The sequence below is a fragment of the Miscanthus floridulus genome, chromosome 2 (assembly GCF_019320115.1).
Source record: "Miscanthus floridulus cultivar M001 chromosome 2, ASM1932011v1, whole genome shotgun sequence".
NCBI lineage: Eukaryota > Viridiplantae > Streptophyta > Magnoliopsida > Poales > Poaceae > Miscanthus > Miscanthus floridulus.
Genome location: NC_089581.1, coordinates 50,963,735 through 51,035,823, shown reverse-complemented (window position 1 = coordinate 51,035,823; position 72,089 = coordinate 50,963,735). Strand labels below are relative to the sequence as shown.

Below are 72,089 nucleotides of genomic sequence, written 5' to 3'. Positions count from 1 at the left end.
CCGATCGACAATCCTAAGAACGCATGAAGAGAAAGCTCGATCAAGACTACCCACCAGATCAACAACCCACCGGCAAGAGGATCAAAATCAAAGGAAGTCCGCTTTCGAAAGACTTGGGCCAGGTGGAAGCCACGACGAAGGAAGTAGGAAGGAACATAATCAAGGCCACCGATTTGAACAAAGGAAGACTAGGAGCAGGGTTCCTACCCAGACAACTTCGCAAGATTGTTCCCATCAGAACGACAGTTGGCCAGAGGAAGGCGCCGAATCTGAATTCAAAGAAACCAAGGCACACGACAGGTTCCCCTGCTTCGCGAACAGGCTCGCATTGGTGCGATTACCTCACAAATTCAAACCATCTAATCACTCCAAGTATGATGGCAAAACTGAACCAAAGCAATGGCTTAGAATATATTCACAATCGATTGAACTAGCCGGAGGAGACGACGATATCAAAGCCCTTTTCTTCCCCATGGCACTGGAGGCCATGCCCCTCTAATGGTTTGATAAACTAAATCCAGGATCTATCAGAAATTGGGAGGATTTGCAGAAAGCTTTTTGTGAGAATTTCGCAGGAATCATTACACACCCAATCACTCATGCAGAACTAAAAGGACTCAAGCAAAGGGGAGGTGAAAGTCTCAGGAACTACTATCGACGATTTGGCGAACTACGAGCTCAAGTGCATGACATAACCGAACGAGAAGTAATTGAAGCTTTCTCTCATGGAATCATGGCTAGATGGCAATTTCAAGACTTCTGCAAAGAAAATCCGAGAAACAATGAAGAATTCAGACGTACAGTAGAAAAGATGATTACTGCAGAAGAAAAAACACGAGAGAGGTTCCCGGACAGAAGCAACCAAGACAACCCGGACAAGCAAAGTCACCGAAATAGCAGACATCAAGAAAGAAAATGTAGACTAGACAATACTGTGGCAATGGCTGACAAATCAAAGAAGTTTCCCAAACCCAGAAGATATGATGACATTGAAAACATACGTTGCCCATTGCACCCTAGTGGGAGGCACACCATCGGAAATTGCTACACTTTCAATGATCGATACACAAGAAAAGATAGTAAGGAAAACACCAAAGAGGACAATCAGAAAAGAGAAGAAGACAACCACGAGGACAAAGGATTCCAAAAACCTAGGGGAACAGTAGCAGTGATTTTCTTAGGGGCTCCGGATTGCAGAAGCAAACATCAAGAAAAACTAGCACTGCGGACCATTATGACAGCAGAACCGGCTACACCAAGATACCTCAATTGGTCACAATATCCTATCCAATTTACCAGAGAAGACCAATGGACTAGCGTGGGAAACGCAGGCCATTATCCATTGGTTCTGGATCCGACTATTGCTGGTATGACAGTCACCAAAGTACTAATCGATGGAGGAGCTGGACTTAACATCATCTTTTCAGAAACTCTAAGGAAAATGGGACTACAACTTGCCGGAATGATTACGCCAACAAGCACACCTTTTTACGGAATAGTACCCGGCAAAGCAGCCATGCCACTTGGACAAATTACTTTACCTGTTACCTTTGGAACTCCTTCAAACTACCGAACAGAGTTTATCAAATTTGAAGTCGCCGACTTCGATTCATCATATCATGCAATCCTCAAACGTCCAGCACTGGCCAAATTCATGGCAATACCACATTACCCGTACTTACTACTTAAGATGCCAGGACCCAACGGTATCCTTTCCCTTCGAAGCAATTTAAAGCGCGCTTTTGGCTACGACGTTCAGGCGATCCAAATTGCAGCTAAAGCGCAAGCCGACAATGGAAGAAAAGAAATAGCCACAATCGCTGTAGAAACAAGCCAAGAAGAATTGGAAATACCGGCTAAAAAGCCCAGCATCATCGCACCACCAAAAGAAGCCGATGTCAAGCAAATCGACTTAGGCACAGGCGATACTTCCAAGACAGCAACTATCAGTGCTCACCTCTCGGCAAAATAGGAACTCGCGCTCACCAACTTTCTTCGGGACAACAAAGATATCTTCGCTTGGAAGCCAACCGACATGCCAGGAGTCCCAAGGGAGTTGGCTGAGCACAGAATTGATGTTAACAAAAGCTCCAAACCTGTAAAACAACGGCTACGATGATTCTCACCCGACAAGAAGGCAGCAATTAAAAAGGAAATAACAAAACTGATGGCAGCCAGATTCATCAAGGAGATCCTACATCTAGATTGGCTAGCAAACCCGGTCCTTGTACAGAAGAAAAACACGGACGAATGGCGTATGTGCGTCGATTACACAGATCTCAACAAACATTGCCCAAAAGATCCGTTCGGGCTACCACGCATTGACCAGATAGTTGACTCGACAGCAGGATCTGCGTTATTATCTTTTCTCGATTGCTATTCAGGATATCACCAGATCGCACTAAAAGAAGAAGACCAGAGCAAGACATCTTTCATCACCCCGTTTGGTGCCTACTGCTACAAGACCATGTCGTTTGGACTAAAGAACGCTGGCGCCACGTACCAAAGAGCTATCCAGACTTGCCTTAGGAATCAAATTGGTGAAAATGTGGAGGCATACGTGGACGATGTGGTGGTGAAAACAAAGAACCCAGACACTCTAATTGAAGATTTAAAGCAAACCTTCGAAAACTTGAAGAAATGGAGATGGAAATTGAACCCAAATAAATGTGTATTTGGAGTTCCCTCAGGACAACTACTTGGATTTTTGGTCAGTCAGCGCGGGATCGAAGCCAGCACCAAGCAAATTCAAGCTATAATAGAAATGGGCCCACCTAGAAGTGTCAAAGATGTGCAGAAACTAACAGGATGTATGGCGGCCCTCAACCATTTCATATCAAGACTCGGCGAAAAGGGGTTACCTTTCTTTAAACTACTAAAGAAGACAGACAAGTTTGAATGGACAATAGAGGCCGACGAAGCTTTCAAAAAACTTAAAGAATACCTCACTTCATCACCTATCCTGACACCTCCAAAGAAAGATGAAGATATGATGCTATATATCATGGCAACTCCTACCATAATCAGCACAACAATAGTCATAGAAAGAGAAGAACAAGGGCGCGGGTATAAAGTGCAACGTCCAGTATACTACATCAGCAAAGTACTGTCAGAATCCAAAATCCGGTACCTGCATGTACAAAAACTACTCTACGCTCTACTCATTACCTCACGGAAGCTTCGCCACTATTTCGAAAGCCACAAGATTACCGTAGTGACATATTTTCCACTCGGAGACATCCTACACAATAAAGATGCCACGGGGCGCATATCCAAACAGTGTTATCCTAAACGCTAAACGGTAAACAGTCGGTCACCTACCGTTTAGCCTATTATTCGGGCAAAACAGGTGTTTAAACGGGAAAAACGGCCGTTTAAACGGTCAAAACAACCGATTAAACGGAAACGGTGTACCACCGTGTAGCGTTTAAACGGTGTGTAAACGGGCTAAATGGCCGTTTAGGCGAACAGTGTATCCAAATGGGCAGTTGAAATTGGAGCTCTTGACATCAATTTCACCCCATGGAAAGCAATCAAATCTCAAGCCCTCGCCGATTTCGTGGCCGAATGGACAGAGATTCAACAGCCTTTATCAGATACAATCCTCGACCACTGGAAGATGTACTTTGATGGATCACTCAAACTAGGCGAGGCTGGTGCAGGCATTCTCCTCATTTCTCCAGAAGGAAAACAACTCAAGTACGTCCTTCAGATATTATGGCAAGCTACAAATAACGAAGCAGAATATGAAGCCCTCATCCACGGGCTACGAGTGGCGATTACCCTCGGAATAAAAAGATTACTCATATACGGCGATTCAGCAGTGGTCATCAACCAAGTCAACAAAGATTGGGACTGCACCAAAGAAAACATGGGTGCTTATTGTGCTGAAATACGGAAACTTGAAAAACATTTTCAAGGATTAGAAATTTTACACGTCCTATGCGATTCCAACATTGCAGCAGATGTCCTTGCCAAGCTCGGATCAGACAGAGCAAAGGTTCCACCCGGTGTATTCATAGAAGAGCTATCAGTTCCCTCTATCAAACAACCCGGTGAAACAGCACATGAAATGCAGGCTAAAGGCGTTCAGATCTTGATAATCAACACTTCATGGACCCAAGTTTTCATTGACTATATCAAAGAAAATAAACTGCCAGCAGATAAAGCAGAGGCCACACAAGTTGTTCGCAGAAGCAAAAACTACGTTCTAGTAGCGGATAAACTCTACAGAAGAGCAGCATCATTAGGAGTACTACTAAAATGTGTCTCATTTGAAAAAGGCAAAGAAATCCTAGATGAAATACACTCAGGTTGCTGTGGAAATCATGCCGCTTCAAGGACACTGGTTGGCAAAGCATTTCGCACCGGATTCTACTGGCCAACCGCTTTGAAAGACGCAGAAGAGCTTGTCAAAAAATGCAAAGGTTGCCAAATGTTTGCAAGACAAGCCCACGTACCAGCTCACAATCTTATCTGCATCTCACCCGCTTGGCCTTTTTCCTGCTGGGGGCTAGATCAAGTAGGACCCCTGAAAAAAGCGAAAGGCAGCTTCGAGTACATCTTCGTAGCAATCGACAAATTCACCAAGTGGATTGAGTACAAACCACTCGCGAAGTACAGCGCAACCAAAGTAGTCGAGTTCATCCAAGACATTATGCACCGCTTCGGCATGCCTAATTGAATCATCACAGATCTAGGCTCCCCTTTCACAGCTACAGAATTCAAGGGCTGGGCACAAGACTGTGGTTTCAGTATAGACTATGCGTCTGTTGCACATCCAGAAGCCAACGGACAAGTAGAAAGGGCTAATGGACTCATACTAGCCGGATTAAAGCCAAGATTATACGAAGAACTAGTGGACTATGGGTCCAAATGGATCGAAGAATTACCAAAAGTAGTGTGGGGACTACGAACTCAAATAAGCAGAGCAACAGGCTACTCACTTTTCTTCCTAGTTTATGGGTTAGAGGCCGTACTGCCCGCTGACTTGATCTGGACATCCCCAAAGATAGAGCAATACGATGAAGGAGAAGAGGAACACACAAGAAGATTAGAACTCGACAGCTCAGAAGAAATCAGAGTAAACGCTACCCTCCAATCAGCCAGATACCTACAAGGTTTAAGACGGCATTACAACAAGAGTACCCAACCTCGATCACTACAAGTCGGAGACTTAGTACTAAGAAGGATACAGAAGACTGACGGACGACATAAGCTACTCAGTCCATGGGAAGGTCCCTTTATTATCACAAAAGTCACCGGACTAGGCACATACAAGTTAATAACCGAAGATGGAAAAGAAGTCAGCAATACATGGCACATCAGCCAGCTAAGAAGATTCTACGCGTAGAAACAACTCAAGAAAAAACAGATATGCAAGCCACGAAGGACCAACGTTCACAATCGACGAAAAGCAATACTCTTCAACAACATATGTAGTAGTTTATACTCATGATCAATAAAGATGGCATTCATCCACAGCATGTCTTGTCATGACTTTCAACGAGTTGTTTTCACGAAACAAAATGGCTAAAAACATGCCTGAGCATCCCGGCCGAGAGCAAAATAGCTGAAAAAACGCTTGAGCCCGCCGATGAGGGTAGCTAAAAGCTAACACCCGAAACAAAAAAGCAAAATGGCTGAAAACATGCCTGAGCATCCTGGCCGAGAGCAAAATAGCTGAAAAAATGCTTGAGCCCGCCGATGAGGGTAACTAAAAGCTAACACCCAAAACAAAAAAGCAAAATGGCTAAAAACATGCCTGAGCATCCCGGCCGAGAGCAAAATAGCTAAAAAAACGCTTGAGCCCGCCGATGAGGGTAGCTAAAAGCTAACACCCAAAACAAAAAAGCAAAATGGCTGAAAACATGCCTGAGCATCCCGGCCGAGAGCAAAATAGCTGAAAAAACGCTTGAGCCCGCCGATGAGGGTAGCTAAAAGCTAACACCCGAAACAAAAAAGCAAAATGGCTGAAAACACGCCTGAGCATCCCGGCCGAGAGCAAAATAGCTGAAAAAACGCTTGAGCCCGCCGATGAGGGTAGCTAAAAGCTAACACCCGAAACAAAAAAGCAAAATGGCTGAAAACATGCCTGAGCATCCTGGCCGAGAGCAAAATAGCTGAAAAAACGCTTGAGCCCACCGATGAGGGTAGCTAAAAGCTAACACCCAAAACAAAAAAGCAAAATGGCTGAAAACATGCCTGAGCATCCCGGCCGAGAGCAAAATAGCTGAAAAAAACGCTTGAGCCCGCCGATGAGGGTAGCTAAAAGCTAACACCCGAAACAAAAAAGCAAAATGGCTGAAAACACGCCTGAGCATCCCGGCCGAGAGCAAAATAGATGAAAAAACGCTTGAGCCCGCCGATGAGGGTAGCTAAAAGCTAACACCCGAAACAAAAAAGCAAAATGGCTGAAAACATGCCTGAGCATCCCGGCCGAGAGCAAAATAGCTGAAAAAATGCTTGAGCCCGCTGATGAGGGTAGCTAAAAGCTAACACCCGAAACAAAAAAGCAAAATGGCTGAAAACATGCCTGAGCATCCCGGCCGAGAGCAAAATAGCTGAAAAAACGCTTGAGCTCGCCGATGAAGGTAGCTAAAAGCTAACAAAAAGCAAAATGGCTAAGTCGACCGAAATTTAACTTCAAAAGACCCTCCAGCACTTCGTTCCGAAAAGCAAGAGGCTCGGGGGCTACATCCAGATAGAAATACTTTTTCCTCAGAAAAGCACAAGCGCCACTCAAGAAAGCACCCGGATGCCGAAGTTTGTCGAGGCAACATTCTATACCGAGTCGTTTTACATAGCGCAGGCGAAAGGTTGTTAACGCAAAGATCTACATCTAACAAGTCATAGCACGGACAAAGCACTCGACGGATCACAAAGGAGGAAGAAAAGAAAAGTACTCGACAAATCGAGGGGCCTCGTCAGAATAACGCACAGAGTTGTTTTACGAAGCAGAGACGGGAACAAGACAAGGTACTCAGCAAGTCAAGTAACTTCAACCGCACCCAGGCAAAGAATACATCAACAAAAATAAAGAATCTTCATTTAAAAAGGAGTGTAATATTACAAGGGGATGCTCAATCGAGTCAGGCGTTGTCATCAGAAAGGGAAATGTCAATATTTAGACTATCTACAACCCTACTGGCTAGATCTTCGACCTCAGGCTCCATCCTTTCAACGGCGTCAAGATATTCTTGGCTTTCAGCTTCTTCTGCTATCTTAGAGAGAGACGCCTCTGGAGCAAGGACCCGGACCTAGGCCAGCACATTCTTGGTACATACTTGGGCACACCTCTTCGCGAACTCTTGGAAACGAGTCGGAATTCGGGGAATGAACTGCGCCCAAGATTGCCCGTCATCTGCCGGAGTCCGGAGGACATCGGCTATGGAACGAAAAGATTTCCACAAAGCATTCCAATTCTTAGTAGCCATCGCCAGCTTCCCGAACAAGCCTTTAATAGTTTTTTGGGCCTGCACAAGATCTCTGTCAGCTCCGCGCCTAATCAGCTTAGCAAGGGCGAGTTCTTCCTCAGCATGAGTAATTACCTCCTCAGCTCTATTATGCCTAGAACGGACAAGGGCTACCTCACGAGGAACAAAAGAACCTGGTTATGTAAGAAAGAACTCGGTAGTCTCATGAACGACAGGGATCACAATAGAAAAGTCAAAGACAACTCAGAAGACAAGATTCGTTACATTACAAGCGACTTCAAAAATAGAAGATTACAAATCTTACAAGACCCAACGAACTCGGCACCACGAAAAGCAAAGTAGCAAAGAGGAACACGGATATGACTAGGCTCTGGAACAACTACGTGTCCCAAGTTGCTACTCGGAAGGACAAACCGCCATCAGTTACACTGTTTTCTTCAAAGGACGGACGCAGTGCATCCAAGGCGGAAATCGATAGCACAGCAGGGCAACATGGAGCATAGAAGGCTGGCAGGCATCTGTCTACCCAAGACCGATGTGATGCTGGATATGGTGTTGATCTGCACCGGATGGTCTCAAGACAGGCAACGAGGATCAACCCAGAACTGCCAGATGAAGGAACGAAGCCCACATCACAAGACTTCCTCCAACTACCACCACGTACATCCTGGCACAATGCTATCGCGGGATTAGCCTACCTCTAATCCCTATCACAAGACTTCCTCCAGCTATGACAAGACACACAGAAACTACAAAACATGCCAGGGGGCTGCTCTACTTCACAAACTACCATATTCATGACCACCAAGGTTTCAACAGAATATCCAATGAATGAAAACAAGCACTCCGGGACAGTATTTATAGACCAAAGGATCGGTGCACATGGACTAGGAGTACCAACGAAATAAGCCTAACAAAGGATACAGTGAAAAGACAGGACACAATAATGGACGACTCAGGCGAGAGGAAGCAGTACTCGAAGACGGGCATATTCGGAAGAATATACCAGCACAGTACAACCCATGAACAAAAGGCATTTACACTCAACCACCACCATACAACTACATCTGACAACAGCAGACTATCAAAGAATACGCCAAAACCACGCATTCGAGTTCTTCCTGAACAAAACAACACGGATATACGCTCGGGGGCTCGGCCAACATCATAGCTTAATCAACACTGAGCTAGGGAGCTCGGCCTTCATTTTCAACTACTCCTGGAGGCTCAGAACCAAAGACAAAGGACCAAGAATACAAGAAACTCAAGACTACAATGACGACACATCAAGACTCTTCATCCGACTTCTTTTCTAAAGAGAAGAACTCGGAGAAAGCACGGGGCTACGGGATACATAGCCCCAGAATTTTTGCACCCACCCAAAAAGAACCCGGACATAAGCTTGGAGGCTGCTTGCTGCAAAACTACTCGGATGATGGTTTAATCCAAGACTAAAGGGCCGCTTCGGAAAGGTGCCGCAAAACTACTCGGATGATGACATAATCCAAGTCTCGGGGACTACTTCAGAACACAAATTTTCAAACAACATAAAGGATCAAGACCCTCCAACTTTTTGTTCCAAATAGCAAGAGGCTCGGGGGCTACACTCAGTGAGTGCACTTTTTCTTCGAAAAAGCGCACGTCACCAAAAGGCTTCCTCAACGCGGACCACTTCAAGACATTACGGCAAAAAGAACCCAGAACAAGCCATGTTCGAGTTCTTTTTGATAAAATTTCAACGAACAATCAGAGCAACTTCAAGACAAGATCCTCCAGCTCCTTGTTCCAAATAGCAAGAGGCTCGGGGGCTACAACCAGATGGATGCACTTTTTCTTCAAAAAGCACTCACCACCCAAACATCCCAAGAAGCGCTACAAGGTTTCACTCCAGAAAACACTCGGATGACATTTTGTTCCTACTCAACAAAACTTGAAGGAGCAAAGCGAGATTTTCAGAGCTCAACCATGAAGTGCTCGGGGGCTTGTCGATGCGGGACCCACAGGATACCCCGCAAGGGAGAGAGAAGATCTAGTCCAACCAGGATTCTTCCCATATAATCGTAGTAGTAGAACTATTAGGTAATCCTATTAGGAAATCTCATTGTAAACCGACTAGAACTCTAGCCTCCTGACTATATAAAGGAGGGCAGGGCTCCTGAAAGAAGGACGATGGTACAATACAACATATCACAATCAATCCAACGCAAAGGCTAACGCCGACTGGACGTAAGGTTATTACTCGATCTACGATCGAGGGCCTGAACCAGGATAAATCGACTGTCTCTTGCGTTAACCATCGAGTTCAGCATACGCCGAAGCCCGAACATACTGCCCCGAGTACCCCCGTGGCAGGCTATCGGTGGTGAAACATCGACAGGTGGCCACTGCCCCTCATCTAGGTAAGGCTCAAAATAGGGAGGCCAAGTAAGTACAAGGCTGTCAACACTAAACTCCCATGGTATCTTGATCTCGTAGGCAAAGTTGCGATGCTGAGATGTTGCAACATAATGAGAACAATGAAAGTGGTACTGTCTGGTTCTCCCACATCTGCATGAAAAATTACTAAGTGCCACAATATAACTCCTTGATGGCTAGATCTCACCATCGGACATTGTACCACCCCTTTCCTTAACTTGGTACTTGCCGGTGTTATGGTCAAAACATTCGACATCATGTGTGAGAGCCCTTTCCTTTGCCTTCTCTAGATGCTTCGTAGGTTTAGGTGCCCATGCTTGATTATTCCTCTGTAGTGCCATTGCTTGAGTGTGTCTCTCATTAAACCATGCAACCAACCTATAGAAGGTGAATGATACAATGGCATTGACGGGCATGGCACGTACACCCTTAAGCACACTATTAAATGACTCGACCATGTTGCTAGTCTGAAACTTGTATCTCCATCCACCATCGTCGTAGGCTCTTGTCCATTTTTTAGGTTCTCTCATCAAGCCTCTCAGCCAGTGCCTACCATCTCCATTTGTTGTCATTTTTAGCTGCTCCAACTTCTCCTCAAAGAACGACACCTCAAGCATGCGAGCAACTTCCTCGAATAGAGGAAAGTTGTCCTTCGTACCATCCTTTTGAAGTAAATTCTCAGCAAGGTGTTGAGTGCACCAACGGTGGTGCAAAGGTGCATACCTCAGAATCTGCTCCTATACAACACTGAGTATGCCTTGGTGTCCATTAGATATGACACCAACTTCCCTACCAGGGCCAATGACATGTATCCAAACAAGACACAAGAACCATCCCTAACTGTCTTTGTTCTCCCTCTCCACCAAAGCAAAAGCCAAAGAAACCAATGCGTTGTCTGCGTCACAGGAAATGGCTACCAATAGTGTGCCCATGTACTTGACAAGCAGAAAAGTACCATCAATGGATAACACTGGATGATAGTGCCTGAAGGTCTCAACGCACTGGGGAAAGCACCAGAATGCACGAAAGAATATCTGCCTCCCATCCTTTCATTCATTTAGCTTCGGGATGTACTCATAATGCATGCCTAAATTCGCTGCTTTCATTGCATTGAATATTGTAGGCAACTGCTCGTACCCCTCCTCCCAGTCCCCATATATCATCTTCTAAGGTCGTTGCTTTGCCCTCCATGCTTTCCCATACTTTATGTCATACTTAAATATCTCCTTAGTCATCTCCATAATTGTCCTAACCTTCAAGTTGGGCTGACCCTTCAATGTTGTGTACAACCTTCTGGCAATGAGGGTAGAGGTCAACTGTCGATGCTTCTGTTTTAGATCTTTCTGGGCACAAGTGTGTGGACCTACAATTTTGGTGATCTTGAACTTACCTATGGTCTTCTATTTCCGAGCACAGACCCTCCAATTGCAATCTGTATTCTTGCACACCACTATGTAATGGCGCTCCACATAGGAGTGCCTCACCTTGAATGATCTTTTACGTCTCACAGAATATTCCTGTAGCCACCTTATCAAGGTGGGCAAGTCCTTGAAGACCATGCCCTTCTGAATTTCCATGCTGTCACCAACCTCAGGAGCCTCTAGCAACTCGCCATCTCTTCCTTCTCCATAAGCATGTTGAGAATGACTAAGGTTGCTAAATTCATGAACTAGTGGATCACGATCAGGACACAAATGCCTGATGAGCTCCATTTCTTGTTTGCTCAAAGGTGCAACTGGGCGGTCATCATTAGAATCAACAGCTCTTGCTGTGCCATAAGTTTCCTCATCATCCGCAACATTAACATCCACACTGTTAGAGGCTATAAACCCTAGGTCCACATTGGTTGATGGAGGCACAGGAGCACAACCATCATTATTAGGATTGTCTCCTGCATATAAAGCATGAATATGGATAGAATTGAGACAAAGGAATGGAATGAAGGAAGAATAGCGAAAGCGAAAGTGTTACTACGTCACTTACTTGGATGATTCTGGGTCAAAGGGATCTCTTGAGGGGTAGCAACTCCATCATCAGACCAACATTCTGCGTGAACATCAGGGCATACTCCAACCTCATTCAGGGCGGATTGAGCATCGGGCACCAGAACCACATCTTCTACATCCACCACGTGGTTAGGTAACGAAGGGTCAGAAGGTGCTGGATTCTCTGATTCTAGAGAGAACCCATGAGGGGATGAATGCCCATTAAGGGGTTGAAAGGTCCTAAATAGCTAGAGGGGGGTGAATAGCCTATAAAAATTTTCTACAAACACATTAGAGCAAGTGGCTAGTAACCTAAATGGTGAAATACAATTTTGCTCTAGCTCTACAAGGGTTGCAAGCCACCTATCCAATAATTCTAATTGCTATGATCACTAGGCACAAACAATGGCTATGTCACTACTCACTAAGAGCTCTCAACAAGTCTACACTAAAGAGTTCCACTAGGTGATACTAAACTAGCAAGCAAGACAAGCTCTCAAAACTAGTTACACTAAAGAGCTTGACAACTAGTTTGCAAGAAATATAAAAGAGTGAGTATGGTGATTATACCACCACATCGAGGAATGAAGCAATCATGAGATGAAGGCAATCCAATCACAAGGAGAAATCCAATCACACAAAAGACACAAGATTTTTCTTTTGAGATTCACGTGCTTGCCGACACACTAGCCCCCGTTGTGTCGACCAACACTTGGTGGTTCAGCAACTAAGAGGTGTTGCACGAACCTCATCCATATAATTGGACATCACAAGAACCTACCCACAAGTGAGGTAGCTCAATGACACGAGCAATTTACTAGAGTTGCCTTTGTCACTTCAACGGGGAAGGCACAAGACCCCTCATAAGCAACCGATCAAGGCCGAAGACAATCACCAACTCTGCTCAAGGATCCTCCAATCACTAGGCCCTCTAGGTGTCGGCAAACACCAAGAGTAACAAGCTCACAACCAACCTAAATCACCCAACTAGTGCCACAAGATGATGCAACTTAATGCAATGCACAAGAGGCTCTCCAATCTCACTCAAGATGGTGAAATCAAGTGAACAAGTGAGTGGAGTGTGTTGCTCAGCTTCCAAAGGGTGTGCACAAGTGTATGAGGTGCCAAGAGAGTGGCCAAGGCCGGCCACACCCTCTGTTTATACCCACACATGCAAATAGAGCCGTTGTACCCCTTGGAGCAATCTGCGCGGGGGCACCGGACACGACAGTGGCACACCGCCCCTAGGGGTGGCGGTACCTCAATGGTCACATCACTAGACATGGCATGGCGGTGGCACCGCCCTAGGGGTGGCGGTGGCCATCCCAGCCAAGTCCCCGAAACTGTCCCTCTTTGGAAAAATATGGCGGTGCACCGCCATCACCATGGCGGTGACCTCCCTTGCTGTGCCCATCTCTGGAGGGAAACGGTGGTGGCACCGGACACCTAGTGGCGGTGACTAGGCGGTGCATCGCCGCACCCGAGGCGGTGTACACCGGCGTGTCCGGTGACCACCCCAAACCAGCCGCTCTCTACCCTTCTCTGCCGAGCCTAGGTGGGAACCGCCCTAGGGGTGGCGGTGCCACCAGATAGAGGGTGGCTGTGCCACCCAGGCATCTCCACTAGCTCACCGAGTTGGAAACTTTTGAACGATTCGATCCACGTCAACTCGAGCTACTCCCCACAAGCGATGCTAACTCTCAAAGTGTTTTCTCAAAACATATTAGAATCAAGTTAGCATTTCTTAAAATATTTTCCATAAATATTTTCGCTTGCTCTCCGATGTGTACTAGGCCTAAATGCAATGCATGAAGTCCAACACCTAGTGGCAAGATGACCAAATTGTCTAGTTAAGAACCCCTCTTAATAGTATGGTCATCTACCCTAAATGTGATCACACTCTCTATAGTGTCTTGATCACTTAAAATAAAATGCCTATTTATACCTTTGCCTTGATCTCTATAGGGTTTTATTTTTCTCTTTCTTCTTTTCCAAGTTGAGCACTTGATCATCATCACATGTGGCCACCCTTCATCATTTCATGTGATCAACATTACCATTTGAGTGCCACCATGGTCCTCACTTAGATTGCACCAACCTAGCTCATATTACAACTCATGACAAAGGTTAGTGCATAGGTTTCATCAATTATCCAAACCAAACTAGGGCTTTCAATCTCTCCATTTTTTATAATTGATGACAACCTTTTCGCAAAGATATTTTATGAAATCTTTTTGGATTCATGTTGCTTGCCCAAGCATATTACCATGTGTAAAGATTATGGACAAGTTTCACCAACCCAAATTGGTAGTATTAGCTCCTCCTACATATGTGCTTAGAGTTTGGATTTTAAAGCTTGCACGTATGCATGGATTGGTAGTTTGAGAGAGTAATAGCTACGAAATGATGTTATGGTGTAAAGAATATGGACCTTTGATGCATGATACCAATCAGAAATGGAGCTTGCCAAAGATCCTGAGAGAGCGATGAACTGGAAATTATAATATCGATGGCTCTTTCTTTTCTGATGAAGTATTTATGGCTCCTTCGATCATGAAATGGTTGATTGGGTTTCATCATATTGGGATAGCACTAGAAATGTTGTTGGGGCAGGTACTAGTCACACGTCTTTTATTAATTTCTTGGGGAGCTGTAGCAGAAACTTGCAGGCACGCTCTGAATTTAGTTCTGCAGCTTGGCATCAAAGGATAGTCCTTGAATCAGGTGTTTCTTTTTTTCAAATTACACAACACTGATGTATACGTCTATGGCCACGTACACTCACTTATAAAAATACACATATATAAATCATATCTTTACGAGCATCTTCGAAAAACTAAATTGTTAGATCTCAAAATTGACAAAATCACTACGAACATCGCACAGTCGACGTACATATCATCTAAACTGAAAAAAATATCATCGTTAAATTGTATAGTAAATTTAAGAAAATATAAACATACATACCGAATCGAGAAAATCACTACGGACATCACACACTTCAGATGTTTTTAACATGCACAAAAGCACTCCAGGACGCCGGCGTCCTGATATCTCCCCGTACGACGCAGAGCAATGTGACAGTGTCCAAAGAAACTCAGTTGTTGTTTTCGAAAGATGTATATCTATTGCCGCGTCGAGCGTGTAACCAAGCAGCACAGGTGCTAGGGCGCAAGTATTCGTTTTGGTTTGGCATTGTGAGAGAAAAACACTGTTTATTCACTGAAAAAGTACGGCTCATAAGATAAGCGAACATGGTCTATGCTATAACCACATCTTTTTAGGACATATTGTTGGATTAATTGTAGAATATAATTTTACAATAAATCTACTTGGAGATGCAAATATTGATAATATTTTTCTATAAATATGTCCATTTAAGAAATTTGATTTAGTCGAAACCTAGGATTATATTCTTTTTTGGACTGAGGAAAGTAGAGGAGACGGCGTTTGATCTTCAGGAAGTCATGTTCTACTGGATTGTAGTGATTGTGTAGCTTCAGAAAAGAAAAATAATGACGCGCCGAATCGAACTCGAAAGAGACACCCTGGGGAAACCATCGTCAGGTCCGGTGAGCATGTCCTCGTGGCCGTGGAGGACACAGCCGGCTTCCATGTGGTAGGCGTTTAGGTGCACCCAGTCGGCGCCAAATGTCGTGTCTGCTAGCTTGCGCTTTGTGGGTCAGCTAATAACAGAGCAACCCCCAACGATCTGACTGACCAGTATCTGTAGCTCAACGGCCAACCACCTACTGTATTCACTCCTATTCTGTATAAAACACCCCTCCCGCAACCCTCACTTGCACCACGCAAAACACACTCCTCCAAGCCAAGCCCACGCACGGTCCAGCGATCGAGCCGTCGTCCCTCGAATCACCCGCTAGCTAGCAGTAGCAGCGCGACGCGATCGATGGCTTCCCTCACCGTGTCCACGGCGACCGCGGCGGCCGGCGGCAACAAGAACAAGGAGCGCGATGGCGCGGAGGTCATCACGGGCGCGGAGGCCTGCTTCGCGCACTCCAAGGAGATGCTCAAGTCGCTGGGCTTCCCCGGCGGCGTGATGCCGCTGCGGGGGCTGGAGGAGTGCGGGTGGGTGCGCGAGACCGGGTTCGTGTGGATGCGGCAGAAGGCCCCCTACGAGCACTACTTCAGCGGCACGGGCACGCGGGTGCGCTACGACGCCGAGGTCACCGCGTACGTGGAGGACGGGCGGATGAAGCGCATGACCGGGGTGCGCAGCAAGCAGGTCATGCTCTGGGTGCCCATTGTCGAGATGAGCCTCGACGGCGAGAAGCGCGACAAGATCTACTTCAAGTCCAACGTCGGGATCGGCCGCTCGTTCCCCGCCTCCGCCTTCCCGGACGAGGAAGAGGAAGCTAAGCCCAAGAACGAAGGGGAGGAGAAGAAGGAGAACGTCGACGACAAGGCAGCCGCCGACGATGCCGCCAGCAAGTGAGACGCGACTACGCGAGCTCACGCGTGTCGTCGTCGTGCCGGGTGGTACGGTGCGAGTTCTGTGCGCGGTTTGCACGCACGATTGCGCGACGCATCTCGCGCGTGCCCACGCGTGAAGATGCATGTATCGTCTTTCTTTGGGAGTTTGTATTGCTTGTCATTTTTTTCTTTTTCTTTCAAAACGTATCATTGCTTGTATCTGTCGTTGCCTGTTTACAGCGTTTGATTCGCACGGGAAGAATAATCGAGCAAGCGTGATGTTTACGCACGAAAGGAATTGTCAGGGCCTCCATGGGTGCCGGAGTTGAGAGTAGTTGAGCAAACGACCAGCTGCGAACCTAACAAATCTATATAAAATTATTCTTTTCGTTCCGAATTGCATGTCTGGCTTCTCAATACATATATTTTTTTACACAATTCCTATGTTTCAGTCGCCTGGTTTTTGGGCAACGTTCAGGCGACGCGCGCACGATTTCCTCCTCCATGCGCGCGTTTTCCTTCTCTCCGGCGTGATGTGGACTGGCAGCGGCGGGTTTTCTAAGGTCTCCGGCGACCTTAGAAAAAGGAGGGGCCTGAGGGCGGCCGGCTGGATGGGCTGTGGTGGCGGGTTGGCCGCTAGCGAGCGAGGCGGCGGGTAGCGGACGAGGGGGCGGGGTAGGACATCTGGATGGGAAGTGCTAGTGGCTGGGGCGAGGGCTCGACAACGAATTCGTGGGATTGGGAATAGGAGAGGGCGGTGGCGGCGCGGTGGCGGCGGTTGGTGGGCGGCGCGGCGGCAGCGGGGGAGCTGAATAGTGCGTGATCTAATCTGGAGCGTTTGCTTCGTATCCAAGGATTGTCGATCATCGTCCGAAAAGAACACAAAAATCAGGCGCCTGAAGAATAGCAATTCATTTTTTTATTATGATGTATCTAGACATAATATATATCTAGATACATAGAAAAAGCTATAAATCTAAAAAAAATCATAACAATTTACGGTTCAGAACTTAAGAAGTAAATTATAAGATATTTTAGTTTTATCTATTTTAGATATATTGCTTATAGTATGTATTTAGATATAATGTATATTTAAGTGTATAGCAAAAGCTATATATCTAGAAAAGCCAAAACATTTTATAATTTTGAATGGATGCAATATAAAAGATTGATGATAATGGACTGCCTCTCCGGCCACCTCTACCCGAGGTCGTACACCGCTGCTCTCCCAATCGCCCCCACCCATACCAGCTCCTCCTCGTCGAGTCTCGCCACCTCTGCCCGTAGCATCCCCTCACCGGGACGTGTTGCCACCTACCGGTCCTCGACACTAGGCCGCGGTACTGTCCCTCCTCGCCAGGAGGCGTTGCCTCCCCCGCGCCAAATCCTCTACTTGTAGCTCCTCCACTACGTCAGAACTGCAGATTAGAGACACGGGTAAACAATCATCAGAGACGCTGAAAAACGCATCACTTATATTACGTCTCTGGTGTGAACACATAGTGAGGTCACCGATGTCAAGTCATCAGAAACGTGTAGCCAAAACACGTCACTTAATGGAGACGTGTATGTGTATAGCCAAAATGCACCTCTAATATATGACTTGACATAGTGATGCATTTTGGCTATATGTGTCTTTGATGATGACTTGACATCAATGGCACACTTTGACTATAGGTGTGTCTCTAATAACAATTTACAAAACTTTGATACAAAACTTTGACTATACGTGTCTCTGATAACAATTTACAAAAAAAAAAAATCTTGATCCACGATCTTTACATACATCTGGCCCTATCCAATAGCAAAATACAAACTCACACAACATGAAGAAACTTGGTTAGAATTGACAGAAAACATCTCCATGAACTTTGAATCTCCAATTGTTTAATATTATTACTATTTTCCTTAAATTATTCAATACAAGATACACAATTTTAATTCCACCCAAATCCTCTTAGTTGGCATGACAGTAATATCAAATCCATTGAGCACCTAATAGTCACAAGAATATCTTATCGCATCTATATTATGCAAAGTTCACATTGCTGCAATATCAAATCCTCTTAGTCAGCATGGCACATAACAGCAATATCAAATCTATTATTATACGAAGTTCACATTGACGTGACGGCGGATCCACAGAAAGTGATTAATTCAGCAAGGCATTTCTTCTCCCAAGGTCCTGTAAATAAGGATTCTCATCAAATACAGGAAAAGGTGATTCAACCTTCCGCGATACCAAAACAAAAGAAGGGATTCTAGAACAATATCAGATCAAAACATTCATGAAATGTGAACTATGCAAGTTAATTTACTGAACACACAATTCAGGAAGAGTGTCATCAACCCATGTCTGATATAGCAAGGTTAAAATATTGTTTAAATTGGTTGGTAAAAGAAACATTGATAATACTAACTTCATATGCATATAGTAATGGCACATTGGCTACCTTTATCAGAGCTTCTACCTCTTTGAAAGCTTTTTGTGAACATAGTAATTGGCAAGTTAAGTGTTTTTTAAGACAGCAAACAGTACAAACCCTCGATAATTCATAGCTAGATTTCTAGACGATGAAAAATTATGTCCTTTAACAATTTGGAAAGTCGGTGAAACACTCTACATCTTTATAGTTATTTTAAGGGACTAGTTTAATAATTGTGATGGCCAAAATCACATAGACCAATAACTGAACAGAATAGGATCAGAGCATGGTACACTACTAGAGAACAGACTTTAGAACGATGTCCCAATTTGGCATTAGCCTCGGCATTTTTTGCCCCCGGGACTAAAGGTCCCTGCCCAATGGTCGTCCGCGGGGCAGGGGCCTTTAGTCCCGGCTGGTATTACCAGCCGGGACTAAAGCTTTTAGTCCCGGTTTGGGTGATGCCCCGGGAATAAAGATTAATCTTTAGTCCCGGTTTGGACCCCTAACCGGGACTAATAATCCCGGCCTATAATTCAGCTCATTTCTTCCTCCCCGAGCCCGAGCCATTCCATTCAAACTCACTGCCTCTGTTTTTCAGCTTGTTGTTGTTCTTGCTCTCTCCCCCTCCATTGGTGTTGCTCTTCGATTTTGGAGGTAACAAACTTAATCCTCTTATGTTTTATCAGTAGCTTATCTCATTTTGCGATATAGATGCATGTGTAACTTTATATGTTGGACTTTATTATGATTTTATATGTAAACTTAGAAAATTGTAGAAAATCCGTACTAGTTGAACTTGCGGACCGTGTTCAAGTCGGCGAGCATGTTCTCTGCCGAGCGGTAACGAACGTCAAGGAGGAGCTTTGATTCTACGAGGGAGAGCGGCAACGGTTGTGGAAGACCGTGTTCCCTTTCTCGTAGAATCGGAGCTCTTCCTTGGCCTAGTACGGTGCCGTCCGATGGAGAAATGCTCGCCGAGTTGATCACGTAAGCAAGGTCAACTAGTACGGATGGTTATTTATTGAAACATGTTTTTGAGCTATAATTTGATGGATATTTGATAACTTCAGACCTACAAATGTCATCTACAAATGTTACTATCCTCGGCAACCTAAACGTCCGCGAGCTCGCCGATATCGAGCAGGTCACTTAGAATTATTTTTTCCATGAAATGAACTACTTAGAAATCATGCCTTTTTTTAGAATTAAATTTTCCATGAAATGAAAAACTTAGTAAATAGTTAGAAAATTATAGAAAATCCGTACTAGTTGAACTTGCGGACCGTGTCCAGCTCGGCCAACATGTTCTCTGCCGAGCGGTAACGGACGTCAAGGAGGAACTTTGATGCTACGAGGGAGAGCTGCAACGGTCGTGGAAGACCGTGTTCCCTTTCTCGTAGAATCGGAGCTCTTCCTTGGCCAAGTACGGTGCCGTCCGGTGGAGAAATGCTGGCCGAGATGATCACGTAAGCAAGGTCAACTAGTACGGGTGGTTATTTATTGAAACATGTGAAATCCGTACTAGTTTTGTTTAAATATATCATTTTAGAAAATATGAAATTTACACTAGTTTGCAAAAATAAGTATAGAAAGTAGATGACAACTGGTACCGGAACATCGGCCTCTTGTTCGGTTGCGAAACGACTGAGGCCAGAACTCCCTCTCATTATCTGCGGCAAGTGTAAGCAGAAGATTGTGATGGAGTACCGAGTCAAAAGACAGGGACCCAACAAGGGCCGTGTTTTCTACAAGTGCCCGGATCGCGATGTGAGTTTCTTACGCATTTTATCTTTATGGCTAATTGACCTGCTTTTCTTGAATATTTTTTACTAAATATTTTTTGGCTTTAATTACAGTGGGAGGGCAATGGATGCGATGGTTGGTACTGGGAGGAAGATTATGCTACATACGTGCAGAATTTGGGTGCGCTTGAGGTAGCGGCTGCTGCTGATGAGGCAGTGAGCCAGCAGGAGAAGCTTATTGATATTCAACAGAAGAATGATTTGTCTGTTTTAGTTGCGTACGATCACGAAATAATTATGTTACTGAAGTGCATTGTAGTTTTAGTTTGTTTAGTGATAGTTGGGATTGCTTACGTTGTAGCCAGACTTAGTTAATTAATCAACCGTGTGTGTGTCATTTATGTTGTGTAATAAAATACTAAATTATGTTCAAGGTTTTCATAATTTGTCGTGTAATACAGATTATGTCACGCCATTGGATGTACAATGTCGATCGCCGCTCCCAAGACTTTATTGAGGGCTTGCACTATTTCTTAGGTGTGGCCGAGGCAAATAAGCGGGATGGTTTCATGTGCTGTCCATGTGCCCTATGTAAGAATTTAAAGGAATATTCAAGCTCAATGAGTCTTCATTCACATTTGCTTAAGTCAGGTTTCATGTCAAACTATATATGTTGGACTAAGCATGGAGAAAGCGGGGTCATGATGGAAGAAGGTGAAGGAGAAGATTTAGACATTGATGACATTATTGCTCAGTATGGTGCCTTTGATGATACTACAATGGGGGGAGATGAAGAAGAGGTAGCGGTAGAAGATGATCTCGGTGATGCTCTTGGCGATGCCATTCGTGATGCACAACAAGAATGGGAAAGTGAAAAAGAGAAAGTTAAGTTCGAGCGCATGCTTGAGGATCATAGGAAGTTGCTATACCCGACGGCCGAAGAGGGGCAAAAAAAGCTGGGTACAACACTAGGAATTGCTATAATGGAAGGCAAAGAATGGTATATCCGACAAGGCATTTGGGAATTTATTGAACCTCATAAAGAAGATGCTTCCGAAGCCAAATGAATTGCCCACCACTACGTACGAAGCAAAAAAGGTTGTCTGCCCATGGGATTAAAAATCCAGAAGATACATGCATGTCCTAATGACTGCATCCTCTACCATGGCAATGAATACGAGAATTTGGATGAATGCCCGGTATGTAAAGCATCGCGGTATAAGATCAGGCGCGATGATCCTGGTGACGTCGAGGGTGAACAACGTCCTAGAAAGAAAATCCCTACCAAGGTTATGTGGTATGCTCCTATAATACCACGCTTAAAACGTTTGTTCAGAAATAAAGACCATGCAAAGTTGTTGCGGTGGTATAAAGAAGACCGTAAGGTAGACAATATGCTGAGACACCCAACTGATGGGTCCCAGTGGAGAGCGATAGACAGGGAATTTCTAGAGTTTGCAAATGAGGCTAGAAACTTAAGGTTCGCCTTAAGTACAGATGGTATGAATCCTTTTGGAGAGCAGAGCACTAGTCATAGCACTTGGCCAGTTACTCTATGTATCTACAACCTTCCTCCATGGTTATGTATGAAGCGGAAGTTCATTATGATGCCGATCCTCATCCAAGGTCCGAGGCAACCTGGCAATGATATTGATGTCTATCTGAAGCCATTAGTTGAAGAACTTCTAGTTTTATGGAACAAACCAGGTGTACGTGTCTGGGATGAGTACAAACAAGAACACTTTGACCTATGAGCAATGTTGTTCGTAACAATCAATGATTGGCCTGCTTTAAGTAATCTTTCAGGTCAGACAAACAAAGGATATAATGCATGCACACATTATTTTGATGACCTTGACAGTATATATTTGAAAAGATGTCGAAAGGTCATGTACCTTGGCCATCGTCGATTCCTTCCATTGAATCACCAAGTAAGAAAGAAAGGGAAGCATTTTAAAGGTAAGCCAGACCATCGGAAGAAGCCTCATAACCGAACCGGGGAAGATGTACTCGCAATGGTCAAGGATGTGAAAGTAGTATTTGGAAAGGGACAAGGCAGTGAATCTGTTCCCAAAGATGCTAAGGGACACGCACCCATGTGGAAGAAGAAGTCCATCTTTTGGGAGCTACCCTATTGGCAAGTCCTAGAGGTCCGCCACGCAATCGACATGATGCACCTAACAAAGAATCTTTGTGTGAACCTGTTAGGATTCATGGGTGTGTACGGGAAGCCAAAGGATTCACTTGAAGCACGCCAGGACTTGTAGGGCATGAAAGAACGAGACAATCTTCATCCAGAGAAGACAGATGATGGACGTCATTACTTAAGTCCTGCTAGCTACACGCTTAGCAAAGAAGAGAGGGACAACATGTTCGAATGTCTAAGCAGCATCAAGGTCCCATCGGGATTCTCCTCCAATATAAAGGGTATAATAAATGTGCCAGATAAGAAATTCCTAAACTTAAAGTCCCATGACTGCCACGTGCTTATGACGCAATTGCTTCCAGTTGCTTTAAGAGGAATTCTACCTCCACATGTACGTCTAGCCACCGTGAAGCTATGTGCATTCCTCAATGCAATTTCTCAGAAGGCAATCAATCCAGTGGAACTAGCTACTCTACAGAATGATAGTGGTTCAATGTCTTGTCAGCTTTGAGTTGGTGTTCCCTCCATCCTTCTTTAATATCATGACACACATCCTAGTTCATTTGGTGAAGGAGATTAGTATTCTTGGACCTGTGTTCTTACATAACATGTTCCCCTTCGAGAGGTTTATGGGAGTCTTGAAGAAATATGTGAAAGTCCGTTCTAAGCCTGAAGGAAGCATCGCCCAGGGCTATGGAACAGAGGAGGTCATTGAGTTCTGTGTTGACTTTATTCCTGACCTTGCCCCGATTGGTGTTCCCGAATCATGACACGAGGGGAGACTCAGTGGTAAAGGAACTTTAGGGAAGAAAACATATATCGGCATGGAAGACGATTATTTCAATAAAGCACACTACACAGTTCTTCAGAACTCGTCATTGGTGCATCCGTACATCGAGATACATAAGGAGTTCTTACGATCCAAATTTTAGGGAAGACTGAAGCTTGGATTAGGCGTCAGCACATGGAAAGTTTCAGTGGTTGGTTGCGAAAAGAATGTCAAGGCGATGACAATATTGATGAGCAACTGTATTTGTTGGCTAGGCAGCCATCGTGGCATATCCTCACGTACCAAGGGTACGAGATAAATAGGAATACATTTTACACAGTTGCCCAAGATAAAAGGAGCACCAATCAAAATAGTGGTGTTCGCATAGATGGAACAGATCCAAATGGGAATATACAAACATATTATGGCCGCATAGAAGAGATATGAGAACTAGACTACGCACCTAATTTTAAAGTCCCTTTGTTCCGGTGCCAATGGGTGAAGCTGACCGGAGGAGGGGTAACAGTCGACAAAGAGTATGGAATGACAACAGTGGACCTCAACAATATTGGGTACAAAGAGGAACCATTCGTCCTTGCTGCCGATGTGAGTCAGGTGTTCTATGTGAAAGACATGTCTACAAAATCAAAGAGAGGAAAAAACGAAGACATCAACTCAATGATCAATGAGCCAAAGCGCCACATAATTCTTTCTGGGAAAATAAATATAGTGGGAATTGAAGACAAGTCAGACATGTCAGAAGATTACGAAAGAAATGTCCGAATTCCACCCTTCATAGTGAAGAAAGATCCAAGCATCATGTTAAATGATGAAGACACTCCATGGTTACGACAAGATCATAACCAAGGGTCATACGTCAAGAAGAAATTCACTGTTGTGCCCGCATGATACAACGATGCATGTTTAATATATTATGTTTTAGAGACGGATATTATGTAATATGTTATGACTTTGACTCTAGTATTATGAACTCTAAATGACTTCAAATTGAAAAGTTTTGAATACCAAGTTTGTTAAACTCAAAAAGATCTACAATTGTTGTTTTGGTCAACTTTCCATTTGAGAAAGTTTGTACGGTTCAAATTTGTGATTTTTAAATTTCGACGCCTACAAACTAGTTTTCGGGACCCTAGATTGTCTCAAATTGAAAAGTTTTGAATAATGAGTTTGTTAAGCTCATCAATATATACAATCCTTATATAGGCCATTTTTCATTTGAGAAAGCTTGAACAAAATGTAGTTCAAATTTCACAAGTGTGTGACATAGTTTTAGAAAGTATATATGAGATTCAAGAAGTTGTGACTAGTGTTTGATAAAAATTTCTCAAATGGGAAAATGAGCTATGTAACAATTGTAGATCTTTCTGAGATGATCAAACTTGGTATTCAGAGTTTTTTCATCTGAGGTCATTTAGTGTCTCATTTGAGCAAGTTTGACCAAGTCAAATTTGGTCAAATAAAAAAACAACACTTTGACTCTAGTATTATAAACTCTAAATGACTTCAAATTGAAAAGTTTTGAATACCAAGTTTGTTAAACTCAAAAAGATCTACAATTGTTGTTTTGATCAACTTTCCATTTGAGAAAGTTTGGACGGTTCAAATTTATGATTTTTAAATTTCGATGCCTACAAACTAGTTTTCGGGACCCTAGATTGTCTCAAATTGAAAAGTTTTGAATACCGAGTTTGTTAAGCTCATCAATATATACAATCCTTATATAGGCCATTTTTTCATTTGAGAAAGCTGTAGAACACAAAATACTACATTTTCTCTATTTTTATAGGTTCAACAAAAAATTCCTGTCAATTTTGGTCAAAAACCGAGAAAAAATTGAAACATTGACGTTACAATAATGTGATAATAAATTTCCTATCGAATAATATTAGTTTTATTAATTTTAAGTTAGAAATATATTTTTGCATTAACAAAATACTTAGTATTAGTAACATTTATATTCTATATTCATAAAAGAAATTAAAAACTTTAGGTTACAAAATTTTCCTATTTACAATAAATAATTAGTTAATCAATAGTATTTTTTAAAATAAATATTGCAAAGTATTGAAGTTGCTATGGAATTAATTGATTAACCTAGTATTAAACAAAAACAAAATCCCAGGCCTTTCCAATTACGCTGGCGGGTTGGCAAATTTTTCAGGGCTTCAGTCCCGGCCCAGACCAAGAACCGGGACTAAAGGGTGGGCGGCAATTTCGGTGCCCGCCAAAAAATACCTTTAGTCCCGGCTGGCAACACGAGCCGGGACTAAAGGACATTTAGTCCCGGCTGGTAAGACCAACCGGGACTAAAGGGTTGGACCTTTAGTCCCGGTTGGTATTACCAGCCGGGACTAAATGCCCTGTAGTCCCGGCTGGTGTTACCAGCCGGGACTAAAGGGTCGCAGGCTATATATATCGAACGTCTGTTCTGTTCATCTTCGATCTCGCCTCCGTCGCTCAGCCGCCCGCCTGGCCGCGCCATCCGCCGTCGTCGAGCTCGTCTCTGCCGCGCCGCCAGTCGTCGTCTACCCCCGCCCGGCCGCGCCATTCTCCAGGCCTGCATCGCCGCATCCCGTCTCCGCCGCCGCACCCGACCCCACCATCCGTCGCCGACGCTTCCCGCGCGCCCACGCCGTACGGCCTCCGTCGATCGAACTCGATATGATCTGCTGCTCTCGATCGGCTTTTTTTTTAGATTTTTTTTTACAAAGTCTCGGCTGTATGTTAGATTAAAATAAGTACATGTAGTTTATTGTTAGTTTTTTAGTTATTTTTAGATAGTTTTTGATATATTAGATTTAAATGTATTAAAATTTAATTAGTATTTTATTTAGATAGTTTTTTTAGATAGTTTTTTATTATAGTTTTTGATATATGTTAGATTAAAATGTATTATCTTACTAGTTTATCTAATTTCATGTTAGATTTATTTAATTGGATTTAGTAATTATATATTCTATCTCTCTATATATATTATATCTAGAGATAGATTCTATATGTATACATATGTACTTAATTATTTCTATATGTATATATACATGTACTTATTTTCATGTGTTGAGAGAGAGAAAATTGTATCTAGAGAGACATTCTATGTGTATCACATGCATATCTAGAGATATAGACATATGCACTTATTTCTATGTGTTGAGAGAGAGAGAAAATATATTGTATCATTCTATATGTGTATATATATACATGTACTTATTTCCATGTTGATGAAATATTATGTGTTATTATATTTAATTGGATTTAGTAATTCTATATATGTTATCACATGTACTTATATTATGTACCATAGTAATTCTATCTATGTGTTATCTTGAAGATACAAATGGCTGCTCCGAATGATAACTTGAGTGATGACATAATGGCGGATATTATCAACGCCGGCACCAATGTGGATGTAGATGACACGAGTCAGTACTTTGCTGATTATGAGGATATCCTGAATATGCCGGTGGTTGAAGATCAACAAATTGTCGCGCAAGAAAATACTGGCGAGGTATATTCGATTATCTATCATCTCTTATAGATGCATGCGTACGTATATTTGTTGTTAATCGTTGTGTTTGTACTCATGTAGCCGGTCTCTGGATCTACATCAACCACCGACAAAAGTAGGAAAGTCCGAGGGCCAAAAAAGCCATTAGAGGGCCGTTTCATAATATTCAGAATTCGACACCGACACCGGCAAACCATTGGGACCACATGCTCAGACATATGTCAATCAATGTGGGTTCGTTGTAAGGGATAGGATCCCAGTTAGTGCTCGTGAATGGAAGCAGAAGATATCCACTCCTAATGTTAGTTTTGTATCTGATCGTGACAAGAACCTAGCTTGGAGTGATATCACTCAACATTTCACATTACAAGCAGATGATGCTTTGAAGGAGCTAGTGAGGGATTGGACAATGAAGAAGATGGCAACATTGTTCCAGAGTTGGAAGAAGACATTGTATAAAAAGTTTATCTTGAAGAATGCTACGCCGAATTTCAATGCTAAGGCGTTTGTCAAGTTGGAGTCCCATTGGGATGCATTCATAGAATACAAGACATCCCAAGACAGTGAGGAACGTGTGATGAGGAATCGGCAGAATGCCCGACAGAAGCAATACCATCATCGCATGGGATCAGGTGGTTATAAGAGTGCTATTCCCAAGTGGCAGAACCTAGAAGCAGAGATTACTGCCAAGGGAATCATACCTGAAACAATAGAGAAGAACTGGCCTCAACGCGCGAAGAATTGGTTCTACGCTCATGGGGGAAGCCTAGACCTAGACACTGGCAAGCTAATTTTCGGCCAAAAAATTGAGAGAGCAACACAGAGACTAGCTCGTGCTAGGGAAGAAGCTGATAGTGGTGTTTTCAAGCCCAACAGAGAGAAGGATGAATTAACATATGCACTAGAGAATCCCGAACACGGTGGTCGAACAAGAGGCTATGGGGCGGTTCCGTGGCTACACGCATTCTCAGCAGACAAGGATACCTACAGAAGCCGCCAAAGAAAGAAGGATGAGGAAGGCAGAACGAATCCGTGCATTGGAGCAATTTGTTGACGAGTCATGACAAGCATTGCTTGAATCACGTGAACGAGAAAAATCTCTTGAGGCAAGAATGCAGGAGGAGATCAAGAGGCAAGTGCAGCTAGCAATGAGTCAAATGCAATCGCAATCAACGCCTGGGAGTCACCATTAGCCCCGTTGGTCAGATGAAAAGTAGTTGTGCTTCTACGGAGCTGCTAGTTATTTAAGACGACGCTGGGTTGCGCTTCCCTGTTGATGACATTACCGAGCCTCTAACAACATGTGAGCTGCACATTCCAGATGGTAATAATGCATCAATCATGGTGGCTGTCGGGGTTGTATCTCCAATAGACCGAACGAAGACACCAAGAATCCATGGGTCAGTTATTCAACCTAGGACATGCTAGCGTCTCGGTCGATAGAGTGCTCAAAGGTTACAGCAATGTTCCTCTTGACATTGAAGGCGGTGATGGGGAGAAGACACTAGGAGAAGCAGAAAAGACATTTATTCAATGGCTGCAAACGCTTCATCATCATTCCTGGGGCGCCACCGCTTCCCCTACCTCACCCTAGGTACGAATGAAAGTGAATGAAATATTATTTTCCATTAATTTTCTATTGGCTTAAAAAATAATTGACACACAACTTGTTTTTGTAGCAGGGTCTCCCCCCAGCCTAGCCTAATCATTCATTCCCCATCTCATCACAGCGTCGCGGGGGGCGAGACGACTTCATCCCCACGGCAATCGCCAACTCCTACACCTGGCCCCATCGCCTCCACGACGATCTCCAACTCCTACACCGGCCCCACCGCCTCCACAATGATCTCCAACGCCTCCACGCCGGTCTCCACCAACACCGGCCACATCGCCTCCACGCCGGTCTCCAACACCGCCCCCACCCCCTCCACAGCGACGCACTACAAAGACGTCTAAGGTCCCGGCGGCAAAGAAGACCCTGAGAAAAAGAGTTATTTCTTAAGAAATACTTTCTGAAAAAACTGATGAGCAAATAGCAGCTGAAGAAGACAAAAAAGTGAAAGATTTTTTTATAGATACCAAAAAGAAGAGTCAAGCGAAGCTTAAGGAGAAGCCGTACTTTTACCTACCACGAGAGGTGCTGAGGCAGATGGTCGATGCTCACAAGAAAAAGATGATTGAACTTCGTAAGCCTTCGCCACTATCAGACTATGACCGCTCCCTTGTGAAGTCACATGATGCAGATAAGAAAAGGAAAAGAGCATCAGGGAAGGATGTCCCACAGCTCGGACAACAGAAGCAACCAATGCAAAATCTTGTTGTTGCTAATCAATATGGTTCCAACATAGAAGTCTATCGGCCAGACAACTCTGGAGAAGTGTCGGTTCAAGCCCTTAATGCTTTTTTTCAAGATACTGGTTTAACCTTGGATCAATTGACGGGCAAAGCTCCAATCCAGAACCTGGAAGTTGATACTTGGAAAACTTATAAATATGGCAAAAGTCTGTACAACCCTGCGGCTCTGAATGAATTGGGTACGCAAATATACTTGCTCAACAAGTGGTACATGCAGGCGTGTGGCAGGGGTGAGCAGTGGATCTTTGTCAGATTTAGAGACCATCATTACTTCCGTGGCGATGACATCTTACATATTAGTTTCGAAGAATTGCATCAACTATACCACATGGACGCTCTGGACAAATCAATCATTAGCTCCTTTTGTTTGTAAGTGATTCTTACTTTTATTTAATAAACTCACTTCCATGCGTACGTGTATATAATTATCCTCACATGTAACTTATATTTATATACAGATTCCAGATGTCAGAGCTCCAAAGAATACAAGACACCAGTGTTGGCTTCATTGATCCTTATATCGTATTCAAAACCGGTATTATTGTCAAGGAGCGATGGGTATCTGAAGCACATGAGAATATCATGATGTTCTTCGTGAAGCAGCACGACAAGACAACAATACTTTTCCCGTACAACTTTGAGTAAGTGTTAATAATAATGTAGTCTACACATTTTATGTAATATCAATACAACTTATATGCATGTACGTGTGTGTATAAACCAATGCAGTTTTCACTGGATACTCATTGTCATTGAGTTAAACTCAAGTCGGTTACTAATCTTTGACTCGTTGAGAAAAGAACGGGCACTATACCAAGATATGATAGACATTATCCAGGAGTAATTTCGATCTCTCGCGCACAACTATTATTGAATAGACTTTGCCATAATTTATTAACGATCGTACATTATTGGTCGCACAGGGTTTGGAAAGAGTTTATTCGGCAACATCGTAAGGATTGCAAGGCATCACTTAATGTAGTTGAAATACCAGTAAGTTGTACTATATACACTTCCCCACGTGTTTAATTACTATATTGTACTTCAATTTACGTGTGAGATAATGAGAATAATCTTCTTCTCGTACAGTGGTGTTTGCGGCAGGAACCAGGTAATAACTTGTGTGGATACTACGTTTGTGAATTTATCACTGCGCACATAAGAAGAACTCCTGAAGATGTCCTCAGAGTACGTATATATCAATTTTTATTTATTTTTAAATGAATATATATACATATATGTGTATTAATACTTTTCCTTTTATTTCAAATGCAAGACTGAATGGTTGAAACGAAGGGTCATGCAAAAAGACCATCTGAAAGCAGTTCAAGAGTCAATAGCAGGATATCTTCTAGAAAAAGTGCTAAATCCCAACGACGAGTTCTACTTTGATCTTAAGGAATAAATGATGTAAATTAAATGTTTATTGATATCGTTATTTTCGAGAACAAGATTATGAAAGTGTTGTATATATACATATATATATCTATAATATATATAGTTTCATACTTTATTCGAATATAATAATGCTCAAGATGAGAATTAGATGTAATTATACGCATGCGTGTATTTATATTAGCAGCGTAGAATACGTACATAAAAACATATTATATATTAAACAAATACGTGTAACTGAACTGAAAACAAATTAAACAAAAAAAAGAAAAAGAAAAGGAACCTTTAGTCCCGGTTGGGGTTACCAACCGGGACTAAAGGGTGAACCGTTAGTCCCGGTTGGTGTTACCAACCGGGACTAAAGGATGCGCCAGGTTCGCTCGGCTGGAGGGCCTTTAGTCCCGGTTGGTGTTACCAACCGGGACTAAAGGTCCCTCTTTAGTCCCGGCTCGATGACCCGGGACTGAAGGTTCCACCTTTAGTCCCGGGATCGTTGTCCCGGCGCGGTAACCGGGACTAAAGGCTGTTACCGTCCGGGACAACAAGTCCATTCTGTAGTAGTGGTAGGCAACTTCTAAATTCCATATCTACCAAACTTGATGGGGAAAATCATGGAATTCCATGACAACAAAGACTTTTTATAGTGAACCTGTGTGCTTGCTAAAGGAAGAAGGCTAGGGAATTGATGAGTGTGTTTCAGAAGACTTCTATAGTGATATTGATATCAGCACTATGTATAGTACTAAGTTTAGTGATAGCAGCACTATGTCTAGTACAGTATCATTATCAGTGCATTATGTCTAAGATCTGGTGACAATTCACAATTAATAGGTTGACAGTAGCTAAGAACATTCGAGTTGTGCTCCTCGCCGGACCACGCCACCGCCCCGTGCCAGTCCTCCACTCCTCCTCGTCAGGGTACGCTGCCGTCCTCATCCCAGTCCTCGGGAAGAGACATCATGCGTTCGTTACCACACATGGAGAGAAGACGACAAGAGACTTTGTGCATCAGGAGTCAGGACGAGTGCGTTCCATTGATTTTATTTTTGGGACGACCTGAATTTTGAGCAAATATTTCCTTATGGGGATGACTCTATCCTCATATCTAGGAATTGGGATATATAGAGTGGCTCTATCCTCATACAACCAAATACTACCTTAGTTACAATAGCATATGCATCAATCCCTACCTCGTTTGATTTTTTTTCTATTACCGCTGTCCACACTTTGCACTCCCCATGCAAATTAAGAAGTTGATTAAATCACTTCACTCTATACATATTTCCACCCCAAACCGGCCGCTCTCTGCCCTTCTCTGCCGAGCCTAGGTGGGAACCGCCCTAGGGGTGGCGGTGCCACTAGATAGAGGGTGGTGGTGCCACCCAGGCACCTCCACTAGCTCACCGGGTTGGAAACTTTTGCGTGATTTGATCCACGTCAACTTGAGCTACTCCCCTCCCCACAAGCGATGCTAACTCTCAAAGTATTTTCTCAAAACATATTAGAATCAAGTTAGCATTTCTCAAAACATTTTCCATAAATATTTTTGCTTGCTCTCCGATGTGGAATAGGCCTAAATGCAATGCATGAAGTCCAACACCTAGTGGCACTAGATGACCAAATTGTCTAGTTAAGAACCCCTCTTAATAGTACGGTCATCTACCCTAAATGTGATCACTCTCTATAGTGTCTTGATCACTTAAAACAAAATGCCTATTTATACCTTTGCCTTGATCTCGATTGGGTTTTATTTTTCTCTTTCTTCTTTTCCAAGTTGAGCACTTGATCATCATCACATGTGGCCACCCTTCATCATTTCATGTGATCAACATTACCATTTGAGTGCCACCATGGTCCTCACTTAGATTGCACCAACCTAGCTCATATTACAACTCATGACAAAGGTTAGTGCATAGGTTTCATCAATTATCCAAACCAAACTAGGGCTTTCAATCTCTCCATTTTTTATAATTGATGACAACCTTTTCGCAAAGATATTTTATGAAATCTTTTTGGATTCATGTTGCTTGCCCAAGCATATTACCATGTGTAAAGATTATGGACAAGTTTCACCAACCCAAATTGGTAGTATTAGCTCCTCCTACATATGTGCTTAGAGTTTGGATTTTAAAGCTTGCACGTATGCATGGATTGGTAGTTTGAGAGAGTAATAGCTACGAAATGATGTTATGGTGTAAAGAATATGGACCTTTGATGCATGATACCAATCAGAAATGGAGCTTGCCAAAGATCCTGAGAGAGCGATGAACTGGAAATTATAATATCGATGGCTCTTTCTTTTCTGATGAAGTATTTATGGCTCCTTCGATCATGAAATGGTTGATTGGGTTTCATCATATTGGGATAGCACTAGAAATGTTGTTGGGGCAGGTACTAGTCACACGTCTTTTATTAATTTCTTGGGGAGCTGTAGCAGAAACTTGCAGGCACGCTCTGAATTTAGTTCTGCAGCTTGGCATCAAAGGATAGTCCTTGAATCAGGTGTTTCTTTTTTTCAAATTACACAACACTGATGTATACGTCTATGGCCACGTACACTCACTTATAAAAATACACATATATAAATCATATCTTTACGAGCATCTTCGAAAAACTAAATTGTTAGATCTCAAAATTGACAAAATCACTACGAACATCGCACAGTCGACGTACATATCATCTAAACTGAAAAAAATATCATCGTTAAATTGTATAGTAAATTTAAGAAAATATAAACATACATACCGAATCGAGAAAATCACTACGGACATCACACACTTCAGATGTTTTTAACATGCACAAAAGCACTCCAGGACGCCGGCGTCCTGATATCTCCCCGTACGACGCAGAGCAATGTGACAGTGTCCAAAGAAACTCAGTTGTTGTTTTCGAAAGATGTATATCTATTGCCGCGTCGAGCGTGTAACCAAGCAGCACAGGTGCTAGGGCGCAAGTATTCGTTTTGGTTTGGCATTGTGAGAGAAAAACACTGTTTATTCACTGAAAAAGTACGGCTCATAAGATAAGCGAACAGGGTCTATGCTATAACCACATCTTTTTAGGACATATTGTTGGATTAATTGTAGAATATAATTTTACAATAAATCTACTTGGAGATGCAAATATTGATAATATTTTTCTATAAATATGTCCATTTAAGAAATTTGATTTAGTCGAAACCTAGGATTATATTCTTTTTTGGACTGAGGAAAGTAGAGGAGACGGCGTTTGATCTTCAGGAAGTCATGTTCTACTGGATTGTAGTGATTGTGTAGCTTCAGAAAAGAAAAATAATGACGCGCCGAATCGAACTCGAAAGAGAAACCCTGGGGAAACCATCGTCAGGTCCGGTGAGCATGTCCTCGTGGCCGTGGAGGACACAGCCGGCTTCCATGTGGTAGGCGTTTAGGTGCACCCAGTCGGCGCCAAATGTCGTGTCTGCTAGCTTGCGCTTTGTGGGTCAGCTAATAACAGAGCAACCCCCAACGATCTGACTGACCAGTATCTGTAGCTCAACGGCCAACCACCTACTGTATTCACTCCTATTCTGTATAAAACACCCCTCCCGCAACCCTCACTTGCACCACGCAAAACACACTCCTCCAAGCCAAGCCCACGCACGGTCCAGCGATCGAGCCGTCGTCCCTCGAATCACCCGCTAGCTAGCAGTAGCAGCGCGACGCGATCGATGGCTTCCCTCACCGTGTCCACGGCGACCGCGGCGGCCGGCGGCAACAAGAACAAGGTGCTAGGGCGCAAGTATTCGTTCTGGTTTGGCACTGTGAGAGAAAAACGCTGGTTCTTCGCTCAAAAAGTATGGCTCATAAGACAAGCGAACAGGACATATGCTATAACCACATCTTTTTAGGACATATTGTTGGATTAATTGTAGAATATAATTTTACAATAAATCTACTTGGAGATGCAAATATTGATAATATTTTTCTATAAATATGTCCATTTAAGAAATTTGATTTAGTGGAAACCTAGGATTATATTCTTTTTTGGACCGAGGAAAGTAGAGGAGACGGCGTTTGATCTTCAGGAAGTCATGTTCTACTGGATTGTAGTGATTGTGTAGCTTCAGAAGAGAAAAATAATTAATGACGCGCTGAATCGAACTCGAAAGAGAAATCCTGGGGTATAGTTTTCCAAACGTGCCGGCATGGCTCTACACGGCACTAGCCCGTCCCGGCACGGCACGCTAGGCGCGGCTGATGAACCGTGTCGTGCCGTGTCGTGCCACTGTGCCTGACTTCAGGCCCAGGCACGACACTATCATTCCTGGAGCGTGTCGTGTCATGCCATGCCGACTCCAGGCTCAGCGTGCCCGTGCCGGCCCAACTGGCAAAACCCCTCAATGAACTCAGCACAACAATTCAAAGAGATCTAAAATAACTAAGTTCACAAAAGATCAAAAACAGATCAGAACACAGCACCGCAAAGAACACACTTTTGAAACTAAAACTAATTTAAGTAGGAGCTGTACAATGACTGCCTCATTAAAAACCTGTTTAGGTAAAACTCACCCTTGTGAGAAACCCTAAATAGGAAAAGAGTACAACCAACACCTAGATTAATTGTTCATTACATCCATCACCATAAGTCCAAGTCTCAGTTATTACAGACCCATTACATAAATGGGAAGTGAACTAGTCGACATCAAGATAAAGACCAGCAAAGGCCTTTTCCAGCTCCTTGTCCTCCACCATGTGCTGCAGTCTTGTCTCAGCATTCTCCCAATCCTTGATGTAGGTAAGCGCCTCTACAGTTTCAGGGTTCAGCCTCCGCCGCCGCTCCTCGATGATCCTACCAGTTAAGCTAAAAGTAGACTCTGAAGAAATGGTTGACACAGGCACTGTCAAAATGTCTTTAGCAAGAACAGAAAGTACTGAATAAGTAAGCTTGTGCTCATGCCACCACTGCATGATGTCAAACTTATCATCCAACTGACTTACTGTGTCACAGTCTAGGTAGGATGCAAGTTCACTAGAGTTAGAACTAGCAGTTGCTGCCTGCAACAAGGAAGTGGTAGAAACACTCCTAGAATGATCATGACTAGAAGGGAGGGAAGAACAGCCAGCTCCAACATCCAACTCCTCATCATTATAAATTTCAGCCTAAGCTATTCTTTTCTTACCAGACAGGGATGGAGGAACAACCCTTTTCAGCCTATTAGAGCCATACATTACATCATACCTGTTATACATTTTAAACAGAAGAGCTCTGGTATCCAGCAACTTATTAGTGTAGTCAATATTAAAAAGAGAATGTAACTTCCTAAGCAGTTTGGTAAATCCTTTAATTTTAGCTCTTGGATCCAATATAAATGCAATAGAATAAAGATCAGGTATGTTCTCCCAGTACTTATTGTATTTATTAATCATAGGTTGGATAACAGATCTTAGATGTTCATCATGTTGATACCTATGCAGGTGTATAGCAATCTTAACAAGATGATGAATCATAAGTGGAGAAGTAGGATAGTAAACATCAGACAAATCAACAGTTGAGTCATAGAACAGTTCAAGAAATTCCAAGATTTTATTTGCCATAGCCCAGTGATCATCAGTCAAAAGGAAACCACTACCTAAACCTCTAGGGTAATTGACCTCAATAAAAGTACTCTTGTGAGGCAGCAAGTGCTTAAGCATTAGGTAGGTAGAGTTCCATCTAACATCTATGTCTAATCCAAACTTCCTAGGTCTAACACCACTAGCAATGCAATAACTCTTGTATGCAGCAATTCTTTGATTAGAGGAGTTCATAAAAGAAATTGCTGTTCTAAAATCCTCAATGAGAGGATTCACAACAGCCAGTGCTTCTTTCACAATCAGGTTAATAATATGACAAGCACATCGTTGATGCAAAAACAGATCAGAACCCAAATATTCTTTCAGTATAAGTTTCAGTTTATCCATAGCATTTTTATTTGCAGATGCATTATCCAAAGTTACAGAAAAAAACCTTGTTAAGTATACCATACTCAGCAAGGACAGATGTAACACGCTCAGCAATGTTCTTAGCATTATGGGACACATCAATCAACCTTAAACCAAGTACCCTTTTCTCTAATTGCCAATCAGCATTAATAAAATGAGCCACAACAGATAAATAATCTTCTTTAGCCTTTTCAGACCATATATCAGAGGTAATAGCAACAGATGAAACAGCATTATCCTTTAAACAGACCATCAGTTTATCACGTTTCTCATTGTAGTATTTAAACATATCTCTACCAGTGGTTTGCTTAGAGACAGGTGAAAAATTAGGGTTATGAGCAGTTTTAATATAATCTTTAAATGCCTCAGTTTCACCAATCATAAGAGGTAGGTCCAATCTAGCAAGCATACGAACAAGTTCAACACGAGCTACCTCAACACTGTACTCCCAACGACAAATAGAACCATCAGAATTAAAAGCAATATGAGTCTGAGTCATGCCTCGGGTCTTCTCAAGTTTCTTAGGACACTTAGCAAGATGTCGAGTAAGATGACCAGTGCCATGAGCAGAATAAGCAGAGTAGCGCTTATGGCAATGAAGGCAAGTGGCAGCAAACCTAATATTTCTACCTTTCTCAGTTTTGTAGTGCTTCTCAAAGTCCTCCTAGACAGCAGACGTGGAAGGGCAATTAGAACCGACAGGGCTAACCTCGCTCTGGCCACCGTCGGCATCAGCCACGTCGACTAGGGGGTCGGAGTCGTCGACGGGAAGGGGCTCAGTAGCAGAACGGCCGAAGAGCACGGCAGCGTCCTCACAGACATCATTGTCCTCATCATCTCCAGCCATCCCGCACATACGCAGCTCGTCGTTCTGGGAGTGGTCAAACTCCCAATCGTCGTGTCGCCCGGCGCCTAGGGCCATCTCTATCGTCTCCGGTTCCTTGACGGCTGCCACAATCAACAGATAAAAGTAGGGTTGGGTTGGGGATTAGGGTTAGGGTTAGGGTTTACCCTTACCTCTACGGCTGGAGCCCCATAAACGACGATGATGAGACAGACCGATTGCACACCCCCGGTACCTCAATGGAGACCGGAGCCCCGGAGGTGGCAGCAGCCAGCGATGTGGACGACGGACAGATGACAGAGATGCGGCGAGGATGCCGAGAACGAGGCTCAATCGACGTTTAGGGATGAAGAATAAGGGAACAGATGGAGATTGAGGGCAGGAACCACTGGATCTGAGGGAGAAGAGGGAGATTGAGGGCGGAGAGGGAGAAGAGGGAACCACCGGCCACTGGAACTAACCCCTTACCCGTCGGAAGACTCCATGGTGACGGCGTCGAGGAGCCCAGGTTACGAGTGCGGCGAGCAGGCGAGGAGCTAGAGTTACGAGTGCGGCGAGGAGCGGGCGAGCGACAGAGTGAGCGGGGAGAGCCGGAGAGGAGAGGGCGAGAGGCTAGGGTTATGAGTGAGGGGAGTGGGGAGAGCGGCCGCATCGGGCGGCTTATATACCGGACCCCCCGGCTGCCCGGCGATCCAACTACTCACGCCCCACCTCCGCGATCCGACGGCTGCGAGCCGTGCCTGCCCCGTGCCGCCCGTTGGAACGGGCCGTGCCTAGGCCAGCACTACGAGCCGACCTTTCGGCCTAGGCACGGGCACGGCTACGGGCCGGGCCAGGCACGGGCATGGGCGAGGCCGGGCCGTACCGGGCTAGGGCCGTGCTTTTTCGCACCGGGCCCGTGCCAGCCCGTTTCGCGCGGCCCATTTGGAAATTTATACCCTGGGGAGACCATCAGGTCCGGTGAGCATGTCCTCGTGGTCGTGGAGGACACAGCCGGCTTGGCGGCTTCCATGTGGTAGGCGTTTAGGTGCACCCATTCGGCGCTAAACGTCGTGTCTGCTAGCTTGCGCTTTGTTGATCAGCTAATAACAGAGCAACCCCCAACGATCTGACTGACCAGTATCTGTAGCTCAACGGCCAACCACCTTGTGTATTCACTCCTATTCTGTATAAAACACCCCTCCCGCAACCCTCACTTGCACCACGCAAAACACACTCCTCCAAGCCAAGCCCACGCACGGTCCAGCGATCGAGCCGTCGTCCCTCGAATCACCCGCTAGCTAGCAGTACGTAGCAGCGCGACGCGATCGATGGCTTCCCTCACCGTGTCCACGGCGACCGCGGCGGCCGGCGGCAACAAGAACAAGGAGCGCGATGGCGCTGAGGTCATCACGGGCGCGGAGGCCTGCTTCGCGCACTCCAAGGAGATGCTCAAGTCGCTGGGCTTCCCCGGCGGCGTGATGCCGCTGCGGGGGCTGGAGGAGTGCGGGTGGGTGCGCGAGACCGGGTTCGTGTGGATGCGGCAGAAGGCCCCCTACGAGCACTACTTCAGCGGCACGGGCACGCGGGTGCGCTACGACGCCGAGGTCACCGCGTACGTGGAGGACGGGCGGATGAAGCGCATGACCGGGGTGCGCAGCAAGCAGGTCATGCTCTGGGTGCCCATCGTCGAGATGAGCCTCGACGGCGAGATGCGCGACAAGATCTACTTCAAGTCCAATGTCGGGATCGGCCGCTCGTTCCCCGCCTCCGCCTTCCCGGACGAGGAAGAGGAAGCTAAGCCCAAGAACAAAGGGGAGGAGAAGAAGGAGAACGTCGACGACAAGGCAGCCGCCGACGATGCCGCCAGCAAGTGAGACGCGACTACGCGAGCGCACGCGTGTCGTCGTCTTGCCGGGCGGTACGGTGCGAGTTCTGTGCGCGGTTTGCACGCACGATTGCGCGACGCATCTCGCGCGTGCCCACGCGTGAAGATGAATGTATCGTCTTTCTTTGGGAGTTTGTATTGCTTGTCATTTTTTTTTCTTTTTCTTTCAAAACGTATCATTGCTTGTATCTGTCGTTGCCTGTTTACAGCGTTTAATTCGCACGGGAAGAATAATCGAGCAAGTGTGATGTTTACGCACGAAAGGAATTGTCAGGGCCTCCATGGGTGCCGGAGTTGAGAGTAGTTGAGCAAACGACCAGCTGCGGACCTAACAAATCTATATAAAATTATGAGTTAAATGCACCAGAGATCCATTAACTTGTGAGGAAGCTTCAGTTGAGTCCATCAACTTCCAAAGTGGTTTTTTGGGTCCATAAACTTTTAAAATAGTTCACTGCAGTCCATACCTATTTATTTAATCTTAAACTCAAAATATATTTGTAGAAAACCCCTTCCCACACACATGCAAGTGCATGCATGGCTCTATGCGCAGGTGCCCAGGCGGGATTTTCACCCGGGTGCATGCATGGCTCTCCGCCGCTCTCTTCTCCGCGCTCGGGCACGACGGCGTCTTCAACCCGCACGCCTCCGTCTATCGTCCCTGGGAGGCAGTCTGCGCTCGGCCCGCCGCTGCCCCCGGCTTCGCAGCGCGTGGCGGCAACGCCACCAGCAACGACCCGAACACCTCCGCCGGTGTGATCGGTGCGCGTCGGGGCCCAGTGGCTGGCGCTCCAAACCGTCAGGCGCTTCAGGATGTCGCGACGAACCCGGCGAGCTCGGATTGGTTGGCCTTCCTGCTCGATCAAGACAACGGCGAGCTCAGAGCTCATCTGTGTGTGTTTGCTTTGCTGTTGTTTTGCTTTTGCACGGTGCAGGGAGACAGCTCTGAGGGTGCTCGTCAGGGTGGCGGCGCGGAACTTCCCCGAAGTACTGCAGCAGCTATTCAGGTGCCTAATCGAGGGATGGATGATGGAACAAAGCAAGGGCCCGGAACTGCTTGAGCATTTCTTCGCCACGTTTCCTTACAGCTGTTGCTCGGTATGTAATGTAGCTACCCACAACAGCCCTGGAGGACGACATACGTATTGCTACTGATGGGGTTTTTTCTGATGAACTTCCGTTTAGATTTTCACCCGTGAGCTCGCCGTCCCCCGCTTCCACGACATGGCCACGTCCTATTTCGGGGGGATGAGCGTGATGCTATGCCTGGAGAACGTGACGAAGCATGAGCTCGGCCATGATCTCGAGGACACCATCTTGACCCATGCCGTTGAGATCTCCAAGAAACAATACGGGTGAGAGCTGAGCATATACCATTACAACATGAGTTCATTCACTGCGTGGTTCTTCTCGATCGCCACTCCTAACGTTCGTTCTCAATCTGGAGAAACTAACGGGCGGGCCGGGAAACCTCCTTCTGGCCGGCATTCGCATGCCGCAGCAGTGTCTTCTTGTAGGAACTCTTCAAGAGAGGCCATCACGATCAGCTCGAGGACCGCATCAGGGCGTTCATCGTGGACGATCTCGTGGCGTGGTCCACGGACACATACGGGCACTTCGTGGTACAGGCGTGCTTTCGCCCCCGCGCTAGTCCGTCTCCGGTGCCTCCGTTGCAGCGCGGGCTCGAAGCGTTCTTGCGCCTGCCCGACGAGCGGCTCCGGGAGTTGGTGATGGACTGCAATGCCTACCACGTCCCCGGCTCGCTGCTCCAAACCAGTGTAGACGTAAGTATTCGCCTATCCTTCCTGTCACGCCAACAGTGGGCCCGCGCCGGCCGGCCGCTCGGTCGTTCGTTAGCTGAGACTGGCGTTTCATCTGTGCGGAACGTGCCATGCAGCACGGAGCGGCGCTGGCGGAGGCGATGCAGCTTGCAGAGCGGATCTTGGGGATGCCGCGGACGAGACGGATGCTGAACTCCGTCGTCCGGCGGGTGATCGACAAGAGCAAGCCGTAGCTATTTTGCACTAGTAGTCGACGATTTGCTCCGCTGAGTCAGAGCACGCCACCATGCCTTAGACTGTACTCCGACTGCGAATTGTGTGTTTGACTTTGATTGATTGGCATTGCTTGCTGACGTACATGGCCAAATGTCTCTGGTTTCTCTGTACAATGCTACGGGTCACTACTGTACATCTCTAAACATTTCGTACAGCTTAGGCTTGTGTAGTACGTACTACTACTACTCCGTAGCCAGCATCTCTGCTTGTATCCATCCGCTAATGTTGTGTCAGATTAAAAGTCGTTGCAATTTGTGCATGCATGTACCCGAGTGCGGAGAAGAGAGCGGCGGAGAGCCATGCATGCACCCGGGTGAAAATCCCGCCTGTGGCACGTGCGCAGAGAGCCATGCATGCACCTGCATGCGTATGGAAAGAGGTTTCTACAAATGTGCTTTGAATTTAAGGTTAAATAAATAGGTATGGACTGCAGTGAACCATTTTAAAAGTTTATGGACCTAAAAAGTCACTTTGGAAGTTGATGGACTCAACTGAAACTTCCTCACAAGCTAATGGATCTCTGGTGCATTTAACTCTAAAATTATTCTTTTCGTTCCGAATTGCATGCCTGGCTTCTCAATACATATATTTTTTTACGCATCCTACGTTTCAGTCGCCTGGTTTTTGGGCACGTGCGCACGATTTCCTCCTCCATGCGCGCGTTTTCCTTCTCTCCGGTGTGACGTGGACAGGCGGTGGCGGTGGGTTTTCTGAGGGCTTCGGCGACCTTAGAAAAAGGAGGGGCCTGGGGGCGGTCGGCTGGACGGGCAGTAGTGGCGGGTTGGCTGGTGGCGAGCGAGGCGGCGGGTAGGAGACGAGGGGGCGGGGTAGGACATCTGGATGGGAAGTGCTAGTGGCGGAGGTGACGGCTCGACAACGAATTCGTGGGATTGGCAATAGGAGAGGGCGTTGTCGGCGCGGTGGCGGCGGTTGGTGGGCGGCGCGGCGGCGGCGGCGGGGGGGGGGGGGGGAGCCGCTGGCCAGGGCAGCGGGGGAGCTGAATAGTGCGCGATCTAATCTGTAGCGTTTGCTTTGTATCCAAGGATTGTCGATCGTCGCCTGAAAAGAACACAAAAATCAGGTGCCTGAAGAATAGCAATTCAAATTTTTATTATGATGTATCTAGACATAATATATATTTAGATACATAGCAAAAGCTATAAATCCTAAAAAAAATCATAACAATTTACGGTTCAGAACTTAAGAAGTAAATTATAAGATATTTTAGTTTTATCTATTTTAGATATATTGCTTATAGTATGTATTTAGATATAGTGTATATCTAAGTGTATAGCAAAAGCTATATATATCTAGAAAAGTCAAAACGTTTTATAATTTTGAATGGGTGTAATATAAAAGATTGATGATAATTGACTGCCTCTCCGGCCACCTCTACCCGAGGTCGTACACCGCTGCTCTCCCAATCTCCCCCACTCTTACTGACTCCTCGTCGAGTCTCACCACCTCTGCCTGTAGCATTCCCTCACCGGGACTGTTGCCACCTACCGGTCCTCCACGCTACACTACCCTAGATCTTAACATCACTGTCGGTTCAAAAAACCCCTTCACTATCGGATTTTAAACCGACAGTGGTATACCGAGCGTGATGTGGGATTGACATCACTATCGGTTCTTATGAACCGACAGTGATGTGAACCAGCAATGATGTGGTTTATAGGAAAGCCAAAAAATTTATTGAAAAAATAAGGAATTTTTTTAATATCGGGAGAGGCCCCACTGGACAGCCACACGGTCGCGCGTCGCAAGTCACAAGTCAAGCGATTCTTCGCCCAAAAAACGTGTGCTTCATGGCCACCGGCACTCGAACCCCTGTCGTCCTGCTTCGCGTCTTTGGCCCCTAACCACTTCACCTGCAAGTTGTTTGTGTTCAAATGAGATTTTTATCCTAGTCATTTTATGTTCATCTAATTTTAAAATGAGTATTTAGGACCCTAAATGAATTCAAATGAAAAAGTTGTCAACTACAAAGTTTTAAAACTTTTCGAGATCTGTAACTTTCATTTTGGTAGTTTCTCCATCCGAGGTCGTTTATAAAATTTAAATATCAAATTTTAGAAATTCAAACGTAGTTTTCCATGACAAGATGATTCCAAACCAAAAAGTTATCAACTACAAAGTTTCATAACTTTTTGAGATCTACAAATTTTATTTTTGTTGTTTGTCCATCCGAGATCATTTAAAAAATTCAAATTTCAAAATTTTTGAAATTCAAACGTAGTTTTCCTTGAGAAAATGGTTTCAAATCAAAAAGTTGTCAACTACAAAGTTTCATAACTTGTTGAGATCTATAAGTTTCATTTTGGTAGTTTCTCCATCCGAGGTCGTTTACAAAATTTAAATTTTAAATTTTAGAAATTCAAACGTAATTTTCCTTGACAAGATGATTTCAAAACAAAAAGTTGTCAACTAGAGAGTTTCATAACTTTCCGAGATCTACAACTTCTATTTTGGTCATTTAATCATTTTTTCATCCGGTAGTAATATTGTTCACACATATTACATATCCCTCTTATTGTTTATGAAACTATAAGAGAGATATGTAAATTTTGTGAACAATATTATTACCACTTTATTGGATGAAGAAATGACTAAAATAAAAGTTGTAGGTCTTGATAAGTTCTACAACTTCTATGTTTATGATTTTTTCAGTTGACATTATTTAGTGTTCCAAAATGACATTTGAAGTTGCTATTTTTTGAAATTCAAAATTCAAATAGATAAAACACTGTCACATAAAAAGATGGATAAAATCATAGCGGTAAGAACACAATAAATTGATAGAGCATGGTTTTAGAATTTTTTAGAAAAAAACTCATCAAATTTAAAGTTAGTATGAGGGAGAAAGACTAGTTACAAGTTTTAGCCAGAGATTAAAAAGAGAAATCAGAGTTCTTTAATAATTTAAAATTTTAATTTTAAATAGCATTTTCAAGTAGTAAATGATCTCAAATGAAAAAGTTTTGAACTACAAAGTTGCATAACTTTTCGAGAACTACAACTTTTGTTTTGGGCGTTTCTCCATCTAAGGCCGTTTAAAAATTTTAAATTTTAAATTTTAGAAATCAAATATAATTTTCGTTAGATAGATTATTTCAAATGAAAATATTTGGACATCCAAACGATCTGAAATTAAAAAAGTTTAAACTACAAAGTTGTATATCTCATCGAGTACTACAACTTTGATATAAAGTTCGTCTTCATCGGACATCATATGAGAAACTTATGAAGTTTTCTTACAGCATATCATTGTCGGTTCAAGCCACGAACCGACAGTGATAGTATCAGTGTCGGTTCTTAGCTAAAACCGGCAGTGATGACCCAAACTGTCGATTCTTGGCTAAAATCGATAGTGAATACCCGAATATCAGTGTCGGTTGGTCCTATCACTGCCGGTTTTAGCCAAAAACCGATAGTGATGGTCTATCGCTGTCTATCAGTGCCGGTTTTTAAAAATTCGGCAGCGATGAGGCCGGCAGTGATGTCTAATTTTGTAGTAGTGCTAGGCCACGGTACAGTCCCTCCTCGCCAGGCGGCGTTGCCTCCCCCGCGCCAAATCCTCTGCTTGTAGCTCCTCCACTACGTCAGAATTGCAGATTAGAGACACGGGTAAACAATCATCAGAGACGCTGAAAAACGCATCACTTATATTACGTCTCTGGTGTGAACACATAGTGAGGTCACCGATGTCAAGTCATCAGAGACGTGTAGCCAAAACACGTCACTTAATGGAGACGTGTATGTGTATAGCCAAAATGCACCTCTAATATATGACTTGACATAGTGATGCATTTTGGCTACATGTGTCTTTGATGATGACTTGACATCAATGGCACACTTTGACTATACGTGTGTCTCTAATAACAATTTACAAAACTTTGACTATACATGTCTCTGATAACAATTTACAAAAAAAATATTGATCCACGATCTTTACATACATCTGGCCCTATCTAATAGCAAAATACAAACTCACACAACATGAAGAAACTTGGTTAGAATTGATAGAAAAACATCTCCATGAACTTTGAATCTCCAATTGTTTAATATTATTACTATTTTCCTTAAATTATTCAATACAAGATTCACAATTTTAATTCCACCCAAATCCTCTTAGTTGGCATGACAGTAATATCAAATCCATTGAGCACCTAATAGTCATAAGAATATCTTATCGCATCTATATTATGCAAAGTTCACATTGCTGCAATATCAAATCCTCTTAGTCAGCATGGCACATAACAGCAATATCAAATCTATTATTATACGAAGTTCACATTGACGTGACCGCAGATCCACAGAAAGTGATTAATTCAGCAAGGCATTTCTTCTTCCAAGGTCCTGTAAATAAGGATTCTCATCAAATACAGGAAAATGTGATTCAACCTTCGGCGATACCAAAACAAAAGAAGGGATTCTAGAACAATATCAGATCAAAACATTCATGAAATGTGAACTATGCAAGTTAATTTACTGAACACACAATTCAGGAAGAGTGTCATCAACCCATGTCTGATATAGCAAAGTTAAAATATTGATTAAATTGGTTGGTAAAAGAAACATTGATAATACTAACTTCATATGCATATAGTAATGGCACATAGGCTACCTTTATCAGAGCTTCTACCTCTTTGAAAGCTTTTTGTGAACATAGTAATTGGCAAGTTAAGTGTTTTTTAAGACATCAAACAGTACAAACCCTCAATAATTCATAGCTAGATTTCTAGACGATGAAAAATTATGTCCTTTAACAATTTGGAAAGTCGGTGAAACACTCTACATCTTTATAGTTATTTTAAGGGACTAGTTTAATAATTGTGATGGCCAAAATCACATAGATCAATAACTGAACAGAATAGGATCAGAGCATGGTAGGCAACTTCTAAATTCCATATCTACCAAATTTGATGGGAAAAATCATGGAATGTCATGACAACAAATACTTTTTATAGTGAACCTGTCTGCTTGCTAAAGGAAGAAGGCTAGGGAATGGATGAGTGTGTTTTAGAATACTTCTATAGTGATATTGATATCAGCACTATGTATAGTACTAAGTTTAGTGATAGCAGCACTATGTCTAGTACAGTATCATTATCAGTGCATTATGTCTAAGATCTGGTGACAATTCACAATTAATAGGTTGACACCAGCTAAGAACATTCGAGGTGTGTCCTCATCCCAGTCCTCGGGAAGAGACATCATGCGCTCGGTACCACACATAGAGAGAAGACGACAAGAGACTTTGTGCATCAGGAGTCAGGACGAGTGCGTTCCATTGATTTTATTTTTGGGATGACCTGAATTTTGAGCAAATATTTCCTTATGGGGATGACTCTATCCTCATATCTAGGAATTGGGATATATAGAGTGGCTCTATCCTCATACAACCAAATACTACCTTAGTTACAATAGCATACGCATCATCCCTGCCTCATTTGATTTTTTTTTCTATTACTGCTGTCCACACTTTGCTGCTGTCCACACTTTGCACTCCCCATGCAAATTAAGAAGTTGATTAAATCACTTCACTCTATACATAGGAGTATAGACTTTCTATTAGGTCCCCTTGCTTCGTTTGACAAGAAGGCATGGGCAGTCGATGATAGTGACAATGAGGACTTGAATCAAGCTAAGATATTGGCATATATATAGTAGCATAGTAACAAGCCTCATCTTACTCTTACGCATGTCATAAGGCTCAGTTCTCTCATCCCATGCCTTAAGGTTGTCTGTTTATTATAGATTTGTAGAAAACGATAAGTTGGACCGTTCGCGTGCCCTTAAACCCAGCTTGATCTGCTTCTTTTTTCATCCGGAACAGTGTTTTCCTCTCACAAATTCCTCCAGAATTCCTCCAAACCATCCAAATTCCTCCAGAACCATACAATTCCTCCAGATTTCGAGGTAAAGGCCAAACTTCCGGTCTTCGCTTATTTTAATTTGAAAGAAAACATATACTACCCCACGGTACAAGAGATTGTCAAGCACACAACCATAATATGAAGGATTAGGAAAAATAAAATCTTTATGATTAGCATGGAATGATTGGTAATTTTTTTAACTCAACCGATTAATTTATTGCTTTTATTTGCATTTGGAAGTGTTTGAGATGAGATGGATCTTTAATGTACATATTATTGTCTTTAAATATATCACATGTTGATTAATACTATGACGTTTCTATTAAAAATGCTCGCTATTTTTAGTTTCATAGTAAGCCACGTAATTCTCTGGACCGGCCCGCTAGCAGCCTGCGAAAAGCATTGAGCACGTATAGGTAGTTGAGGCAGTTTCACACACAAAAAAAAACGATCTTTCGTGCATTGAAACCTCCTTAGTCATTATTTTAGAGACGTTCGTCACGCTTTAGTACAATAGTAGTTATCAATTATCAGATCTCCTCCTTCAGAACTGCACTTGTCATCAATTGATTGCATTCCAATTCCAAGTATCAACTGTTATTTTACAAACCTCTCAAGTCGATGAAGATTATTAATCGAGTAAGTCCGATGCTCTACACGACGAAAGCCGTTGGGTGTGCATGGCTAGTCGAACTTAGTGGTTGAGCAATCAAGACAACCAATTAAATCTCTACAGTGTCATCTTATCATCCTTTTATTTCAGTATGTTGCTCACAGTTTGATTCATTTCAGTATGTTGCTCATAATTGATTTAAAAATGAGAAGTGCTACCGACACCGACACATGACTTATTTATGACGCGCGGCACGTTGTTTCTCCTTGCGTCTTCTTTCCCAACCTCCCACCTCCTATTGCTGGCCTCCATCGCCGCGCAGCCCATTGGCGACCACGCAGCTCGCTGTCGATGTTTCACCACTGATAGCCTGCCACGGGGGTACCCGGGGCAGTCTATTCGGGCTTCGGCGTATGCAGAACTCGACGGTAAACGCAAGAGACAGTCGATTTATCCTGGTTTGGGCCCTCGACCGTGATCGAGTAATAGCCCTACGTCCAGTCGGCGTTAGCCTTTGCGTTGGATTGATTGTGAAGTGTTGTGTTGCGTTGTCTGTTGTCTAGGAACTCCGTCCTCCTTTATATAGCCAGGAGGCCAGAGTCCTAGTCGGTTTACAATGAGGTTTCTAGTAGGATCACAGAATACTACTATTACTAAGATTACAGGGAGAGAAATCCTAGTTAGATTAGATCTTCTCCCTTCCTTGTGGGGTATCCCGTGGGTTCTGTACCGACAAGCCCTCGAGCACTTCATGGTTGAGCTCAGGAAGCCTCATCTTGTTCCTTCAGGTCTTGCCGAGCAGGAACAAGTGTCGTCCGAGTACTTTCTTGAGTGAAACCATGTAGCACTTCTTGGGATCTTCGAGTGTTATGCGTTTTTTTGAAGAAAAATTACATCCGTCTGGGTGTAGCCCCCGAGCCTCTTGCTATTTGGAACAAGGAGCTGGAGGGTCTTGTCTTGAAATTGCTATAATTCTTCGTCGAAAGGCTTCCGAGCATACAGCCGGGTTCTTTATAAAAAAGAACTCGGATATAGCTCGGTCCGGGTTCTTTTTGTCATGAGTCCTCGAAGTGGTTTGTCTTGAAGAAGTCTTCTTGGTGACGTGTGTTTTTTCGAAGAAAAAAGTGCACTCACTGAGTGTAGCCCCCGAGCCTCTTGCTATTTGGAACAAAAAGTTGGAGGATCTTGAATCTGAGTTGTTCAAAAAACTAAAAATCTTTCCTGTTGCAGCCCCCGAGCATGTATCCGGGTTCTTTTGTTCTGAAAGAACTCGGGTGCAGGGTCTTGTCATATTCTCCGATAGTCTGCTGTTGTCAGATGTAGTTGTACAATGGTGGTTGAGTGTAAATGCAGAGTTGTATAGTGTTGGTATATCCTTTCGAATATGCTTGTCCTTGAGTACTGTTCCTTCACGCCTGAGTCCTCTTTTACTGAATCCTGTCTTTTTACTTTGTCTTTTTACTTTGTCCTTTGTTAGATTTGTTCCGTTGGTGCTCCCGGTCCATGTGCACCGCTCCTTTGGTCTATAAATACCCTTCTGGTATGCTATTTTGATTCATCAGGCATTTTGCTGCGTGGTCTTAAAATCTTCGTAGTCATGAATATGATAGTTTCTGAAGTAGAGCAGCCCCCGGGCGTATCTTGTAGTTCTTGTATATCTTGTCGTAGCTGGAGGGAGTCTTGTGATAGAGATTAGAGGTAGACTAATCTCGCAGCGGTATTGTACCAGGAGGTACGTGCCGGTAGTTGGAGGAAGTCTTGTGATGTGGGATACGTTCCTTCATCTAGCAGTTCTGGGCAGATCCCCCTTGCCTATTCTGTGACTGTCCGGTGCAGATCAACGCCTGATCCATTATCACATCGGACTTGGGTAGACAGATGCCTGCTGGGCTTCCCTGTTCCATGTTGTCCCACCGTGCTGCTGACTTCCGCCTCGGATGTACTGTGTCCGTCCTTTGAAGAAAATAGTGTAGCCGAGTGCGGTTTGTTCTACCGAGTAGCGATTTGGAACATGTAGTCGTTCTAGAGCCTAGTTGTGTCCGGGTTCCTTTTTGCTACCTTGTTCGTCATAGTACCAAGTTTGTTGGGTCTTGTAAGACGTGTAATCTTGTATTTTTTGAAGCCATTTATAATGGAAAGAATCTTGTCTTCTGGGTTGTCATTCTTTTTTCTGCTGATGTCCTGGTTGTTTGTGAGATTTTTGAGTTCTTTCTATAGGAACCGAGTTCTTGTGTTCCTTGTGAGGCAACCCTTCGTTGCTTCATTGTTAATGAGTTCTTTTGTAGCGATATGTTAACTCTACCTTGGTGTTGGATGGACAAGTCTGAAATCTATCCGTTGAACTGTACCATTGTGTAGAAGTGTGCCGCCCATCATTTTAGCTTTGTCAGTTGTGTTGGAAAATGAACCGCTGCATTCTCATGCCGTATCAAAACGGGCCTAATGGGCCGTAAAAATCTATTTAAAGGCCTTCTTTCTTCTTTTTCTTTACTTCCCTGCTTTTGCCTTGAAACCCTAGTTCTTACTCTGTCATCACCATTGTCGCCGTCATCTGAGCGCTGCCACCTAACCGTCATCGTTCCTTAGTGCCTTATTGCCTTCGCTAGTATATGGGTAGGAAGAAGTCCACGAGCAAGTCCCAGGCATCCTTTGTAGACGAGGAGGCATCACTTTCTGTGATCAAAAATCAAGAATTCATGGCCATGAGGGCTGCTCAGAAGGTCTGGCTTGCTCCGACTATGACTGAGGATCAGTTGCGCGAGCTGATCAGTGATTGCCTGATCCAGGACAAGGAGATTACTGAGTGGAGAGCTCCAGGCCAGCATCGGGTTCCAACCCTAGGCTCTGGTGAGATTGTTCTTTTTGTCTCCTTTATCCGTGCTGGTCTTTGCCTTCCTGCCTCCGCCTTTCTTCATCGCTTTCTCATTTATTTTGGAATTAGCCTGAACCATCTTACTCCCAATGTTGTCCTTCATCTCTCTATTTTTGTTCATCTTTGTGAAACTTTTCTTGGAATTCCTCCTTCTCTTTCTCTTTTTCATTACTTCTTCCGTCTTAAGCCCCAACCCTGCAGCGATGACACCCATGTTCTTGGTGGTTGCGGGATTCAGTTTCGTTAGGGTCATAAGGGTAGATTCTTTGATTATGATTTGGTTGATTCTATGAGGGATTGGCGTGCCAACTGGTTTTATGCTACCAATATGATCCCTCCCCTTGCTGTCCATTCTTCTTCTGGTCCTGTGGTTAACGACAGATGGGAGAAGAATCCCATGACAGCGGATGAGCTCCAGGCAATCAAGCCATTTTTGGAGAGTATATGTTTTCTAAAACAGCAAGGCTTGATCAGCTTTGGTATCGTCTCCAGTTTTCTTCGCCGTCGTGTTCAGCCTCTGAAGGAGCGAGAAAACTATGGTTTTGAATACTCTGGAGCGAAGGACCCTTCTCGTATGGTCCCTGCCCTTGAGTTGACCGGTGAGGAGATGCTTGAGCGCCTCCAGAAGATGTTGAAGGGAGTGAGCGTCGTCCCGCATACTATCCCCGAGTACTGTGCTAACAACCCGCCTCCTGCTGTGAGTTGTTTTTTCTTATGCTGGTACTTTTCGTATTTCCTTTGTTGTCTCCTACTTTTTGCTTAATAGTTCTCGTTTGGTTGTTTTACTCTTTTATAGGAATTGGGGCGTAACTTCGTTGACCCGATCCCCCTTGATGACTGCCCTGCCATTGTGGAGCTTGGGGAGAATCTTGCTGGGGCATCTTTAACCAGTAAGTTTCAAACCACCGCAATGTTTCCTGGTGTTTTTTCCGCAGTTCTTGGCACCCATGTAGAGTATGTTCCTCGTCCAGTTCCTCGAGCTCCCCGCAGTGACGGAAAAAGGGGGCGAGTGGATTGTTCTTCTTCTAGTTTGCCTTCCACAAAGAAGCCTCGTCAATCGAGTACTCATCCAGGTACTCAAATTATAGGTAGCGTGCTCCTAGGTGAGCATATTAATATGTTTTGTCTTTTTGTTGTTTGCTTTTGCCTCTGACCGAGTACTTTTCTTCTTTTTCAGATGGCGCTGTGGTTGCCATGTTTGAGAGTGAGGAAGAGGAGGATGATGATGCGGCCCTTGTTACGCGTCGGTGAGTTGTTTTCCTGTTTTTCCGATGTTGAACACTTCTTTTTGTTCTAACCTTGACCTTGTTCTCTTGCAGTAAGCGGTCGTCGACCACGAGTTCTTCTAGAGCTCCGGTACCGACCACGCCACTCCAGTTGCAAGATGGTGGTGATATTTTTGCTGCCATAGTTCCCCCTCTAAGGTCTTCTGTTGGTCTTGGGGGTTTCATGAAGAAGAAGATAGCTAAGTGAGTGAATCTTGGTTATGTTTCTCTGCTTCTGTTTTTCCTCTTCTCTGATTCATATTCTTATCATCGATTTTCTTTATCATTTTGCAGGCCTTCACCTTCCCTCAACCCTCAGTCGACTTCTTTTCAATCTTTTGATGCGCCCCTACGTTCTGAGTCTCTGGACTCAGAATGTGTAGTCGACGAGGTTGCTGTGAGGTTGACAGGGTTCTCCAGTGATCCTGATTTGCTTACTCCAGAGGTGACCATGGCCGCGACAGCGGGGCCATCTGGGGAGGTAGCCGGGGCTTCTTAGGGTATGGCTCTGGTCTTGTCTTCTTTGCCTTAGCCGACTTCTCCCTCTGCTCCTCTTCCTAGTGGTGTTCAGCGTCTAGATGATGATGTGGTGCAACAATTTGATGCCACTCATCGGTTGTCAGAGCTGACCACTGCCCGGGGGACCTTTGCGGCTTCTTTTGGTGAAAAACTCTAGGTAAGTCTTTTCTGAAGTTCTTTCTTTGGATGTTCATCTTTCTTCTTTTCTTATGTCTTGTTTTTCTCTTTCTCTTTTTGCTCAGTCTTTTTCTTGGGATCATATTGGCTTCTTTTTCTCATCTGAAACCGAGAAAAAGTTGTCTTCTGAGGTTAGCGCCCTAAAAACAGAGCTTGATCTCTGCTGGGCCAAGATGGAGACTGAGCGTCAAACGCACCAAAAGGAGGAGAAAGCTCTCCGTGCTCAGGTGGTTGAGGTAGGAAAGCAGAGGGATGCAGCTGTGGAGGCCATGAAGAATGAGTGCAATGGTATTGCGGGTTCTTTTGTTTCCTCTTGTATTCGAATTTTCCTTTCTGATGACTTGTTTTTGGTGCCTGGTTTTAGCTCTTCGAGTTGAAAAGCAAAAGTTTTCAGAGGGTATTGAGGAAATGAAGACGCTCGCTCACAATAGTCACAATAGGGCTGAAGAGGTAATTATTCGTGCTGAAGAAGATCTCGCGCTTGCTAAGTTGATTAGGCGAGGAGCTGACAGGGATCTTGTGCAAGCCCAAAAAATAGTTGAAGTCTTGACTGGTAAGTTGGTGATGGCTACTGAGAACTGGAATGCTTTGTGGAAGTCATTTCGGTTAGTAGCCGATCTTCTCCGAACTCCATCGGATGATGGTCAATCTTGGGCTCAGTTTATTCCCCAAGTTCTGACCCATTTCTAGGAGTTTGTGAAGAGATGAGTCCGACTATGTACCAGGAATGTTCTTGCTCAGGTCTGGGTTCTTGCTCCGGAGATGCCTCTATCCAAGATTATAGAGGAAGCCAAGAGTCAAGAATATCTTGATGCTATTGAAAAGATGGAGCCTAAGGTCGAAGATTTGGCTAGTAGGATTGTAGATAATCTTGATATTGATATTTCTTCTCCTGATGGTGATGCTTGATGTATTTTGACTTTAGTACTCCAACTTCTGTAATAAGGATATTATGCTTCTTTTTAATGTGAAGATCCTTTATTTTTTGTTGATGTCTTCTTTGCTTGGATGTCTTTGATTTAGTCAAGTGTTTGTCATGCTTTTGACTGCGCTGTGTAAACAACTCAGTATTTCTAGACCTTTGTCTTGACAAACTCTCTTGATTTGTCGAGTACTTGCCTGGCTTCCACATGAGTCGTGTAAACAACTCGGTTTTTATAGATCGTTGTCTTGACAAACTTTCTTGATTTGTTGAGTGCTTGTCTGGCTTCCATATGCACTAAGTAAACAACATGGTTTTTGTAGACCGTTGTCTTGATGAACTTTCTTGATTTGTCGAGTTCTTGTCTGGCTTTCATATGTGTCGTGTAAACAACTCAGTTTGTGTAGATCGTTATCTTGACAAACTTTCTTGATTTGTCGAGTGCTTGTTTGGCTTTCATATGCGTCGTGTAAACAACTCGGAGCATCTTAGGATTGGTTCAGGTGTTAGCTTATTAGCTACCCTCATCGGCGGGCTTAAGCATCTTTTCAGCTCTTTTGCTCTCAGCTGGTATGCTCAGGCGTGATTTCAGCTATTTTGCTTTTTGGATCAGGTGTTAGCCTATTAGCTACCCTCATCAGTGGGCTCAAGCATCTTTTTAGCTTTTTTGCTCTCAGCCGGTATGCTCAGGCATGATTTCAGCCATTTTGCTTTTTGGATCGGGTGTTAGCCTATTAGCTACCCTCATCGGTGGGCTCAAGCATCTTTTCAGCTCTTTTGCTCTCAGTCGGTATGCTCAGGCGTGATTTCAGCCATTTTGCTTTTTGGATCAGGTGTTAGCCTATTAGCTACCCTCATCCGCGGGCTCAAGCATCTTTTTAACTCTTTTGCTCTCAGCCGGTATGCTCAGGCGTGATTTCAGCCATTTTGCTTTTTTGGTTCGGGTGTTAGCTTATTAGCTACCCTCATCGGTGGGCTCAAGCATCTTTTTAGCTCTTTTGCCCTCAGCCGGTATGCTTAGGCGTGATTTTAGCCATTTTGCTTTTTGGATTTGGTGTTAGCTTATTAGCTACCCTCATCGACGGGCTCAAGCATCTTTTCAGCTATTTTGCTCTCAGCCAGTATGCTTAGTGAAAACAACTCGGGAAGATTCGTAATAAGACATACATATTGTCGCGGACCCCATCTTTATTGATCATGACGTTGATCTCTTGTGGCTTGTACGTGTATTCTTCCTTGATTTGTTTTTCACGTGTAGAATCTTCTTAGTTGGCTAATGTGCCATGTATTATTGACTTCTTTTCCATCTTCATTTATCAACTTGTATGTGCCTAGTCCGGTGACTTCTGTGACAATGAAAGGACCTTCCCATGGACTGAGTAGTTTATGACATCCGTCAGTTTTTTGTATTTTTCTTAGTACCAAATCTCTGATTTGGAGTGATCGAGGCTGGGTATTCTTGTTGTAGTGGTGTCGGTGTTTCGTACAAGCATCGGTAAGTAGATTTATAGTAATGCGCGTTAGGCTCGGATGGTGCACTAAAGGACACAAGATTTATACTGGTTCGGGCTGAATGTCCCTACGTCCAGTTTGTTGCTGCTCATGTTATTAGCACCGAAAACAGTTCGTAGTAGGGGGTACAAACGATCAAGAGAGGGACTGGTCCCAAGTCTCTGATGGAAGGGTTGAAAGGAGGCCAAGAGCTTGGTAGCAGCTTGGCTGTGTGTGTTGTGTGTTGTCCCATCCAAAGTCGGTCCCTCTATTGGAGGAAGCGCATCCCCTTTTATAGATGAAGGGGATGGCTTTACAAGGGTGAGGGCTTAGGATGCGTGCTCTACCTAGCCTTGTGGCTCACATCTACCCAGCTTGGTTTTCCATTCTGATGGGTGCAAAAGGATGATAAGCGCCTACAATACTATCGATGCCTTTGTAGAATGTTAGGATGGTTATAGAATACTGCCCTACACAAGGTTTGGGCCATAGTACAGTGGTTTTGACTTATGAGCCTCGCCTAGCCTTGCTCTGCATGCCTTCTAGTTCCTATGAGTCTCTATCAAAGGGACGTGGGCTCAGGGTTTAGAGTAGCATCGTGGGCAAGGTCTTCCGATTTGGTGGACCTGAGGGGTTGGGAAGCGGGCGTCGCTCCCTTGGGTCCATAACGTGGTGACGGTATATCCGTCATTCATGGAGATCACAAGTCCTTTTCTAGAGCATAGTGGTTGTCGTATATCTTCATCGGGTTCTATGTCCTAGAGCTGAAGGCGGCGCCTACAACTCTATAGGGCGAGGAGCATGCACCTACAATACTTTTTAGGCTCTGCGACACCCAAAAGGGTCTAAAGCACCCGTCCTGTCGTTCCCTGGTAGTACCTTTCCTACCAGGGCGCAGGGTATGGTCCTTGAAGCCGTGGTTGACCCGAACGTCTTGTCTTGCCCTGTACCCATCATCATGAGGGAACTGGGAGAAGTTGTCAGGTAAGACGAAACTAGTCTTTAGACATCGAGCGGGGTGAGGTTCGTCCTCGGTCGTCGGGCGAGGCAGAGACCAGTCCTTATCCCTTGGGCAAGATCGAGCCCACCCCTCAGGGGTTGGGCGAGGCAGAGTCTATCCCTCAGCCCTTGGGTGAGGCGGAGCTATCCCAATGGCGTCGGGCGTGGTGGAGCTGTCCCAAAGGCGTCGGGTGAGACGGAGACTGGCCCTTAGCCCTCGGGTGAGGCTAAGCTATCCCAAAGGCATCGGGCGACATGGAGACTAGCCCTTAGCCCTCAGGCGAGGCAGAGCTATCCCAAAGGCATCGGGCAAGGCAGAGACTAGCCCTTAGCCCTTGGGCGAGGTAGAGCTGTCCCGAAGGCATCGAGTGAGGTGGAACCAAACTCCCATCATTCGAGCAAGGAATGTAGTGGCGCCCTTATCCGTCCAGAAGTTTTTAATGTTTGATGGTTATTGGTTCCACCTTCTGGGGTACCCTAGTATTAGGTCCCCAACAGTAGCCGCCGAGCCTTCGGGTGATTCGGATAGAATCGCCTGGGGGTGTTTTTGGTTCCGTCGGAGTTACTTTGCCAGAGGGTGCACGCGAGCACACCCGATGGGTGTAGCCCCCGAGCCCCCGGGGGATTCAAGTAGAGTCGCCTGGGGGGTAGTATTGGGCCCTTCGCGGGTGATGCTGAAAGGCTTGGTTTTTTGTCAACTGGATATTTTTAAGGGAATCGTGGTATTCCATTCGCGGGAATTTTATCCAGTGTCGACCCGGCTATGACCCGACTGTGGATCGAGGCCCTGGTGATTTGCAGGCCTATCCCTTGTTGGGATGGACCTTTGGCTATAGGACCCTAGGTGGGCCGACCTTCGGTCGTTATGGGCCCAGATGAGTTTACTAAAGAGATTTTTCTGGCCCACGTCCCCTCTGTGGGAAAGAGTCCGGTCGCTTCGGGAAAGCGAACCGCCTGGCACAATTTTGGTGGGAGAGGATAGGGATCATGGGCACATGTCCCGCGACGTGACGCGATGGTGCGCGTGGCCTGCCCGAAGATCGAGGCGGACGGTTGCCTTTCTCGCATCCGTCGCCACTATAAAACCACGAGGTTCGCCTCCAGGGTTCCGTACTTTGCTTCCTCACCTTCGCATCCATAGCTTTTGCCGCCAATCGCCTTAGCTTCCCACGCCAAGACTATTGCCACCGTTAGGTTTGCATCTACATTTGCCACCGCCGTCGAGCTCGCGTCCACGCCGCCGCCCTCGTTGAGCTTGTACCCACCTTCCCCCGACGTTTCGATGGAGCTATGGGGCAGATCCAGCATTACTTCTTGGTGTTTGGAGGGCCTCGTCCACTGTGGCCTCCTCCGCCCGCTGTCTGCCATCAGGGAGTGGCTGCTGCCTGGTGATGAGAATGAGCCAACGTCGCCCGAAGGGTATGTCGTGTCTTTTGCCATCTTTCATGAGCGGGGATTTGCCATACCCGTGCATAGATTTCTTTGGGGGTTGTTGGATTATTACCAAGTGGAGTTGTAGCATCTTACCCCCAATGGTGTCCAACACATGGCTGCATTTGTTGCCCTATGTGAGGGTTTCCTAGGAATTGATCCCCACTTCGATTTGTGGCGGCACTTTTTCACCGTCAGTTTGTCGAAGAGGAAGATTGGGGGGAAGGATGTGAGCGTGCCGATGGGATGTGCCAGCATTCATCTACGCCACACCCGGTCAAGGGACTACCCGTTGATGCATCTGTCATCCTCAAATAAGGGGTAGCACTCGCAGTGGTTTTATATTAGGGACGACCTGAGCGCCACATTGCCAAAGTACTCTGGGCGCCTCATCGACGAGGCTCCAGAGTCATGGCAGTGGGGCTATCCGAATTCGGAGAAGAAACACCTTGCCGACCTTCTCACCGCCATTCATGCTCTGAAGGCCTAGGGCATGAAGGGGTCAGGGATCATTGGTGCCTACCATGCGAGGAGGGTGGCACCACTAATGGCGCGCGCGCTTCCCTTGTACCGGATGGTTCCTAGAGAGTCGTTTGAAGGAACGGTGCTCGTCGATGAGGCGCTTGCTCCTTCTGAAGTGGTGCAGCGTATCAGGGAGGTGATGGAGCCTATGAAGGACACCTCTGGCTCCACCCTCGAACCTATGTATCCGATGCTAGGGCATCCCCCAATGCGACCGGAACCCAGGTTCTTTGAATTTCTAAGCTTTCCTTCCCTGCGTCCTCCTTTTTGATTGAATTTCTTATCCTTTAATACTAACCTTGGGATGGCAGGACCAGCCGAGGAGGCTATACTTCAAGGACTACCTGATCCCACTACCGAAGGATCGGGTCATGGCGGCGGCGAATTGCGTCGCGGCCGAGTGGGAAAAGAGGGCAAGGGAGCAAAAGAAAGCTAAGGAGCAGCGGAAGCAGGAGGCACGGGATCGAGGAGAGGAAGTAAGCAGTGATGACGACGATGATGACGATGATGATGATGTTGATGAGGTTGCTGTCAGTGTGGATTGGGGCATCCTAGAGGATGAGGGCATGCTGACCAATGCCCCTCCGTCTGTGTAGGAACCCCCCTTGTTCCACGTGGAGGGAAGCGAGTCCGCAAGGTTGGCGGAGGTTGGAGCCGAAGAGTCCACCGCTTCACATGGGGTACCGGTAGAGGATCAGTGGGTGGTTGGATCCGAGGAGGCCCCTGAGGTGCTGATGGAGGAGGGGGGTTCTGTTGCTATGCCTCACGAGAGGACGGTGGTAAGTGGGTCTGCCACCCAGCCTGAGGTGTGGACTGAGAGGGGTGGCTCCACTGTCGCGCCCTCGGAGATGAGCTCCCCTACCTAGGAGCAGGGGGTAGGTTCGAAGTGGTCCCATCCCAATGAGTTGGGGTAGGGGTCTGGGGGTTCATCCCCAAAGCGCTCCCGCCGGCCGAAGGCATCGGGGTAAGCCACTGACTCCCCTGTCTCTCTTTTATTTTGTTTCTTTTCATTTTGACTTTATGCCTTTTTCTCTTGTGTAGACTTTTGTGGATGGGCCGCCCTCTAGGGATGGCGCCCAAGAAGAGCCTTGCCCATCAGGCGGGATGGGGGTGTTGCTCGACGCTGCTCCTATTTTGAGCAGGAGTGGCGACGAGGCTATGGCCACGTTGGTCGACTCGATGGCGGCCGTGGTGGTACCCACACCCTTGGTGGCCACCGAGCAGGCAGGATCTTCCGCAGTGGGTGCAACACCACTGGCCGAGGGTCACATATCGCCGGTGGAGGTGGTCGTGACCACGCCAAGCCAGGATCAGCCGGGCGCAGCCACGGTGGTGCTCGTGGGCGTAGTGCAGTCCGCACCACCAGGGGCCTAGGTGGATCTGCCCATGGCGCTCGAAGCGGCCCAGATAGAGGAGGATCCGGTCGGAGGGTCCTCGGGCATCGTGGTAGTGGTGCGGAGAACTAGGAGGGAGTTGCCTCCGGCCCCTTTGTCGGGATGCAGCTGCTCCCCTACGTGGGGTGAGCCGTCGCTTCACTGGATGGCCGCTCAGGACCCAACGTTGACTCTTTTCATGCTCGACGACCATGCCTAGAGCATGGAGCAGGAGAGTCTCAACTTCGGGCATTCGACTATGATGAATGCCTTGAACCAGGCCAGAGGGGCCCTGTGTGAAATTGTCGTTCCTACTAGCCAGGTATCTACTCATTCTTCCTCGTTTTCCTCCTTCTTCAAGTACTTTTGTGTTTTCGTATTTTTGATACCGGTCTTCTTTTTAGGTCATTGTTGCTCGCAGTCAGAGCAAATCCCAGTTCCTCCATGAATAGAAGGTGGAATGGGATCGCCTTGCTAAGGAGGCCCGGCTATGAGGAGATGTGGGTGCGCAGCTTGCTGCCGCCCAGCAGCGGGAGGCCTAGGCGCGTCAGGACATGGAGGAGGCCCACGGGATGTTTGAGGACTTGTTGGTGAGGACAAAGCTAGATGAGGAGGAGATCGCCAGGCTCCGAAAGGAGCGAGACGAGCTGCTGTAGAAGAATGCCGCGGCTAGTGAGAAAGCCAGCGAGCTCCTAGTGGAGCTATAGACAGAGTGGGACCTCAAGCTAAAGGCTAAGGAGAGGTTTGTGATGTTGCAGGAGAAGGTGAACCAGGATGCCACGGTGATCGATCGGACGACTCGGGAACACGACGAAGCGTGTTGGGAGGCCAAAGCACGCCAGGCGAATCTTGGAGTCGAGGTGACCCAATGGCTGGATGTCGAGGAAGTTTCTGCTAGTTTGCGCACCGATCTTGCCGAGGTGCAGGGGCTTCTTCAAGCTAAAAGTGATGAGTATGATTGCCTGTCCCTCGCTGTTCTGGCAGTCTGCGACAACCTACAGGTGGCACAAGAGGAGGGGACTAGCTCGCTTGCGACCCATGCCACTAGTATCACGGCCTAGGTGGGCTAGCTTGAGGAGAGTGCTTTTCACGCTGGGATCACCTAGGCCTTCACCGTCGCCCATGCTCATTACGAGAAGGAGATCAACCTAGAGGTGATGAGCGAAGGTTTCCCGCCTACTTATGAGGATGATGAGCTGGACGCGATTGAGAAGGTGGTGGCTCCTCTTGCGAAGAACCTGGCAGATAATTTGAAAGAAATGGTCCTCCCTTCGTGGAAGTAGTTAGTCAAATAAATTTGAACAACACTTATATGTAATATGTGAACAAGTTTCGGTACTTTCGTGTCTAGAAGCAGTTTCATGATTTTGCTTCTTAATTTCATTTTGTTTGATTTCACCTTCTTCCCTTTTTGCAATCAAAAAGAGTGTTTATTCGATCCGATCCTTCTTTTTGTCTAAGGCCGCAAGGCTGGTGGTGCTTTCAGGGGAAAAGATTTGGGTTGTGGTACTTGAGCAAAACATACCGTAGCCGTCTGGTCGTTTGGTTTTTTGCGGTCTTACCAATATGTTCCCCTGAATCTTGCCGCTGGTCTTGATGCGAGGAGGGAGTCTGATGTCATGATTGTTTCGAAAAAAGGAAAGGAGGCAGCCGTACCTTTACCAGCCCCTGAGTGATATCCGATCCCTTGCGTTCACTGGGGTCGGGTGTTTTTGGAGACCGGAGCGTTCAGATGGAATCCCATTCCGTGGTTTTTGTGACAGGGTCGGCAAAGTCCTCGGATGGTGTTCCACTATTCCCTATCCTGCCTTGCAATAGAATTCCCCAAATGGGGACTTTATGGGCCTGGCAAGGGGGGGCCTTCAAGCCGTTGTCCCTGTATCGAGCGGCTCGAGCCCCCGGGCCTTGTCAGGGTCTGATTGGGGTCGGCCATAATTCACGTGTTACCCCGTCCTCGACTTTCGTAATCGGAGGGGCCGAGTAGACAACACTTGCCTCGGTGGCTCGAGTGTTGTGCTCAATGAGCTCACTAATGGGTATGTTCGTGTGGAATCTGGGTCCATCATTTTCTAATGGGGTCAGAAGAGCCCTCTAGTGGCATTCCACAACTTCTTAACCCGCCTCTCGGTAGATGCCCGAGCCGTTCGATAGGCTCAGGTGGCTCGATGGCCTCTCCTCGATGGAGATTCTATGGGTTTGGCTCGGGGTTAGAATCAAACGAGAAAAGGTTGAGACATCCCTATCCGCTTCTGAGTAGGGTCGGGCAGGGCCACTGGGGCTCGTCTCAGTTATTTCTCCCTGGCTCTATTCAGCATGAGGCAGCCTCGAACCCTTCATAGGCTAGCCTTCAAACCTCGGCCTATTGCCACCCATATCAAATGAGGCGACTATCGTTTCATGACACGACATGAAGCGTTGGGATGCAATATTTTGCATATGCAATGTTTGAATGTAAAATTTAATCAAAATAAAGGCAGGGTTGGTAACGTTACCTTGGTAGCACGAATGATGGAAAGCTCCTACCAGATGTGTTCGAGCTAGGTTTCGGGTCCGGTGTTTCTGACGAGGCCGGTCGTAAACCGCATAAGTATTGCTATTTTTGTTTTTGCGATTGATTCTTAAGCGATCTGCCAGCTTCCCCCCTAAAGGGGGACTCTGCAGGTGGACCCTCCAAAGTACTTTTGGGAAGGTGGGAGCTAAGGCCAGTAGTGTGAGGAACTGTGAACATGATTATGCTGGTGAACCAAAAAGACTCCGTAGCCGACGGAGCATAGGGTCCAGTGGTTTGTCTAGTTGTACTCATCGTTGTATTCCCACACGCCGTGCTTTTGGTTTCCCAAACATAAGGAGGGATCGGGCTAAGAGGGTGTTTAAACAAACATGCGCCCTTGGCAGCCCCCGAGCGATGTCCGTGTCCCTGCCGTTGCTGGGGTCGGAAGCTCGGCAAAGAAATCAACACACAAAGTAAATAAACAGGGATGCTTATCTTACAGTCGGTTGGTCGTTCGTTGTTTTGCCTAGGCTGACCGATCGACCTAGGGGGCCTGTTGGGCTCTCCCTTGAAGGAGGTTCCATTATTGGTCATCCCTGGTCCAGGCGGTGTCCCGTCGACTCAGAGCGCGTCCCGTCGTTTCCGATGCATCACCTCAGATTTCTGTCAGCATTGATTTCGCATTTGTATTGAATAGGGGAAGGACGAGGGTTTTTCGTCCGAACCTTTCGCCTTTCCTTAGCTGCTAGGCCCCCTCTTTAAAGGGAAGAGTTCTCGCCGCACCTCCTTGCCAGCCTTCGAGCCGCCACCTCTTCTCCTTCCTTTCCACCAAATGTATCGGTTCCTAAGTAAGAGAGGGTAATGCCAGGGAGAGATAAACTCATAGGTCTGCCCATGATTTTGGAGCACGATGTTGAGCTGGAGGTTATACAACATAGATGAGATGGCGTAGTTCGCCTATGCTGAGGAGGGGCTACCAGAGGAGAAGAGGCGCTGAAAGGCGATGAGCGTTGTTGATTTTGCCGCCGCTGGTCACGGCCTTCCTTCAGCGAGAGGCACTTTCTGCCCCAACACCGTTGTCGGGGTTGGGGCTGATGATGATGGTGTAGTCCCTAAAGGTCCCGGTGGAGGGGCGCCGTATTCGCTGGCGCGGTGCTCGACGTTGTAGATGATGGTGCCTTCGAAGATCCCACGACGTGGTGGGATGTTACCGATGGAGGGCATGGTGCGGCGGCCGCAGTAGACGAACTGGCCCATGTACATGCCCGGTCGTTGCCGATGGAGAGCTTGGTGTGGTGGCTGTAGTAGATGAACTGGCCTGTGTACATGCCCGGTCGTTGCCGATGGAGAGCTTGGCACGGCGGCCGCAATAGACGAATTGGCCCGTATACATGCCCGGTCGTTGCCGATGGAGAGCTTGGCACGGCGGCTGTAGTAGACGAACTGGCCCGTGTACATGCCCAGTTGTTGCCGATGGAGAGCTTGGTGCGGCAGCCGTAGCAGTACTCGTAGTAAAGCTTGGTAGAGAATGTAATTGAATAAGTTTCGGGGAGCCCTCGAGTGAACAGTCCTTTAGATTTTTAGGAGTACACTAGTCTTTTGCGTGATGAAATCATTTTGTAAGTGGTTAATTTGTGCAAAAATGAACATATTTTCATCTTCTATTGGGACAAACAACTTTTCAGTTATCTTTTCTTGTAGAAGAGGTTTCGGTGCCTTCCCATGGCCCAAGTCGTAAAAAACTTAGGAATGCGGGTGAATTAATTCTGATCACGCTGGTGAGCAAAGAGGTTGTAGCCAATGGGGCGTGTTTCTCCCATAGTCCTACCAGTTGTACTCGGAATTTCTTCTTGAAATCTTAGTCCTTAGAACTTATTTACGAGAAGATCAGAAAACTTAGATAAAAGTTTTCAAAGATAATGGAGGAAGTGTTTGCAAGATAAACGTACTTGTACTTATATTCAGCCCCTGAGTGAGGTCCAGCTCCTCCCAATTTGCAGGGGTTGGATGTCACTAAAGATTGGGGTTTTGTAAAGACAAATACTGATAAGAAGAAACATGCGTTCATTTAAGGGTAAAAACGACGTAGCTGCTCAATGTTCCAGGCGTTGGTGAAGACCTTGCCGTTGATGGTTTTCAATTTGTAGGCGCCCGGGCAAAGTACTTCTGTGATGACGTAGGGCCCCTCCCAGGGTGGGGAGAGTTTGTGGCTGTCCTTGTTGCTCTGCACAAGGCGGAGGACGAGGTCTCCGACGTTGAAGGCTCGACCCCGCACCCATTGGCTGTGGTACCATCGCAACGCCTGCTGGTACTTAGCTAAACGGAGGAGGGTGATGACGCGGGCTTCATCTAGTTGGTAATGAGGACATTCCTAGCATTCACTCATCTTCAAATGAAACTCCACTTGATATAGCTGGTCCAATTACAAGAAGTAGAGCTAAACAATTGGAGAAGGAAATTCATTCTCAGGTGAACGCTAACCTTATGTTTAATAATCAGTTTATGTTGAATGAGCCTATGCTTTTGAGTTCTTGTTCCAATGTCCTTAGGAATGATGGAGTGTATGAACCAGCATGGGATGAAGATGGATTCAAGCCTCTAGACATTTGAACCAAGAAGCCTATGGTGTGCAAGAATAAAATGGTGGTTCAACACCTTTGCATGGAAATGCAACCAGAAGCTAGATGACTGATACATGGTACGAATTTTAAGCATCACCATGGACAGAATACAAGGAGTTAGACGGTGTTCTATATGTGGATGGAAGCATCTTCAAGTCTACTTTCCAGCCCATCAAATGGCTCATTATTTGGACTTCTCAATAAAGAGTTATGCTCATTTTAGTAACTGCTATCAGAAGCTGAAAGATGCGCGAACCAGCCATGAAATCCACTGGTGCATGTGCATGCTGCCATTTACTCCAAGCTGAACGTCCCTATCTCTATATAGATCTTGTACTAGACAATGAAAGGTTGGATCTTGATTGGCTGAATTCAGAATACACAAACTCGTGGAGTTTTGTTTATGCGTGAGTCTTGAGAGGCTTGCAACACTTGTTCTTTCAATTCCTGAGGGAGTTGAGAACGCCGAACTGCGGTTCACCCAGTTCATGCCTTCACGTCTATAGGGCGTGATTGCGTGGGCTGTTTCATCGGTACGTGGAAGGGTGATTGTCTCAGTAGTTCATCGCGTGGACAGCCTCGCGGTGTACTGCCTCTTCACTAGGTCATGCAGCGACAAGTTATCAAGTTCGCGGATCCTACAAGAAGATCGGGCCACACAACTTGCTACATGCGTTGCATAGGCATGTGCACATCATCTGGTACTAGAGCCTCCGTTTACTCATTAGGATTGTTCTTGTTTTTGGTAGGATAGAGTTTATATACCTACTGTCCACTAATAGCCAAAAAAGAAACAACCCAAATTCATACGTGCTACTGATTTTGTAGTTTGCTTTATCGAGTTTTAATCCTTTAAGATTTATCTAGTTGCTGAATTTTTCTTTTCCACATCATTCCAGTTGTTATCATTGTTCTAATCATCAAATCGCTTGCTGCATGTACCCACCCATCCCACCCTTGTTCTGATCGTCATTGCTTGCTGCATATATATAAATAAAAAAACCCACCCGTTCCACCCTTGTTTTCTACCCGCCACAAATTCCCCACCCGAGTTTCTTGTTTTTGTGCTGCGCCGTCCATCTTAGTTAATCCTTATGTGCCCCTTTAGTTGAAAGTTGTGCTGCGTTTGTCACAAAGGTTAAAAGAAAAGATGTATATGGGTCAAAAGAAGGACTGAAAACAACGAGTTCTTGTTCAAAAAAAGGGAAAGAAAAGAAATAAAACAGAATTGTGTTTAGCACACCACAAAGGGGTTTGGGCAGCAACAAGTTTCGGTTGGTGCAATTGGTGTTCATCTATCCACTTCCTACATCTTGTTCCTTTCTTTGAGCATCTTTTCCTTTATATTCAGCAACTTAGACTTGAGTTCTTGGATTATTATTCGGTTTTGCATTACTATATTTCAGCGCATTCCATTTACATATTACCCCACCAAGCTCCACTTAAAAGCACCATGAGTTGTTGCACCATAGTCTCTTCACTCTTCCACTATAGATTGCAGCCCCGGTTCTTGCCCTTTCTAGGAAGAGAAAGAACTTGTTCAGCAAGTGGTGAGGGAGTGTTTCCACATATATTCCACATATATATTGTCCTTTTCCCCCCTCTACTAATATGGCAGGATGTGGAGATGGTGCCGCTGTTTCGGTGGAGGAATTCTAGGAGCTGCGTACACAAATGAATGATTTGATGCAACAACTACAAACTCTCCAATTGAACATGCCTCATAGAGAACCACCACCAAATGAGGATGATGACAATGAGGATAACGAGGCACCACGTCGTGCCGCTGGTCATGGACATGGACGTGGTGGGTTTGGTCATGGTTTTGGTCGTGCTCGGCGCGTTCTAGTTGGAGGTAGAGATTATGATGGTGATGATGATAGGTTGTCCGACATGGATGATCATCGGCATGGTGTCCATCATGGTTATCGTGACCGCCATTGTCATCATGATGATGATGGTTAAAGCAAAGTGAAAGTGTCTATTCCAAAATTTAACAGAAAGGAAAGTGCTGATGATTATTTTGAGTGGGAGACCAAGGTTGATCAGATCTTTGATTTCTATACTTACCCTCCTGTCAAGAAAGAAAAGCTTAATACAATTGAGTTCACAGGTTATGCAATCACTTGGTGGAATCAAGTGTGTGCTGATTTCCGCCATGTTGGACATGATCGTATTACTTGGGATGACATGAAACGAGAAATGAGGCAGAGATTTGTTCCTACCCATTATTCTTGTGAGCTACATTTGAGGCTGAAACGTCTTGTCCAAGGTCATCGTAGTGTGGATGAATATTTTTAGGAAATGGAAATGTGTCTACTTCGTACCGGTATCACTGAAGATGAGGAATCAACGATGGCTCGATTTCTGGTTGGTCTTAATAAACCAATCGCAACAAGGTGGACATGACTAATTACAACACTATGGATGAATTGCTACATTTTGCAAAAAGGGCAGAACAGCAACTTGCTGAATCTTATAAGAACCGTGCTTCATTTTTAGCTCCTCATAGTTCTACTCCATGGCGCCATTCACAGTAGCACGGGTCAGAGGTGCACACACCTTCATCTCGTGCAACTTCTCGTTCGATTTCAACGTCTGCCAAACATTTTGATTCAAGAGGCAAAGCTATAAATTCCAATCAGTCTAGCTCCTCTGTTACAGCAGCCCAACGGAAGACAAGCAAGATTGAGTGTTTTAAGTGTGGTGGTCATGGACATAAGCAAGCTGAATGTCCCAATCGGCGTACCATTATTGCACTTGCTGATGATTCTTATGATTCTCAAAGTGAAGAGGATGAAGAGTTTAACAATGTATTTGTAGATCTAAATCTTGATACTTGTGAGTATTCAGCTGAGGATGGTACATTTGAGCTAGGTCTAAATTGTTTAGCCATTCAGCCTATTCCAACTTTTGCTCACAATAACATGCTACAAGATATTATTTCTCCATCTTCTGACGAGATTACTAGTGCTGATTTTGATGAGTTGCTTGCTGATTTTCCTGATTTGGAGCCTTCTACAATGAATACACCATCTCCTTCTTTGGTGGTTAGGAGAGTTCTTTCCACTCAGTTTGTTGCTGCTGAACAAGGACAACGCCATAATTTGTTTCAGTCCCGATGCAAAGTGAAAGGACAAGTGTGCCGTTTCATCATAGATGGTGGGAGCTGCAATAATATTGTTAGTGCTTTGCTTGTTGAGAAGCTTGGTTTGCAGCCACGTCGCCATCCACATCCATACCATATGCAATGGTTGAATAATTCCAGGACAGTTAAGGTTTCAGCCATGATTCATTTGTCATTTTCCATTGGTGATTATCATGGAGAGGTTGATTGTGATATTGTCCCCATGCAAGCATGCCATTTGCTGCTTGGTCGGCCCTGGCAATTTGATGTGGATTCGGTGCATTTTGGACGGTCTAACAAATACACTTTCATTGCCAATGACAAGAAGGTGGTTCTTGTTCCATTATCTCTAGAGGAGATACATGTTTCAGATGTGGCTCGCAAGAAAAGAGAGGAATCTGAAAAAAGAAAACTGAGTGAGACCCACAACACTAGTAAGGAAGATAGTTCTAAAGCATCCAGCCACATAAAGCCTCATTCCACTTTAAAACAGCCACACCAAACTGAGTGCTTATTTGTGAGCAGGAGTGATTTGAGAGATGTGACAAGCACTATAGCCCCATTCTTTGTACTGTTGTACAAGGAGGTTTTACTTTCCACTAACGACTTACCTTTTCGCTGCCTAGTGTTGTTCTTGATTTGTTATAGGACTTTGAGGATGTTTTTCCTGATGAGCTACCAGCTGGACTTCCCCCACTTCGCGGCATTGAGCATCAAATTGACTTGGTGCCTGGTGCTTCTCTTCCCAACCGTCCAGCATACCGCACAAACCTTGAAGAAACAAAGGAAATTCAGCAATAGGTAAAAGAGCTTTTGGACAAAGGATATGTTCGTGAATCCTTATCACCATGTGTTGTTCCTATTTTGTTAGTTCCAAAGAAAGATGGTTCTTGGCGTATGTGTGTTGATTGTCGTGCTATCAATGCTATAACTGTTCGATATCGTCACCCTATTCCAAGGCTTGATGACATGTTAGATGAGCTGAGTGGTTCAACTATTTTCACCAAGATTGATTTATGTAGTGGTTATCATCAAATTCGAATGAAAATAGGTGATGAATGGAAAACAGCATTTAAAACTAAATTTGGTCTCTATGAATGGCTTGTGATGCCCTTTGGTTTGACAAATGCTCCTTCAACTTTTATGCGTTTGATGAATCATGTGTTAAGAGCTTTCATTGGCAAATTTGTTGTTGTTTATTTTGATGATATCCTGATCTATAGTAGATCATTTGATGAACACCTTGATCATATCCGTCAAGTTCTTGCTGTTTTGAGAGCTGACAAATTGTATGGAAACATTGCTAAATGCACATTTTGCACAGACCGTGTTGTTTTTCTTGGATTTGTTGTTTCTGCAGATGGAATTCAAGTTGATGAAGAAAAGATTAAAGCAATAAAGGATTGGCCTACACCTACAAATGTGAGTCAAGTTCGAAGTTTTCATGGTCTTGCAGGTTTTTACAGGTGTTTTATTATAGATTTCAGCACCATCGCTGCACCCCTCAATAATTTGACAAAGAAGGATGTTCCATTCAAGTGGGGTGATGAACAAGACCAAGCCTTCAATGAGCTAAAAACAAAGCTTTGTGAAGCACCGCTGCTACAACTTCCTGATTTTGGTAAGACATTTGAGATCGAATGTGATGCAAGTGGTATTGGCATAGGAGGTGTACTACTTCAAGAAGGTAAACCTGTTGCCTACTTTTCTAAAAAGTTGAATGGTCCACATCTAAATTATTCTGTCTATGATAAAGAGCTTTATGCCTTAGTTTGAGTTTTGGAAGTTTGGCAACATTATTTGTTACCTAAAGAATTTGTCATCCATTCTGATCATGAAGCTTTGAAATATCTAAAAAGTCAAGGCAAACTGAACCGTAGACATGCTAAATGGATTGAGTTCATTGAAACATTTCCCTATGTTGTAAAACATAAGCATGGAAAAGATAATATTGTTGCCGATGCCTTATCATGGAGATGTGGTTTGGTTACACAATTAGATACAAAAGTGCTTGGTTTGGAATCCATTAAAACACTCTATGCAGCTAATTCTGATTTTAAAGAACCTTTCTCTCATTGCATTGCTGGAAAAGGCTAGGACAAGTATTATGTGCATGATGGTTTTTTATTTTGGACTAACAAACTATGCATTCTAGTCTGCTCGATTCGTCAAGCTCTTTTGCAGGAAGCACATGCTGGTGGCTTAGCTGGTCATTTTGGCGTCAAAAAGACATTGGACATGCTCTCCGATCATTTCTTTTGGCCACATATGCGACGTGATGTCCAGGTCCCGCCTTAATCCCCATGGTCTTTATACTCCATTACCAGTTCCGAATGTACCTTGGGAAGATATATCCATGGATTTTATTTTGGGGTTACCTCGATCTCAGAGGGGGAGGGATTCTATCTTTGTTGTTGTTGACCGATTCTTTCAAATGGCACATTTTATTCCATGTCATAAGAACGACGATGCTTCACACGTTGCTGATTTGTTTTTCAGGGAGATCGTTCGTTTACATGGAGTACCAAGGACTATTGTTTCAGACTAGGATACAAAATTTCTAAGCTATTTTTGGAAGACATTATGGGCTAAACTTGGTACAAAGTTGTTATTTTCCACCACTTGTCATCCGCAAACCGATGGGCAAACTGAAGTTGTCAACCGTACCTTGTCCACCATGTTGCGTGCTGTGTTGAAAAAGAATTTGAAGCAGTGGGAAGACTGCCTTCCACATGTTGAATTTTCTTATAACAGGCCAGTCCATTCCACAACAAACTTTTGTCCATTTGAAATTGTTTATGGGTTTAAACCGCATACTCCCATGGATCTTTTGCCTTTACCATTATAGGAACAAGTTAACTTGGATGTAGCAAAGAGATCGGATTTTCTCAAGAAGCTACATGATGAGACAAGAAGGAATATCAAGAAGAAATCAGCACAATATGCAAAGCAAGCGAACAAAGGTAAAAAGGTTACATTCCAGCCCAGAGACCTCGTCTGGTTGCATCTACACAAGGATCAATTTCCCCAACAGCGCAAGACTAAGTTGTCTCCTAGGGGTGATGGTCCATTCAAGGTTTTACACAAGATAAATGATAATGCTTACAAAATTGAGCTGCCACCTGAATATTCCAATGTGAGTACAACATTCAATGTCAAAGACTTGCTTCCATTTGTTGGTGAGCCTGAGTCGAGGATGACTCCTTCTCAAGAGGGGGAGGCTAATGAGGACATTCCTAGCATTCACTCATCTTCAAATGAAACTCCACTTGATATAGCTGGTCCAATTACAAGAAGTAGAGCTAAACAATTGGAGAAGGAAATTCATTCTCAGGTGAACGCTAACCTTATGTTTAATAATCAGTTTATGTTGAATGAGCCTATGCTTTTGAGTTCTTGTTCCAATGTCCTTAGGAATGATGGAGTGTATGAACCAGCATGGGATGAAGATGGATTCAAGCCTCTAGACATTTGAACCAAGAAGCCTATGGTGTGCAAGAATAAAATGGTGGTTCAACACCTTTGCATGGAAATGCAACCAGAAGCTAGATGACTGATACATGGTATGAATTTTAAGCATCACCATGGACAGAATACAAGGAGTTAGATGGTGTTCTATATGTGGATGGAAGCATCTTCAAGTCTACTTTCCAGCCCATCAAATGGCTCATTATTTGGACTTCTCAATAAAGAGTTATGCTCATTTTAGTAACTGCTATCAGAAGTTGAAAGACGCGCGAACCAGCCATGAAATCCACTGGTGCATGCGCATGCTGCCATTTACTCCAAGCTGAACGTCCCTATCTCTATATAGATCTTGTACTAGACAATGAAAGGTTGGATCTTGATTGGCTGAGTTCAGAATACACAAACTCGTGGAGTTTTGTTTATGCGTGAGTCTTGAGAGGCTTGCAACACTTGTTCTTTCGATTCCTGAGGGAGTTGTAGAACGCCGAACTGTGGTTCACCCAGTTTGTGCCTTCATGTCTATAGGGCATGATTGTGTGGGCTATTTCGTCGGTACGTGGAAGGGTGATTTTCTTGGTAGTTCCTCGTGTGGACAGCCTCACGGTGCACTACCTCTTCACCAGGTCATGCAGCGACAAGTTATCAAGTTCATGGATCCTATGAGAAGATTGGGCCACACAACTTGCTACACACGTTGCATAGGCATGTGCGCATCAGCTGGTCCATGGCGTCTTGGTGGGATGCCTTAGCCCCCTGTTCGTCATATGCCCTGGTCCTTGGTGCTCCATAGTCAAGGTCCGTTGGGAGAACGGCCTCAGAGCCATAGACCATGAAGAAGGGTGTGTAGCCAGTGGCCCGGCTAGGAGTTGTCCTTAGGCTCTAGAGCACGGCCAGAAGCTCAGTGAGCTAGTGCGCACCAAACTTGTTCAATCAGTTGAAAATTCTGGGTTTAAGGCCTTGTAGGAGCATGCCATTTA

At 45.0% G+C, this 72,089-nt stretch overlaps 2 protein-coding genes and 1 pseudogene across 2 annotated transcripts; all 3 read left to right on the top strand.

Annotated features, from left to right (window-relative positions):
- Positions 1–15,651: 15,651 nt before the first annotated feature.
- On the top strand, positions 15,652–16,587 carry LOC136538764 (uncharacterized). The gene has a single exon (XM_066530721.1). The coding sequence runs from the start codon at positions 15,747–15,749 to the stop codon at positions 16,290–16,292; it is 546 nt and encodes a 181-aa protein (XP_066386818.1). The 5' UTR covers positions 15,652–15,746; the 3' UTR covers positions 16,293–16,587.
- Positions 16,588–38,632: 22,045 nt separating this feature from the next.
- On the top strand, positions 38,633–39,540 carry LOC136538763 (uncharacterized). The gene has a single exon (XM_066530720.1). The coding sequence runs from the start codon at positions 38,729–38,731 to the stop codon at positions 39,272–39,274; it is 546 nt and encodes a 181-aa protein (XP_066386817.1). The 5' UTR covers positions 38,633–38,728; the 3' UTR covers positions 39,275–39,540.
- Positions 39,541–39,830: 290 nt separating this feature from the next.
- LOC136536530 (uncharacterized) lies at positions 39,831–41,313 on the top strand (annotated as a pseudogene).
- Positions 41,314–72,089: the final 30,776 nt, after the last annotated feature.

What these genes read in the sequence shown, in the direction of transcription:
- LOC136538764 (XM_066530721.1), top strand. Translation starts at nt 15,747, where the DNA reads ATGGCTTCCCTCACCGTGTCCACGGCGACCGCGGCGGCCGGCGGCAAC.
- LOC136538763 (XM_066530720.1), top strand. Translation starts at nt 38,729, where the DNA reads ATGGCTTCCCTCACCGTGTCCACGGCGACCGCGGCGGCCGGCGGCAAC.